Here is a 72,089-nt window from a genome sequence, read left to right as displayed (position 1 = left end):
GTGCAACTTGTGCCATGTGCAGCTTGCTGTGTGCTGTTGGTAATGTGTCTTGCACCTTGGTCCTGGAACAGTGCTGTTACCAGGAAGTTCGCAGGTATCCATAATCATCTGTCCCCTCCACACTGTTGCAGTGATCAAGAAAGCACATCAGCTTACACACTATTTTTAGGCATCAGAGAAGAATTGGCTTGCCCACAGAGATTCTCGCGAACCTCCACAGATGTGCTATAGGCAATATCCTCGTGGGTTGCATTTCAGCCTGGCACAGCAACTGCTCTGCTCTAGACTGATAGAGCCTGAGAGGTGAGCACTGTCCAGCGCATTGGAGGCTTGTCGCTTCCTTCAATCCAGTCCATCTGCAGGACAGAATCGTCAAGGATGCCTGCCATCATGGCCACTCCTTTCTTGCCTCTATCTTCAGGAAGAAGATACAGGAGATTAAAATCCTGGATGGTCAGATGCAAAACAGCTTCTTCCTCACAGCTGTCAGCTTGAGGAGATTAAGTATGTCACCAAGCACTTGCAAGTTTCTACAGATGTACCATGGAGAGCTTTCTAACTGGTTCCATCACCATCTGGTATGGAGGGGCCTCCGCCCAGGATTGGAAAAGTGCTGCAGAGACTTGTAAATTCAGTCAGCTCCATCATGGGCACTAGTCTCCCCGGCATCTGGGATATCTTCAAGGAGCGATGCCTCTAAAATGCGGTACCCATCATTAAGGACCCCCAACACCAGGGCATGTCCTTTTCTCACTGCTACCATCAGGAGGGAAGGTACAGAAGCCTGAAGGCACACACTCAATGATTCAGGAACGGGTGCTTCCCCTCCACATCAGGTTTCTAAATGGACAGCAAATCCATTAACACTACCTCACTATATAGTTTTTTCTGTTTTGCATTGCTTAAGTTAATTACATCTGTCATCATCATCATGTGCCGTGTCGTATGACGTAGATGATTGCGGTGAGCAGGATTATTCTGGGAAAAGTTTTCTATAGAAGTGGTTTGTCGTTACCCTCTTCTGGGCAGTGTCTTTACAAGACGGGTGACCCCAGGCATTATCTATACTCTTCAGAGATTGTCTGCCTGCTAAACATGTGCTACACCTTGCCCAAGGGTGACCTGCAGGCTAGTGGAAGGGAGAGTTGGGCTTATGCCTCCTTTGGTAAATACGTCTCTCTCTCTCTCTCTCTCTCTCTCTCTCTCTCTCTATATATATATATATGTGTGTGTGTGTGTGTGTGTGTGTGTGTGTGTAATTATATTATATAATTATATCTATATCTATATCTATATATATATATATATATATATTCCTTACTGTAATTTACGGCTTTTATTATTATATATTGTAGCTACTGCTACAAAACAACAAATTCCACAGCATATGCTGGTGATCTTAAAGCTGAATGTCAGTCTGAGACTCCTGAACCCGTCATCTCTTTCACTTTGCCTTCCTGGTGGCGCCTGCATGGTCTCTAACACTAATTCTAGTGTGGAGGAGCAGAGGGATCTGGGGGTACATGTCCACAGATCCCTGAAAGTTGCCTCACAGGTAGATAGGGTAGTTAAGAAAGCTTATGGGGTATTGGCTTTCATAAATCGAGGGATAGAGTTTAAGAGACGCGATGTAATGATGCAGCTCTATAAAACTCTGGTTAGGCCACACTTGGAGTACTGTGTCCAGTTCTGGTCGCCTCACTATAGGAAGGATGCGGAAGCATTGGAAAGGGTACAGAGGAGATTTACCAGGATGCTGCCTGGTTTAGAGAGTATGCATTATGATCAGAGATTAAGGGAGTTAAGGCTTTACTCTTTGGAGAGAAGGAGGATGAGAGGAGACATGATAGAGGTGTACAAGATAATAAGAGGAATAGATAGAGCGGATAGCCAGCGCCTCTTCCCCAGGGCACCACTGCTCAATACAAGAGGGCATGGCTTTAAGGTAAGGGGTGGGAAGTTCAAGGGGGATATTAGAGGAAGGTTTTTTACTCAGAGAGTGGTTGGTGTGTGGAATGCACTGCCTGAGTCAGTGGTGGAGACAGATACACTCGTGAAGTTTAAGAGACTACTAGACACAGGTATATGGAGGATTTTAAGGTGGGAGCTTATATGGGAGGCAGGGTTTGAGGGTCAGCACAACATTGTGGGCCGAAGGGCCTGTACCGTGCTGTACTATTCCATGTTCTCGAACACTAATTCAACCTCTGCTATTATTGCCCGTTCAGCATTTCTTTGTGCACTACTTTGCACCTTTCTGTTGTCTTTGTGCTTGCCACTGAATTATTTTTGCTGTATTTTTCATTACTTTTACTCCCTGAGCAAGTGATTGGATTTGACATCTGAACGCATGCTGTCATTCCCCTGAAAGCAGTGACCATGTGCGGGATAAAGGAGAGAAGAAAATGCATGGAAAATAATAAAGAACACATAAAATGGAGAAGGAACTCAGCAGGTCAGGCAGCGTCTATGGAGAGGAATATACAGTCAGCTTTTCAGGCTGAGATCCTTCATTAGGACCCAAATGAAAAAATAAATTTTGCAGACTATCCAGATCTGAATCATAGTATCATTTCCAGGTATTAATTGGACTTTCTTTTGTCAATTTTGATTCAATAATCTAGGTGAGCCAATGAAACAAATTGACAGCACCAGTCTCTATAGAATTTTAAAGGAATTTTAGACACAAGAGATTCTGCAGATGCTGGGAATTCAGAGCAACACACACAAAATACTGAAGGAACTCAGCAGGTCAGGCAGAAACATAGAAACATAGAAAATAGGAGCAGGAGTAGGCCATTCGGCCCTTTGAGCCTGCACCGCCATTCAGTAAGATCATGGCTGATCATCCAACTCAGAACCCTGTACCAGCCTTCCCTCCATACCCCCTGATCCCTTTAGCCACAGGGGCCATATCTAACTCCCTCTTAAATATAGCCAATTAACTGGCCTCAACTGTTTCCTGTGGCAGAGAATTCCACAGATTCACCACTCTCTGTGTGAAGAAGTTTTTCCTAATCTCGGTCCTAAAAGGCTTCCCCTTTATCCTCAAACTGTGACCCCTCGTTCTGGACTTCCCCAACATCGGGAACAATCTTCCTGCATCTAGCCTGTCCAATCCCTTTAGGATTTTATACGTTTCAATCAGATCCCCCCTCAATCTTCTAAATTCCAACAAGTATAAGCCTAGTTAATCCAGTCTTTCATCATATGAAAGTCCTGCCATCCCAGGAATCAATCTGGTGAACCTTCTTTGTACTCCCTCTATAGCAAGGATGTCTTTCCTCAGATTAGGGGACCAAAACTGCACACAATACTCCAGGTGTGGTCTCACCAAGGCCTTGTACAACTGCAGTAGTACCTCCCTGCTCCTGTACTTGAATCCTCTCGCTATAAATGCCAGCATACCATTTGCCTTTTTCACTGACTGCTGTACCTGCATGCCCACTTTCAATGACTGGTGTATAATGACACCCAGGTCTCGTTGCACCTCCCCTTTTCCTAATCGGCCACCATTCAGATAATAATCTGTTTTCCTGTTTTTGCCACCAAAGTGGATAACTTCACATTTATCCACATTAAATTGCATCTGCCATGAATTTGCCCACTCACCTAACTTATCCAAGTCACCCTGCATCCTCTTAGCATCCTCCTCACAGCTAACACTGCCGCCCAGCTTTGTGTCATCCGCAAACTTGGAGATGCTGCATTTAATTCCCTCATCTAAGTCATTAATATATATTGTAAACAACTGGGGTCCCAGCACTGAGCCCTGCGGTACCCCACTAGTCACTGCCTGCCATTCTGAAAAGGTCCCGTTTGTTCCAGGAATTCTATGAAAATGAATAAACAGTTGATGTTTCGGGCTGAGACCCTTCTTCACGATTGAAAAGGAAGGGAGAAGACATCAGAATAAAAATATAGGAGGAGGGGAAGAAAAACTAACTAGGAGGAGATAGATGAAGCCAGGTGGGTTGGAATGTGGGAACATTCCTGTTCTGACATGTCAGCCCGTGGCCTCCTGTTTTGAATTGAATTGAATGACCTTTATTGTCATTATACATAGGTACAATGAAACTCTGTTTGGCTTCCTCTCAGGCAATTAAATAAAGTGGTAGATAAAAACAAGACAGTAATAGAAAAACAGTATTAAATAGATAAATAACAGAAAATAAGTTGCAACAGCACCAGAATATCACAGTAATGCACAAAGTGCTGATAGTGCAAGTATTTGAGTCCTTGTGTATGCATGTGTGTGCTCACAGTTTCAGTCATTGTTCTGTGGGGGTGGTGTGATGGAGGCCACAGCTCTGGCATAGAAGCTGTTCCTCAGTCTATTTGTTCTGGCTTTTAGTGTCCTGAACCTTTTGCTGGACAGCAGTGGGTCAAACAGGGAGTGGCCGGGGTGTGTGGTGACTCTGGTTATGCTGATTGCTTTCCTCCTGAGTCTGCTGGAGTAGATGGTGTCCAGTCCTGGGAGCTCCATCCTGACAATTCGCTGGGCTGCCTTCACCACGCGATACAGGTCTTGTCGCTCAGCGGCTGTGCAGCTGACATACCACACTGTGGCGCTGCTGGTCAGGACGGTTTCAATTGTGCTTCTGGAGAAGTTCAGCAACAGCTTCTGTGGGAGTTTGTCCTGTTTCAGCTTTCTGAGGAAGAAGAGTCTTTGTTGTGCCTTTTTTACAAGCAACAAGGGAATGGGGATAGAAAGTAAAATGGCTGGCCATCGGTTCTGACTTGGGCCTCATCTTTTACTACGATGAGGCCACTCTCAGAGTTGAGGAAAACCCCTCATATTCTGTCTAGGTCGCCTTCAACCTGATGACATGAATAAACTTCTCCTTCCTGTAGTTTTTTCCTCTCCGGCCTCTTAACCTACCTATCACCTCCCCCCGGCTCCCCTGCTCCTTCTTTTCTCCTCTGGTCCACTCTTCTCTCCTATCAGGTTCTTCCCTCTCTAGCCCTTTACCTTTCCCACCCACCTGGCTTCACCTGTCACCTTCTAGCTAGCTTCCTTCCCCTCCCCCATCTTTTTATTCTGACATCTTTCCCTTTCCTTTCCAGTCCTGAAGAAGGGTCTCGACCCGAAACGTTGACTGTTTATTCATTTTCACAGCTCTTGCCTGATCTGCTGAGTTTCTCCACCATCTTGTGTGTGTTGCAAAGGAGTTGTAATTTAAATTTGTATACAGAGTTATCTATGACTCTCTGACACTAGATCTACTGCTTATATTATTTTCTCTTATTTTGAATAAGAGCTATAGGAACTGTATCTGCTGACGTATGTGTACTTTGATAATAAATTTACTCAAGTTTGACATCAATTTATTTGCATTATTTATGATTCACTACCAACTTCTCAGAATCATGCTAATTATCATTAACTGTATGTTGTTATATTTGTTGTTTTAAGGTAGCAATATGGTGCAACATATAAAATATACAATTATATATATATATATATATATATATACTTTAGTGTATGGGGTGTCAGGGAGGGATAGCACCTCTGGTGGGGGAACATGTCACATCCTTTTCAGGGCGGTCAGTCCACCTTTGGTCCCCACCTGGCACTCAGCTCTCACCCGTGGCTCCCCGTAGCTGTTTGCATGCGACAGCGGCCACACCCCGGGCAACGGCTTCGACAAGCCGGCTAAACCAGGTGAGGGTAGCCGACGGGTCTCAAACCCTCGGTGAGATAGGGAGTTGTCTATCCCAGCATGTGAAGACAGATTCCGGCGGATTGAGCGAACGAGACCAATGGAAGGTCCAACGGTCAAGAAGGCGGTCTCTGCAAGCGTCGTAGAACGTGTAGAGCAGGACAAGACACAGAAGACGTCCTGGACATCCACTGCGCCTAGTCCCATCTCCAGCCGTCTCAACTCTGTCTTGCCACTGGATCCAGATGGGAATTGGGAAGAGAGAGTGAGGCTGACGCTGCGCAACTCTCCCTCACTTAAATCCAAATCACGTGCTAGTCTCAACACCATCATAATGGTGTCGAGGTCCTCATCAACGTCGACGATGGACAAACACACATATAAGTAGAGAAAGAGAGGGAGAGAGAGGGTGGGAGAGGGAAAGAGAGAGGAAGAGAGAGGGATGGATAGATAGATAGTTGGAGGGAGAGGGAGGGTGAGAGTTCATGGACCATTCAGAAACCTGATTGCAGAGGGAAAGAAACTGTTCCTAAAATTCGGAATGACAGGATATATAAAAAATACTGAAAGGAAAAATGTTTGAAATAAAATCCACCAGACAGAGAGAAAGCATTTCTGGTCATGCATATCACAAATAAATTTCACCGTATTTTTAACTGTGCTAAAATCTTGGATTTGAGGGGAGTCTTGAGGGTTCACAATATCCAGCCTTGAGCAGAAGGGCATCTGTATAGAGAAAGATCTTTTGTCTCATTGAAAGTCCATGAAGCATGTTAATAAATGTTTAAAAATGAATTAGGGATGAATTGGTGAATAGTGAGGAGTATCAAATTTTCACAATTATATTCTACTTATGTGCTTGCTTCCTAGCATGTCACAGAAACCACAACAAGAATCAAAGACCTGAAATTGGATAAACATTCCATTGATGCCCTAATGCAGAAGGTTCTGAAGACAGTCAATTAAGAAACAAAAGCAAGGAATTACCGTCAATATGCTTTTGTGACGAGCTCCCATTTAGCCATGTGAGAATTCTCCTGATGGTAAGGCAAGAGACAGCTCTAGCATTCTTAATTTTGTTTTCAATTTCTCCAGTCAGCAGAAGAAGCTATTTCATTTCTATCCAGTGGACCACCTATTCAAAATTCCAAAGGTGATGAAAATGTCGAAAACAATCCTGAAATATGGCACCATGACAGGAAGGTATTGCATTAGAAGAGGTAAGAACAGGGGAAGAATTGTCACTCCAGGTGACAGAAACTCAACAAAGTCGGTTTCACTCTGAGCTGCCGAGCTCTCTCCTTTGCTCCTGACTCCAGTCACTGTAGTCTCCTTTGTCCACAGACTTTTGGACCCTGGGCTTCAATATCATCATCTCCCTGAACATCTTTTCATTACTAATATTGATTTCTTTCTCTTTCTCCCACTCACTGATATCTAACGTTGCCTAATTCCTCTGGATGATTATCAGTGCCTTTTCTTTGAAGAGACACTCAATGTAGTATTCATACCTTTGTTGCCCCATATACATTCGCCTTCTGACTCTAAAATGTCTTCACCAATCTTCACATATTTCTGATTATAAGATGCCTTCGCCAATCTTTTTCACTTCATGTATTTATGAAAGCTTTTAGTCAACTTTTACCTTCCCTGTGAGCCTGTCTCATACTTTATTTTATCCCTCTTTTATAATTCCATCATTAAGGATCTTCGTCACTCTCTTCTCATTGCTAGCATCAGGAAGGAGGTACAGAAGCCCGAAGGCACACACTCAGCAATTCAGGAACAGCTTCTCCACTGTCATCAGATTTCTGAACAGACAATGAACCAAACCATGACCACCACCTCACTAAGGTTATTCAGGCAAACTATATGGTTGTACACACTGTATAAAGCTGAGGCTTCACATAATCGACTGATAGAAACCTGCACTGTAAGGTGACTGTGCCAACTGTTTCGTTACCATGTTGCCTACTGTGTCACTGTCGTACCCCACTAGTCAACACTTGCCATCCTGAAAAAGATCCATTGATTCTTACCACCTCTTTCGGTACTCTGGAATAGTCATAGTCATAGTCATAGTCATACATTATTGATCCTGGGGGAAATTGGTTTTCATTACAGTTGCACCGTAAATAATAAATAGTAATAAACCATAAATAGTTAAATAGTAATATGTAAATTATGCCAGGAAATAAGTCCAGGACCAGCCTATTGGCTCAGGGTGTCTGACCCTCCAGGGGAGGAATTGTAAAGTTTGATGGCCACAGGCAGGAATGACTTCCTATGACGCTCTGTGTTGCATCTCGGTAGAATGAGTCTCTGGCTGAATGTACTCCTGTGCCCACCCAGTACATTATGTAGTGGATGGGAGACATTGTCCAAGATGGCATGCAACTTAGACAGCATCCTCTTTTCAGACACCACCGTCAGAGAGTCCAGTTCCATCCCCACAACATCACTGGCCTTACAAATGAGTTTGTTGATTCTGTTGGTGTCTGCTACTCTCAGCCTGCTGCCCTAGCACACAACAGCAAACATGATAGCACTGGCCACCACAGACTCGTAGATCATCCTCAGCATCGTCCAGCAGATGTTAAAAGACCTCACTCTCCTCAGGAAATAGAGACGGCTCTGACCCTTCTTGTAGACTGCTTCGGTGTTCTTTGACCGGTCCAGTTTATTGTCAATTCGTATCCAGATATTTGAAATCCTCCACCATGTCCACACTGACCCCCTGGATGGAAACAGGGGTCACTGGTACCTTAGCTCTCCTCAGGTCCACCACCAGCTCCTTAGTCTTTTTCACATTAATCTGCAGATAATTCTGATCACACCACGTGACAAAGTTTCCAACCGTAGCCCTGTACTCAGCCTCATCTCCCTTGCTGATGCATCCAACTATGGTAGAGTCATCAGAAAACTTGTGAAGATGACAAGACTCTGTGCAGTAGTTGAAGTCCGAGATGTAAATGGTGAAGAGAAAGGGAGACAAGACAGTTCCCTGTGGAGCCCCAGTGCTGCTGATCACTCTGTCGGACACACAGTGTTGCAAGCACGCGTACTGTGGTCTGCCAGTCAGGTAATCAAGAATCCATGATACCAGGGAAGCATCCACCTGCATCACTGTCAGCTTCTCCCCCAGCAGAGCAGGGCGGATGGTGTTGAACGCACTGGAGAAGTCAAAAAACATGACCCTCACAATGCTCGCTGGCTTGTTCAGGTGGGTGTAGACATGGTTCAGCATTTAGATGATGGCATCCTCAACTCCTAGTCAGGGCTGGTAGGCGAACTGGAGGGGATCTAAGTGTGGCCTGACCATAGGCTGGAGCAGCTCCAGAACAAGTCTCTCCAGGGTCTTCATGATGTGGGAGGTCAATGCAACTGGTCTGTAGTCATTGAGGCCGCTGGGGCGCGGCGTCTTCGGCACAGGGACGGGGCAGGACATCTTCCACAGCACAGGAACCCTCCGGAAATCATCATGACCTTGGCTTTTCTTGGTTTCAGAGCCACCATTGAGCACACCTACAAGGAGCATTGTTGCAGGAAAGCATCATCAAGGACCTCCACCATCCAGGTCATGCTCTTTTCTCACAGCTGACATTAGGAAGAAGGTACAGGAGCTTCAGACCCCACACTACCAAGTTCAGGAACAGTAAATACCTTACAACCATCAGGCTCTTGAACCAGAGGAGGTAACTTCACTCAACTTCACTTGCCCCATTACTGAACTGTTTCCACAACTTATCGTCTCACTTTCAAGAACTCTTCATCTCATGTTCATGATACTTATTGCTTTTTTGGTTTTTTTCCTTATTATATTTGCAGTCTGCTGCCTTTTGCACATTTGTTTGTTCACCTTGGGAGCAGTTTCTCATTGATACTATTATGTAGTTTTGTATTTACTGTGAATGCCCTTAAGAAAATGAATCTCAGCATTGGATATGGTGACATGTATGTACTTTGATATTAAATTTACTTTGAACTTTGAACTCCCTGTGGTATTAGGCGAAAAACAAAACAACGCTGGAGGAGAAGGAAGAGTAAGCAAGATATTTATCATCATGGCATCTCAGCCAAGAAGCTCTGACAATCTTTTGTTGAGCTTTGAAACCAAAGGTTTGTGTCAGTCAGTTGTGTGAAGTCTCAGCTTTACATGATATATACAACTGTATGGTTTGCCTGAATGATCCTGGGCATAATTCTTCTGAATTCAAAATGGTTCTGCTTGAGGGAGTAATTTACAAGTTTACAGCATCAAACCCCAGCTAATGCAATTGTTAAGTGCAAATCTTAACCTTTGACAATTTCTGTTTATTTTAGTCAAAAATAAATTTTATAAATCAGGATTACATTAGTAACACCTTGTGATAAAGAAGCAATCCATTCTTCATTCTAATTACATAGTGTATATCTGTTCATTCTGGTGGATGAATCAAATTTAATTAAATGCCAAGTAAGCAAAATAATCCACTTAATATCAACAAATAAATCATAGACCCAAGTGAAGAATTAAGCAATGGGAGAGCTGAATAGCATTGGAGTTAGTGTAATGCTGCTACAGGGGTGTTTGGTGGGGTAGCACCTCTGGTAAAGGGGCTTGTGGAGTCCATTCTGGGGCAACTCACTCACCTTTGACCCCCCCCCCCCCCACTGGACACTCTGCTCTCATCTGTGGCTCCGAGTAGCTGTTTGTATGTGACAGCAGCCACACCGTTTCGACAGGCGGGCTAAACCAGGTGGGGTGGCCAGTGGCCTCATGCTCTGGTGAGATAGGGACATGCTTGTCCAAGCATAGGAAGTCAGCTCCGGCAGACTGGACAGATGAGGTCTACAGTGAGATCCAGCGGCCAGGAAGCTGGCTCTGCAATGCTTCATCGAGAACAAAGGGCATAGTAAGGCTCAGAAGTCACGGTCATCCACTGCAACTGAGGAAGGTCCCAGCTGTGATGAGTACTTGTATCACTGGACCTGGACTTCTGAGATAAAGAGTATGGAACTGTCCCAGTGCAGTGGCTTTTCCATTTTAAAAACTCTCCTGCGCAGGCCTCCTGCCATCATCGGGTACAACAGACAGCCACCACCCACATTACAGTGCCAGTGACTTGGGTTCAATTCCCGCTGCTGTCTGTAAGTGTCTCCATGACTATGTGGATTTCCTCCGGGTGTCCTGCATTCATCCCACATTCCAGAGACATATGGGTTGGTGGATTAATTGGTCACAGGGGTGTAATTAGGAGGTACAGCTCTTTGGGCCAGAAGGATCTGTTACCATGTTAATCTCTAAATAAACAAAATTAAAATTACAATCATCTAATGTCCTGAGCTGCGTATATTTCAATATCATAGGAAAGGCAGATGAGCTCAGGGCCTGGATCAACACCTGGAATTGTGATATTGTAGCCATTAGTGAGACTTGGTTGCACGAGGGGCAGGACTGGCAGCTCAGTGTTCCGGGGTTCTGTTGTTTTGGATGTGATGGAATGGGGGATTAAATTGGGAGGGGTTATGTCATGACAATACTCATTCAGAACAGATTGGAGAACACGTCTATTGAAGTGTTATGGATGCAACTGAGAAATAAGAAAGGTATGACCATGTTAATGGGGCTACATTACAGATCACCCAATGGTCCTTGGGATTTAGTGGAACAAATTTGTAAAGAGATTGCAGACTGTTGCAAGAAATATAAGGTTGTTATAGTAGGTGATTTTAACTTTCCACATATTGACTGAACTGCCATACTGTAAGAGGGCTTGATGGGATAGAGTTTGTCAAATGTGTTCAGGGAAGTTTCCTCAATCAGTATATAGAAGTCCCAAAGAGGGAGTGTGCAATACTTGATCCCCTGTTAGATGAGGCAGGTGATTGAAGTTTGTGTAGCAGAACACTTTGCACCCAGTGCTCATAATACCATTAGTTTCAAAGTAAATATGGAAAAAGACAGGTCTACTCCTTGGGTTGAGATTATAAACTGAAGAACGGCTCAGTTTGATGGTGTCAGGAAGGATCTGGCAAGTGCGGATTGGAAGAGGCTGTTTCTGGCCAAGCTGTTCTTGGAAATTGGGAGGCCTTCAAAAGTGAAAATTAGAGAGTGAAAAACTTGTTTGTGTCTGTCAGAATAAAAAGGCCAAGCTAACAGGCTTAGGGAACCTTGGTCTTCAAAAGATATTGAGGCCCTGATTCAGGGGGAGAAAAAGGTGTATTGGCAGGTAAGAACAAATGAGGTGCTTATGGAGTATGAGAAATGCAAGAGGATACTTATGAAAGAAACTGGGAGGGTAAGAGAAGGCACGAGGTTGCCCTAGCAAGCAAGGTGAAGGAGAATCCTAAGGATTGCAAAGGACAAAATTGGTCCTCTGGAAGATCAAAATGGTAAGCTATCCGTGGAGCCAAAAGAGATGGGGAGATCTTAAATGGATTTTTTTGCATCTCTATTTACTTAGGAGATGGATACAGGGTCTATAGAAGTGAGGCAAAACAGCAGCGAGGTCCTGGGTCCTATACAAATTACAGAGGAGGAGGTGTTTAGTGTCTTGAGACAAATTATGGTGGATAACTCCCAGGGCTTGGCATGGCATTCCTTCAGACCCCATGGCAGGCAAATGGGGAAATTGCTGGGGACCATAGCAGAGATGTTTAGATCATCTTTAGCGACAGCTGAGTTACTAGAGGACTGAAGCATAGCTAATGTTTTTCCGCTGTTTAGGAAAGGCTCTAAAATAAACCAGGAAGTGACAGGCCAGTGAGCCTGGCATCAGTAGTTATTGGAATGTATTCTAAAGGATCAGATATATAGATACATATATTTGGATAGACATGGATTGATTAGGGATAGTCAGTATGGTTTTGTGTGTGGAAAGCAGCGTCTAACCAATTTTATGGAGTTTTTCAAGGAAGTTACCAGGAAAATTGATGAAAACAAGGCAGACAAATTGTCCACGTAGACTTTAGCAAAGTATTTGACAAGGTCCCTCATGTGAGGCTGGCCAAGAAGGTTCGGTCACTCAGCATTCAAGATGAGGTATTAAATTGGATTAGACACTGGCTTTGTGGGAGAAGCCAGAGAGTGGTAATAGATGGTTGTCTCTCTGACTGGAGACCTGTGACTATTGGTGTGCTGCAGGGATCGGTGCTGGGTTCCATGTTGTTTATCAACTATATCACTGATCTGGATGAGAATGTGCTTAATTGGATCAGCAAATTTGCAGATGACACCAGGAGTTAGGGTGTATTGAACAGTGAGGAAGACTATTAGAGGTTGCAGCAGGATCTGCAGTAGTTGGAAAAATGGGCGGAAAAATGGCAGATAGAATTTAATGCAGACAAGTGCGAGGTGTTGCATTTCGGTAGGACCAACCAGGGTAGGACTTACACAGTGAATGGCAGGGCAATGAGGACTGTGGTAGAACAAATAGATCTGAGAACACAAATCCATAATTTATTAAAAGTTGCAGCAAAGATAGATGGGGTCTTAAAGCAACACACATAAAAGTTGCTGATGAACGCAGCAGGCCAGGCAGCATCTCTAGGAAGAGGTGCAGTCGACGTTTCAGGCCGAGGCCCTTCGTCAGGACTAACTGAAGGAAGAGCTAGTAAGAGATTTGAAAGTGAGAGGGGGAGGGGGAGATCCAAAATGATAGGAGAAGACAGGAGGAGGAGGGATGGAGCCAAGAGCTGGACAGGTGATTGGCAAAGGGGATATGAGAGGATCATGAGACAGGAGGCCCAGGGAGAAAGAAAAGGGGGAGGGGGGTGAAACCCAGAGGATGGGCAAGGGGTATAGTGAGAGGGACAGAGGGAGAAAAAGGAGAGAGAGAAAAAGAATGTGTGTATATAAATAAATAACGGATGGGGTATAAGGGGGAGGTGGGGCATTAGTGGAAGTTTGTAAAGTCAATGTTCATGCCATCAGGTTGGAGGCTACCCAGACGGAATATAAGGTGTTGTTCCTCCAACCTGAGTGCGGCTTCATCTTTACAGTAGAGGAGGCCGTGGATAGACATATCAGAATGGGAATGGGATGTGGAATTAAAATATGTGGCCACTGGGAGATCCTGCTTTCTCTGGCAGACAGAGCTTAAAGCTTTTGGCATTGGCCTTCTGAAATCAATATGTTGTGAACAGGAGATGGGATGTTATGTTGAAGTTGTATAAGACATTGGTGAGGCCTAATTCAGAGTATTGTGTGCAGTTTTGGTCACCGACCTACAGCAAAGATGTAAACACAGATGAGAGAGTACAGATAAAATTTACAAGGATATTGCCAGGTCTGGAGGATCTGAGTTATAAGGAAATACTGACCAGGTTGGGACTGTATTCTTTAAAACATAGGAGATTGAGAAGAGATTTGATAGTCATACAAAATTATGTGGGGTATAGATAAGGTAAACACAAGCAGGCTTTTTTCACTGAAGTAGAGTGGGACAAGAACCAGAGGTTATGGATTAAAGATGAAAGGTAAAATGTTTAAGGAGGACATAAGGTGAAACTTCTTCACTCAGAGGATCACGAGTGTGGAACAAGTTGTTGGTATAAGTGGTGCTTGCCAATGTTTAGGAGAAGTTTTGGATGGGTAGGGATATGGAGGGTTATGGTCCAGGTTCAGGTGGATGGGAGGAGGCAGTTTAAATGAATGGCCAAAGAGCCTCTTTCTGTGCTGTACGTTCCTAAGACTCTGACATCAAAGTCATGATTGGAGCATTTGAGAAAGAAAGAAAGATTAGTTTTGACACATATACATTGCAGCATACAGCGAAATAACCAATACAGCTCAAAGATGTGCTGGGGGCAGCCTTCAAGTGTCCAAGCCAATTCAGCATGCTCACAACTTATGGGTGATTCATAGGGGGGAGACTATTTAGTACAACTTAGCATCAGGATCAGCATAAGATCACGGGCCGATTGGCCTGCCCAGTGTTGTGTTGTTCAGTGTTTTGTGTCATAAGGAAACATGAAGCCATGTTGATTTCCAAGGACAGCTCTGACTAAGCAGCCGCCCATTATATCTCAAAATGACAGGAATTATCAGCTCCCAAAATATTGTGTATATTGCTAACTTGCAGGAGTACCGATCAGTAGATGTAAATAAAGATTTATCTCAGATGGTAAGAAAGTCATAAGATGAAAAGTTGAATTAGTTTGGAGCATGCTTTTACAAGCTACCTTCAATGGCAATGAAAAATAAAAATAATAAAACCACATTGATTTTCTCTGGGCCCTTCGATACATATTGAGCAACACTTCAGAGATTTTGCTGGATGCACTAGTAGCCTGGACCACATGCATTAGAGCTGATCTCATGTTCCTTCCCGTGATATACTTAGTTCATCAAGTCTAGTCAAAGTTCAAAGCAAATTTATTATCAAAGTGCATATATAACACCCTGAGATTAATTCTTTTGCAGGCATTGCCAGTAAATACAAAGAAACACAATAGAATTGGTGAAAGACCACACACATCAAAGACAGACAAAAAACCAATGGGCAAAAGACAACAAATTGTGCAGATACAAAAGAAATAAATCAGCAATTTTGGGTAGAAGGAGCTCGTCAGCCTGGGAAGGCACTCCATCTAAGAGAGGGAAAACTCTGATTTCAAACCTCCGCTGCCTTGCGGCCATACCCACTCATGGGAAAGGCTTCGGGAGTAAACCCTGAGGACAAATCCGGAGCTGGAGTCCCTAAGGCAGTCCGACGTTGCCTTCAGCTTCGTTCTGGCAACTCCTGCGATGACACTGGTGCCAAGCTGTATCAGCCTTTGACCTTCCCTTGGACAACATCGGTGGCGTGGAGAGGGGAGACTTGCAGCATGGGCAACTGCCGGTCTTCCAAACAACCTTGTCCAGGCCTGCGCCCTGGAGAGGACAAGCAAGACTTTCCAGGCGCAGATCCATGGTCTTGTGAGACTAACGGATACCACTGAAATGAGCAATATTAAATGAGTTCATTAGTTGTGGGATCAGTGTAGGGGGGAGTAAAGTTGAGTGAAGTTATTCCCCTGGTTCAAGAGTCTGATGGTTGAGGGGTAATAACTGCCTCCTGAACCTGGTGGTGAGAGTCCTGAGACTCCTGTGCCTCCTGCATGATGGTAATAACAAGAAGAGAGAATGTTCTGGATGACGGGGATCCTTGATTATGAATGCTGCTTTCCTGCCACCACACTCTTTCTGGAAGTTAATCGTGGGGAGGGCTTTACCCATGATGGACTCAGTCTATGCCAGGTCTTAGCAGTAACTCCAATGTTTTCCATTGTCTTTCCACTTGACCTGGGAGAGTTGGCTCCAGGACTCTCTTGATCCTCACACCTTAAAAGATGATTGCACCCCCATCCTCCCCAATAGGATTCTTAACATTATGGAGGAACAGATGGACCTTGGGCTCCATGTTCACAGATCCCTCAGCAACCGTGTAAGCTGATATGATGGTTAAGAAGGCATATAGTGTGTTGGCCTCCATTAATCAGGGGGTTGAGTTGCATCTCTATAAAACCCTGGTTAGACCACACTTTGGAGTATTGTATTCAGTCTGGCTGACTCATTATAGGGGAGAATGTGGAAGCTTTAGAGAGGGTGCAGAGATTTATCAGGATACTGCCTAGTTTAGAGAACATGTCTTATGAGGAAAGGTTGAGAGAGCTCTTTGGAATGGAGGGGGATGAGATGTGACTTGATAAGAGGCATAGATGGAGTGGACATCCAGTGCCTTTTCCCTGGGGGAAATGGCTCATATGAGGGGGCATAAACTTAAGGTGATTGGAAGGAAGTATTAAGGGGATGTTAGAGGTAGCCCATTTACACAGAGAGTGGTGGGTGAGGGAAGCATGCGGTCGGGGTGGTGGTAAGAGACAGATACATTAGGGACATTTAGCAGACCTGTAGATAAGTACACGTGAAAGACAGTGGAGGATTCTGTGTGAGGAAGAAGTTAAATCAACCTTAAAGTGGGTTGAAAGTGTTGACACATTGTGCGCCAAAGGGCCTATACTGTGATCTACTGTTTTTATGTTCTAAAACCCTTCTAATCAGAGATCTGCCAGCCCTTTGAACACACCCACCACCTTGCCAGACTGAACAGCCCAATCAACCTTAACCCTAATACACCTCCTAACCTCCCTTACCAACAATAGATTCTGATCCCTTTGCCTAGTAATTGACTTCAATTTTCCCACTGATCCAGAACTCACCTCTTCCTAATCTCTGTCTCCTTCCCACACAACTTCATTCATCCCACCTCACTGCTGCTTACCCAACACCCTTTAAAGAGCAGGCTGATGGGAGGCCTTCAGTTGTGTAAGGACTGTTCATTCATGCACAATCCCATAAGGCTTGCCTGGACCATCTGCTTGCTGGCATGCCGTGAATTGGTAGCTTAACACACCTTTTAATTTCTGGACAATATTAGGTTCTGTAGACGGTTTACACCGACGGCATAAGATTGGCACTATCACAGAGAATGCGATGGGCTCAGTAGTAACCAGGACTTGAGTTCAAACTATACTCTGAGTAATGTTAATACACACAATCTCCAGTGGATGAAAATCTAACCACCTCCCTTTAAATTTCAAAATGCTAAATCAGATGCAGGAAATCTGAAATAATAGTACAAGAAGTCCAGACATAAAGGATTAAGATTTAGCAAAAAAGATCTTGACCGTGTACCCTATCTATGCTAGATACAGAATCCCTGTCAATGATTTGGTCACCGCCTTCTTTATGCCTACCCCATCTACTCTTCTGGCTGCCTTGATGAAGCATCCAGCATGATCAAAGATCCACCCACCTGGGTTATTCTCTCTTCTCCCCTCTTCCGTCATGCAGAAAATACAAACCTGTGAAGCCGCATCCCACCAGGCTCAAGGGCAGCATTTATCCTGTCATTGGAAGACTACTGAATGATTTCTTTATATCATAAAATGGATTCTTGACCTCACTTCTCTTGGCCCCAGGCATTGACTATACTCTTCTTCAGATGCTGTCTGGGCTGCTGCGTTCCTCCAGCATTTTGCGTGTGTTCTATGCACCTCGCTTGACTTTACACTCACTGTCTGCCTGCACTGCACTCACTGCAGCTGTACTTTACTCTGCATTCTTCCATCATGCAGAAAATACAAACGTGTGAAGCCGTGTCAATTCTGTTATTGTTTCACCTTGTACCATGTCAATGCACTGTGTAATAAATTGATCTGTATGGGTGACACTGTTAAAGACATCCACTCACCAGGACATGCCCTCTTCTTAATACTACCATCAGAGAGGAGGTACAGGAGCTTGAAGACACATACTCAACATTTTAAGATCAGCTTCTTCCCCATTACCATCAGATTTCTGAACAGAAAAAGAACCCATGAACACCAGCTCACTATTTTTGCACTACAGGAATAATTGATACAAAGGCTTTGTTATCAAAAAAAACCTCATGACAATAAATCCCACACAACATTTTTCAAAAGCATTAATACATTGAACACTTAGTTCTTCATGTGCAGGTAAATAATAACAAAGATCAAATTGTAGTGGTATTAAACTTTATTTTTTGAATTTTAAAGGTTCATGCACCATAAACATAGCACAAAATTTTACAATCTTTTGATTGGTTTTATATTATAGAAGTAGGAGTTCAGTCTATAAATGTATTTACATGATAGGGGTGACAAGTATGACTGAAGTGTTAAATCTGAGATTTAGATGCACTCTGAAAATCTTTGATTGATTTATCGAGCTAGAGCCCAAGGCATTTACCCCTTTGACACATACCGTGACAATAAACATTTTTTCTTTACATAACATACATCTGACATCTTTAGCAATATTTCATCCAACAAAAACTTGGATTGTAAGTAATGGTATAGAAATGAAATAATTTATGATAAAGTGTGCTTGCTTGTGTTAAAATATTTGAAGCTCCACTACATTTACTACCCATACACGAGCCTTTCTTCATAATTAAAACCCGCAAGAACATCTATAAAGACTGGAATACCAGACGATACAGTCATGTAAAGTTAAGCATAAGCTGGAATTTCACAAGCTTTCAATGTTAACCATCAATACAAAATATGATCAGTACGTTTCCAGAGCAACACACTCAAAATGCTGGAGGAACTCAGCAGGTCAGGCAGCACCTAACAGTCGATGTTTCAGGCCGAGACCCTTCATCAGGACTGGAAAGGAAGGGAAAAGATGCCAGAATAAAATGAAGGGAGAGAAAGGAATACAAGCTAGAAGGTGATAGGTGGGGCAAGTAAGAAACTGGGAGGTAACAGATGGAAGGTAAAGGGCAGGAGGAGCAGGGATCTGATAAAAGAGGACAGTGGACCATGGGAGAAAGGAGAGAGACCAACAGGGGAAGGTGATAGGCAAGTGCGAAGAGAAGAGGTAAGGGAGTCAGAGTGGGGAACTGAAGAGGGAAGGGGGAAGGGTGTGTAATGCTCTGTGAGGTTTCACTGCTAATGATATGGTTTCTCCGTAGCAGCACTGTTTGGGTTATGACTTGAGATAATGAGGGCTTTGGAATGTGTGCCACCCAATGAGAGGCGTGTTTTGTTTCTTTTGTGTGTCTGAGAGGAGGTATTCGCAGTCCTTTGTCGGGGACAGATGAAGAAAGAAGACATGACAGGAGCGAGCTGGTGGACTGCAGGATGGAGTGAGGGTTTGGGAGTTGATGACACTCGGAGGAAATCGATGGGACGGAAAATCGTGAGCTCCAAAGTGCACAACAGACTGTTTCATTAAAATGGGCCTTTTTTCTCTTTGTTTCTGTACTAACTTAAGAGTTATAAAGCTCAACTGTTTGATTGCATTTGGTGTACCGTCTGATCTTTCGTGGTACTGAGTTGTAATGGGAACACATCACGCAGCATCCGTACAAATGAGATTTCATCAGTTTGGCAGGGGTGACGACTGTCTTCTCCTAGATTAACACAGCCCATCGAATCTGGCGGTTACAGGTGAAAATTACCAGAAATTTCCACTCTGGTCAATACGTTTTCAAAATTAAACTTGGGGGAGAAAAATAAAACAAAATTATACTGAACTAGTCCACCCAAGTGCAATTGAAGGCTGTCCTTTGGCATGCATTAGTAGAGGTATAATTCCAAATGTTCAGGATGGTTTATTCAGTATGTGGGCATTGAGGTTAATACAAAAGATTATCTACTAACAGAAAAAATCCATTTTTTCTTTAGTGTTACTAAATGAATTTATATTGTAAAATATAACCACTACATACTGCAGCTTTTACTGTCAAAGCAGAGAACTGGGCCTTGTGAAAAGTAGAGTAAACCCTCAGACAATTATGTATGCTAGTGTGCTAGAACACAGTTACCTCAATTCACAGACAAAATGAAAATATCCTTATTCATCGTTAAACAAACAAAACCTTGAACCTTCAGTTTACAATCTGACAGTAATCAATCCTTTACCAACAAATAAATGAAGAAAATCCACAGGTACGGTAAAAAGTAACAACAAAAATTATTTCAAGTGTTAATTTCACATGTAGTAGCCCTCCCAATCATAAGTCTATATTTTAGCCACTCAGTAGAGTACAGTAAGTTTAAATAATGCCAATATACAGTAGTTTTACAAGTTTGAGAAACATCTTAAGAAATGCAAGGAAGCGGGATGCGGTTTCCATTGCCCAGCTGAAACCACATAAACATTTTCTCAAATTCTTGTCCACAAGAAACACAAGTAAACTGTGACATTATCTGCATTGTAACAAAACAAAATTAAATGATTCTTTCCCCAACCCATTACATCCCTGAAAACATAGTGAAATTCTCCAATATTAACTGTGACTGATAGCCTAATCATCCCCAAAGGCATTCAGTGTCACAACAATTAAGTGTTCATAATTCAAGTAATTTGATAGTTAGCGCCTACAAATAGCTCAAAGTCATGATCCTCATGTTGTATGAACCGATTATCAAATGGTACAGGGAGGTCTAGAGTGGACACTTGGATTGTGTTGGGGTACTGAGCAACTGGGCGCTGAGTAGGAGAGATTACTCATCATTATGACACCATTAACAGGCAAAGGTGCCTGCAGCCTGCTCTCAATGGCCCTCAATTTGCAAACACTCAATTAAGATTGTATATTAATGGTAACTCAAAGCTGTTGACATCCATTAGATTGTACCTAGTTTTACATTACCACTTCACAATTGGAGAAACTTATAAGTTTACAGTGCTTTGTAAAAGTACCCTAATTTCCATCCACTGTCATAGAATCTTTGTAAAACATCCCATGGAACTATTAAATAGCAGGAACACAGGAAAATCTGCAGATGTTGGAACTCCAGAGTAACAGACACAAAATGCTGGAGGAACTCAGTAGACCAAGCAGCATCTATGGAAAGGAGTAAACAGTTGACATTTCGGGCCAAGACCCTGCATCAGGACTGAAAATGAAGGGGGGGGGGTGGAGTCACACTTAAGGTGGGGAGAGGGGAGGAAGAAGTACAAGTTGGCAGATGATAGGTGAAACCGCAAGAGGGGGAGGGAGGGAGAAGAGCTGGGAGGTTGGTTGTGAAAGAGATAAAGGGCTGAAGAAGGGAGAATCTGATAGGAGAGGACAGAAGATCATGGAAGGAAGGGAAGGGAAAAGAGCACCAGATGGAGCTGATGGGCAGGTAAGGAGATAATGTGAAAGAAGGTAACAGGAATGGGGAATGGTGAAGGGCAGGAGGGAGGGAGAAGGCAATTACAGGAAGTTCAAGAAATCAAAGTTATTGCCATCAGGTTGGAGCTACCCAGATGGAATATAAGGTGTTGCTCCTCCAACCTGAATGTTGCCTCATTGTAGCAGTAGAGGTGGCCATGAACTAACATGTTGGAATGGGATTAAAAAGCAGAGTTATCTGCAATATCCTGGTTATTAGTTTTCTCTTGCTAGATTTACTAAAATAGACTACTTGGTCACTACCACATTGCTGTTTGGATCAGCTTGCTATAATCCAAGTAATTCCTACATTTTCTACAGCACTATTTTGGGATACTTGGACGTCATGCACTCTGGAATATCCTGAAATATACTATAAAGAATACAAGCATTTCCTCAACTCAGTACGAGTATGATTTTATCTAGTCACTGAACATTGAATTTTGACCCTTGGCTGACACCATTAAAGTACAAGATTGAGCGATGACTTCCATTCCCCCACCACTATAAACCCTCCCCTCACCTGAAAAAAAACTTAGTTCTTGATTGCACAGATCAATATTACTTTATTCCTTTATGAAAGCAAGATTGAAAACATTCACATCAGCCACTGTTCTTTCTCTTCGTGAAACTTTTCTGCCCATTTCCGAGTTATCTCCAGGTAGATGTCTGGCTTATGAGGCAGGTAGTCCAGATAAACCACTTGACTTGTCTTCTTGGGAACAGCTTTCTCAATCTGAGTTCCTTCATGCCACTCATTAAATGAAGTTATAGTGATTATTTCTGGACGAATTAGAAGGGCTGTACTTAAAGCAGTCTCATAATATTTGCCATTGACACGGTTTCTTGTATTATGGTTGTTCCAAGCCCTAATGCTGGTGTCTATATACCCAGGTCCTACACTTGGGATAAACATAAGGTTATTGCTGTCACAGAAATCTTTTATCGCTTGCCAGTTTTGATGAGAGGAACCATGAGAGAATCCATTTGTTGCAAAGTATGTATACATGCCATCAAATCCACCCTGTAAAATTTCATTTTTGTGTTGTTCTTCGACAATAAGGGCAATGAACAGTGCGTCGTATTGAGTGTTTCGAACTGAACTCGATCCTGAAGCAGAGAAAAGGCTGGCCCAAGATCCTGGGTTAGTGATATACGAATCATAAATGTAGAACATTGGAAGGGATTTTCCTGAGTTAGTTTTGTGTCTATAAAATGCAGGGTGGGATCCATACCTGTAAAAAGGAAAAGAAAGAAAACTAAGTTCACTTTCAAGTTTGATTGTCTTTCAACAGTACATAAATACCGATGAATGCAACCAAATGAAATAGCGTTAATCTAGGGCCACGGTGCTGACACAGTACCAACAGTCAGTCACACACAGCACAAAACATAGTCCAAGTCCCCGAGTCTATGGATGTTGCAACAGTCTACAGTTAAACACAATACAGGCTTTCTTCTGCTGAGCAAACACCGGAGGGCAGCACTGACTCTAGCATGGCCGCAGTGCCACACCACTTACAACATTTTGTCCTGGGCAGCTGCAAGCAGGCGATAGCGTGGTCTGAGGCCTATCCTCGCTAGGACCAAGGTTATGCAGCTTCCCCGCTGTGTACTAACAAAACAGTGAATCAAACTTGTAGTTTTCAATATTAGCAATGTCCAACAGGGTTTTGCAATCACCAGCAAATGAATAAGACGATCACCCGCTGTTCAACTGTACACCGCCTTGGCTGACTGACTCCTCTGTTGCAGGCAGCAGCACAATCCGCGCCAAGTCCACGCCTGCAGTTTCTCCGCCAATGAGCAACTTGCCAACGTTGTGGCTCAGACTGTTGTTTATTTTTAGGTTCGTAGGGAAGGTTTTGGGGACTGTGTGGGGAGTTAGGGGTCAGGTTGGCTTTAGGGAGGGTTAACAGCAGTAAACGAAGAGTCTGGGCAGGAGTTCAAGTTCAGGTGATATTGATCCATGGTTGAACATCTGCGATCTCAGAGACAGGGTCAGCAGGCACTGACAAGATCAGCAGTCCCCAGGTTTGGTGAGTTCTGGATCTGGGTAAGAGGCCTGTATGGGCAGCAAGTCCCTAGTACGCGAAGGAGATACTAGGGATCATGCCCCAACAGCCCCAACTGTTGGAGTCGGCCCATGTGAGTCTGGGCATCAAGATCCAAAGGTCAAACCCATGTCCTTGAGTGAAGTCTGAAGTTGCAGGCCTGAAGTCTGCGAGTCTCAGAGTACAGGGTCAGGGCCTGGAGGTCTGTGTGTATGAGTAAGTGGATAGCGAAGGTGGGAAAAGGACTGCTCCCAGCACATGCTTGCGTGCGTTGGTTGATAACATAAACGACACATTTGTATGTTTGAATGGACTGTACATGTGACAAATCAATCCGAATCTGAATCTAAACACTGTTGGGAGGTTGGCACATGTCTGGATTCCTGCCCTGCTGCCACCAAGCCCTGGATGACAGGAGACAGGAGTGGAATAAGGTCATTCGGTCCATCGAATACTCCTCCATTTGATCATGGTAAAAGGTAGGAAGAACAGCGTACCCATGGTCAGATTTTCTTCCCCCCAGAATGGAGGTAAAGTGTGGTGGGTCAATGAAATACATTAGGGCCTCTGCTGTTTACATTAGATTTTAATGACATGAAATTTGAGGATGTACAACTCAGTGAGGCAAAAGGAACAAGTCTCAGAATGAGACAAACAGTGAAGTTATACATTTTTGGAGGAATACCCCAGTAGCGTAGCAGTTATCATGAGGCTATTGCAGCTTAGAACATCAGAGTTTGGAATTCAATTCCATCTCTGCCTGTACGGGATTTGTACATTCTCTCTGTGTCCACGCAGGTTTCCTTCGGATGCTCTAGTTTCGTCACACAGTCCAAAGATGTACATGGAGCTTAGAAAAATAGAGGGCTATGGGTAAGCCTAGTAATTTCTAAGGTAGGGACATGTTCGGCACAACTTTGAGGTCTGAAGGGCCTGTATTGTGCTGTAGGTTTTCTATGTTTCTATGGTTAGTAGGTTAACTGGTCATTATAAATTGCCCTGTGATCGGGGTCGACCATGGATGTGTTGTCCCAGCTGTGTACAGAACAGGCAAATCATTACACAAACCAGAGGAGGCGGCCCCCATCAGTCAGAGCTGACCATGGACACTGCAGCCCAGCTGCCTAGGTATGTGAACCAGGGCAGTACATTATGGAAACTGTTGCCCCCCCACCCCCCACGCAGCTGATGGATCCAAAGGGATGGCAGAGACCGATAGAGTTTGGTACCAGTGGCGACACAGGAATCGCTGGTCAGTGTTGAACTCAGCTTAGGACTGCCTTAGAACCCCCAGCTCTGGAATTTTCCATTGGGGGTTTATACCTGAAGCCTTCTTCATGAGTGGGCATAGCTGCAAGGCAGCAGGGGTTTGAGGTCAGAGTTTTCCTTCTCCTAGATGAGCTGCCAACCACGGCTGACGAGCCTGATCTGTCTGAAATGATTGGTTTTATGGTGCCAGTAATCCACCTTTGCCCCTTCTCTTGCTAGTAGCTTCCTGCGATTAAGCTAGGATTAAACAGATAGGTTGCTGGACAACACAGCTCGTTGGGCCTGTTTTGTACTGTATCTCTAAATAAAAATAAATACATAAAATGCAGCATACCCATCTCTCCATTCACCACTGGCTCTGTTGCTAACTAGCTTGAGGGTTACAGGAGGAAGCCTGGGGTATTGGGTTGGAAAAAAAAACAGCTGTGATTGAATGATGCACCATACTTGAAGCCTAATTCTGTTCCTATATCTTATGTCTTAACTTTACGTAGTGTTGTTTCAGGATGGCTAACAATATTGCCTGTGAGGACTGCCACTCTGGCCATTCCCTTTTCTCTCATCTGCCTTCTAGGAGAAGATACAGGAGCTTGAAAGCTTGGATGGCAAGACTGAAGAACAGCTTTATCCCCGCTGCTAACAGACTCCTGAACCAATCACCCCTTTCACATCCTCTTCCCAGTGGTGTCACCACAAGAAAAATGGAGTACTATGTGCAGGGAAGATTCATGTATAGGTCAGCACAACACCGTGGGCCGAAGGGCCTGTACTATGCTTTGTGGCGTTCTACGCACAGTGGCACAAAACTGCATATAAAATGCTTTGAAGCCCTTTGTGCAAGTCCGCTCAGCGCATATGCAGAACAGGAAACCTGCACACATTTTAACTGGACTGCTAAGGTTTGTGGGGCCTCAGCGGTCTGACGTCTGTCGCAGGTGAGAGGCCCAGGTGTCCCCTGTCTCTCACATCAGTTTTCTCTTTAGCGTTTTTCATCACTTATCCCAGCTCTACTCCATGTCATCAACCATACCCTCAACTATGACTGATTATCCCTAAACCCAGAGAAGCAACTAAGAAAACATGGATCACCATAACAAAATGTTTAATTTTATTATAGCAAGAGAATAAACCACTGATTGTTGAATTCAGGAAGAGGAAGGAGAGTGAAAAGGCCAATCTACTGTGGGATCAGAGGTTGAGAGAGTCAGCAGCTTTAAGTTCCTGGCTGTTAACTTTCCGATGACCTAGCAGCACAGAAGCAATCATGAGGAAAACGTGGCAGTGTCTCAGGTGGTTCATCAAACATGCTAACAAGATGTAAGTGATGTGAGGAACAGGGGACACCTGGGACTCTCACCTGCAGCAGAAAGGTGAGGTCCAATTAAAATGTGTGTAATTTTCTTGAACTGCAAATGTTCTGAACAGTCTTGCATGAAGGACTTCAAAGTTGTAAGTATCCTGACTAGTTGCACCATGGCCTGATACAGCAATTTGCAAGAACACAAGAGGCTGCAGAGAGGATTGAAGTCTGCTTAATAAAACAGAGACACATCCATCCCCACCACTGGTTTAAATCTACAGGAGATGCTGTCTCAAGATTGCAACAACATACACCACTGTGCCATGGCATCTTTTCAAAGCCACCATCAGGTAGCAGGTACAGAAGTCTGAAGTACCACACTAACAGATTCAAGAAGAACTATTTTCCTTCAACCATTCGATATTGATCCAATTGGCAAAACCCTAATCACTACAGTTTGCAAACACTATGAACATTTTGTATTTAAACAGTTTGGTTTTATTTCGTCTAAAAGTGTTTACTTGTAAAAATTGTGTATAGCTTATAATTTAATTTAATTTAGAGATAAAGCATGGTAACAGGTCCAACGGTCCCAATTACACGCATACATCTTTGGACTGTGGTAGGGAACCAGAGCACCTGGGGAAACCCATGCTGTCACGGGACGGATGTTACACACTCCTTACAGACAGCTGCAGGAAATGGACCCAGATTACTGGCGCTACAATACTGCTGTGCTAACCGCTACACTACTGTGCTGCCATACAAGCCACTTGCTCACGCAAACAAGGTCTTCCATCGCACCATTTATTGTCACGTATGCAAATGCAAATATGTACATATGACAATAAACTCAACTTTGATTTTGATTTACAAAAATGGCAACAAAAAAGTCATTGTTTTTTCCAGATGTAAATACTGAATTAAAATTGAGTAAAAGTCTTACTTCTGAATGATGTATTTCAGATTACGGTGGAAAGTATGCTCTCTTCCTTCATACGGCTCAATGTGAAAGGTGACCTTTGAAAAGAAAAATGAAATACTGGATACATTGGCAGTCATCATTTCAGGATAATTACTGTTACCTCATCAATTTTCAAATGCTGGAAATCCAAAATAAAAGCAAAAAACACTGGAATAACACGCACAGCAGCATCCGAAGAGAAAACAGAATTGAAAAAGGAAACAAGCATGTTTCATGTTGTGAAGAATTAACACAGGGAGGGTCCATAATATTATCTCAAATGATTTCATTTATCCACCTTGCTCGTGTTACCCCAAGGTATCCACAATGGCTGTGACCATTTATTTCCATTTCTGATATCAATTTGGCCAGCTCAATCTGAATTGAATTAGCATTGTATGGAGCATTTAATTTTGCCTTTCTGTCACCTTTTCCATGTACCAATTGCAACGACACTTTGATAATTTGGCATTGAGGGTCCAGAGGTGGTTCACAAGGATGATTCCTGAGAGACCTCCAGCCTCCCTGATGGCCACATCTGCGACAGGTGCACCGAGATGCAGCTCCTCAGAGACCGTGTTAGGGATCTGGAGCTGCAGCTTGATGACCTACTGCTTATCAGGGAAAGTGAAGAGGTGACAGACAGGAACTACCGGCAGGTAGTCATCCTTAGGCTACAGGGGTCAGAAAACTGGGTGACTGTCAAGAGAGGGAAGGGAAATGCCCGGATAGTGGAGAGCACACCTGTGGCTGTCCCCCTCAGCAACAAATATCTTGTTCTGGATGCTGTTGAGGGAGATGACCTGACAGGGGATGGCCACGGTGACCGGGTCTCTGGCACTGAGCCTGGCGCTGTTGTGCAGGAGGGAAGGAGGGAGAAGAGGAATGCGGTAGTCATAGGGAATTCCACAGTCAGGGGAACAGACAGGAGATTCTGTGAGCCTGATAGAGATACCCGCATGGTGTGTTGCCTCCCAGGTGCCAGGGTACGGGGTGTCTCAGATCGGGTCCAGAATATTCTGAAGGGACAGGGCGAGCAGCCAGTTGTCTTGGTACATGTTGGTACCAATGACATAGATAGGACAAAGGAGGAGGGCCTGAAGAAAGATTTCCAGGAGTTAGGATGAAAGCTGAGAAGCAGGACCTCCAGGGATTGGGATTGCTACCTGTGCCACGTGCCAGCGAGGGTAAGAATAGTCGGATCAGGCAGATGAATGTGTGGCTGAGAGACTAGTGCAGGGGGCAGGGCTTCAGGTTCTTGGATCATTGGGATCTCTTCTGGGGGAAGTATGACCTGTTCAAAAAGGACGGGCTACACCTGAACCCAAAGGGGACCAATATCCTGGCGGGAAGGTTTAATAGAGCTTTTAGGGAGGGTTTAAACTAATTTGGCAGGGGGATGGGAACTGGAATGATAGAGCGGAGGAAGGGGAAATAAATCTAAGATAGTGAGCAGTAAAGATGTCAGGAAAGACAGGGAGGTGATGAGGCAAATTAGTAGCCATTAGAATGAGTTGCAGTGCAATAAAGTTGCAGTGAAATCAAAGCAAAAAGTACCAAATACTGGTCTTAAGGTGTTATACTTAAATGCACGCAGCATAAGGAATAAGGCGGATGATCCTGTCGTACAGCTACAGATTAGCAGGTATAATATTGTGGCCATCACTGAGACGTGGCTAAAGGATGCATGTCTCTGGGAGCTGAATGTCCAAGGATACACGGTGTATCGGAAGGATAGGAAGGTAGGCAGAGGGGGTGGCGTGGCTTTATTGGTAAGAAATGATATTAAATCATTAGAAAGAGGTGATATAGGATCGGAAGGTGCAGAATCTTTATGGGTTGAGCTAAGAAATCGCAGGGGTAAAAGGACCCGGATGGCAGTTATATACAGACCTCCTATCAGCTGCCGTGATGTGGACTACAAATTACAACAGGAAATAGAAAAGGCTTGTCAGAAGGGCAGTGTTATGATAACTGTGGGAGATTTTAACATGCGAGTGGATTGGGAAAATCAGGTCAGCACTGCATCTCAAAAGAGAAAATTTGTAGAATGTCTATGAGATGGCTTTTTAGAACAGCCTGTTGTTGAGCCCACTAGGGGATCGGCTGTACTGGACTGGGTATTGTGTAATGAACCAAAGATGATTAGAGAGATTGAAGTGAAGGAACCCTTAGGAGGCAGTGATCATAACATGATTGAGTTCACTGTGAAATTTGAAAAAGAGAAGCCGAAATCTGATGTGTCAGTATTTCAGTGGAGTAAAGGAAATTACAGCGGCATGAGAGAGGAACTGGCCAAAGTTGACTGGAAAGGAACACTGGTGGGAAGGATGGCAGAGCAGCAGTGGCTGGTGTTTATGCGAGAAGTGAGGAATGTGCAAGACAGGTATATTCCAAAAAAGAAGAAATTTTTGAATGGAGAAAGGATGCAACCATGGCTGACAAGAGAAGTCAAAGCCAAAGTTAAAGCAAAGGAGAGGGCATACAAGGAAGCAAAAATTAGTGGGAAGACAGAGGATTGGGAAGTCTTCAAAAGCTTGCAAAAGGAAACTAAGAAGGTCATTAAGAGGGAAAAGATGAACTATAATAGGAAGCTTGCAAAAAATATCAGAGGATACTAAAAGCTTTTTCAAGTATACAAAGAGTAAAAGACAGGTGAGAGTAGATATAGGACTGATAGAAAATGATGCTGGAGAAATTGTAATGGGAGATAAGGAGATGGCGGAGGAACTAAACGAGTATTTTGCATCAGTCAGTACACCGGACACTCAAGGGTGGCAGGGAAGAGAAGTGTGCGCAGTCACAATTACGACAGAGAAAGTACTCAGGAAGCTGAATAGTCTAAAGGTGGATAAATCTCCCGGGCCAGATGGAATGCAACCTTGTGTTCTGGAGGAAGTAGCTGTGGAAATTGCGGAGGCATTAGCAATGATCTTTCAAAAGTCAATAGATTCTGGCATGGTTCCGGAGGACTGGAAGATTGCAAATGTCACTCCGCTATTTAAGAAGGGGACAAGGAAGCAAAAAGGAAATTATAGACCTGTTAGCTTGACATCGGTGGTTGGGGAAGTTGTTGGAGTCAATTGTCAAGGATGAGATTACACAGTACCTGGAGGCATATGACAAGATAGGCAGAACTCAGCATGATTTCCTTAAAGGAAAATCCTGTCTGACAAACCTATTGCAATCTTTTGAGGAAATTACAAGTAGGCTAGACAAGGAGGATGCAGTGGATGTTGTGTATTTGGATTTTCAGAAGGCCTTTGACAAGGTGCCACACATGAGGCTGCTAAACAAGATAAGAGCCCATGGAATTACGGTTAAGTTACATACGTGGATAGAGCGTTGGCTGATTGGCAGGAGACAGAGCGGGAATAAAGGGATCCCATTCTGGTTGGCTGCCGGTTACCAGTGGTGTTCCACAGGGGTCCGTGTTGGGGCCGCTTCTTTTTACATTGTACATCAACGATTTGGATCATGGAATAGATGGCTTTGTGGCTAAGTTTGCTGATGATACAAAGATAGGAGGAGGAGCCGGTAGTGCTGAAGAAACAGAGAGTCTGCAGACAGACTTGAATAGATTGGGAGAATGGGCAAAGAAGTGGCAAATGAAATACAATGTTGGAAAGTGTATGGTTATTCACTTTGGTATAAGAAATAAACGGGCAGAGAATGGGGAGAGAATTCAAAGTTCTGAGATGCAACGGGACTTGGGAGTCCTCGTGCAGGATACCCTTAAGGTTAACCTGCAGGTTGAGTCAGTAGTGAAGAAGGCGAATGCAATGTTGACATTCATTTCTAGAGGAATAGAGTATAGGAGCAGGGATGTGATTTTGAGGCTCTATAAGGTGCTGGTAAGACCTCACTTGGAGTACTGTGGGCAGTTTTGGTCTCCTTATTTAAGAAGGGATGTGCTGACGTTGGAGAGGGTTCAGAGAAGATTCACGAGAATGATTCCCGGAATGAGAGGGTTAACATATGAGGAACGTTTGACCGCTCTTGGACTGTACTCCCTGGAGTTTAGGAGAATGAGGGGGTACCTCATAGAAACATTTCGAATGTTGAAAGGCATGAACTGAGTGGATGTGGCAAAGTTGTTTCCCATGGTGGGGGAGTCTAGTATGAGAGGGCATGACTGAAGGATTGAAGGGCGCCCATTCAGAACAAAGATGTGAAGAAATTTTTTCAGCCGGAGGGTGGTGAATCTATGGAATTTGTTGTCACGGGCAGCAGTGGAGGCCAAGTCATTGGGTGTATTTAAGGTAGAGATTGATAGGTATCTGAGTAGCCAGGGCATCAAAGGTTATGGTGAGAAGGCTGGGGAGTGGGACTAAATGGGAGATTGGATCAGCTCATAATGGTGGAGCAGACTCGATGGGCTGACTCCTTTGTCTTATGATTCCGGGAATTAAAGGGTTAGTGCACTAGGAGTGTTTGTCGTCTCTCGGCCTGTACTCACTGCAGTTTAGAAGAATGGGGGTGGGGGGGTGGTGGCTGGGATCTCATTGTTCTATAAAATGTTGAAATGCCTAGATAGAGTGGATGTGGAGAGTATGTTTCTTATAGTGGGTGAGTCTAGGATAAGAGGACACAATCTCAAAACAAGGTGTCCCTTTGGAACAGAGGAGTAGAATCTGTGGAATTCATTGTCATAGATGGCTGTGGAGGCAAAGTCATTGGGTATATTCAAAGCAGAGGAGATAGGTTTTGATTAGCCAGGGAATCAAAGGTTACAGGGAGAAGGCAGGAGATGGGGTTGAGAGGGATAATAAATCAGCCATAAGACCATAAGACAAAGGAGCAGAAGTCGGCCATTTGGCCCATCGAGTCTGCTCCACCATTTTATCATGAGCTGATCCATTCTCCCATTTAGTCCCACTCTCCCGCCTTCTCACCATAACCTTTGATCCATCCTATCCTGAGTCCCTTCACTCTGGTTTCCAACCCCCTGCCAAAGTAGATCAAATCCTCCAACAGCTCTAACAAAGCTGCCAACGAGAATGTTGGTCCCTCCTCGGGTTCAGGTGCAACCCGTCACTTTTGAACAGGCCATACCTCCCCCAGAAGAGATCCCAATGATGCAAGAACCTGAAGCCCTGACCCCTACACCAGCTTCTCAGTGACACATTTATCTGTCAAATCATCCTGTTTCTGTCCTCACTGATGCATGGCACAGACAGCAATCCAGAAATTACTACCCTGGAGGTCCTGTTTCTCCGCTTTCTACCTAGCTATCTAAATTCTCTTTTCAGGACCTCTTTGCTTTTCCTTCCTATGTCATTGGTACCAGTATGTACCAAGATATCTGGCTGCTCTCCCTCCCCCTCCAAAATGTTGTGGATGCAATCTGAGATGACCCTGACCCTGGAACCTTGGAGGCAACATACCATCCGGGTGTGCATTCATGTCCACAGAATCTCCTGTCTGTTTCTCTCACTATTGAGTCCCCTATCACTACCACTCCCTTCTTCTCCCCTTTCCCTTCTGCACCACAGACCTATGCTCATTGCCAATAACCCAGTCTCAGTGGCATTCTCCTGAGAGGTCATCCCCCACAATAGTATCCAAAATGCTATACTTATTCTTGAGGAGAATGGCTACAGTGGTGCTCTGCACTACCTGCCTATTCACACTTCCATTTCTCCTGACAGTCACCCAGCTACTTGCCTCCTGCAACTTCGGGGTGACTACTTCCCTGTACAGAGGCTGTGATCAATTATCTCCTTACTCTCCCGTACAAGCCGAATGTCACTCAGCTGCTGCTCCAGATCCCTAACACGGTCTTCAAGGAGCTGCAGCTGGATGCACTTCACTCTGGGTCTCCCAGGACATCTGGCATGAAGAACACACAACAGCCATTTACTACACTAGATACAGTAACAGGGAAAAAAGGGAACCTTAACAGAAGCTTACCCAGAACCAAGTCTCCTTTGAGTCAAAGCCTGACGTTGCTACCTTCAGCACTGGTCTACTCCTGACAACGGCCACCCCGCTTGTCCCTTCCTTCCTTTAAACACGCGTTGCCAACCTGCGAGAAACCTCACTGCTGTAGCCTGGTGCTGTTGAATGGGCTTCCGAGACCATACCAGAATCAAGTGATTTTTGAAAGATCATGACCAATGCATTCACTATTTCTTCAGCAAAGTCCCTCAGGATTCTGGTATATCATCCATTTGGTCCAGGTGATTTATCCACCTTAAGACCTTCGAGTTTGTCTCTTCAATTTTACATACATCTGCTCTAACCCAATCCCCCAACCACCCTACCAGGGATAAGGTTCCTCTTGTCCTCTCCTACCAGCTTCCGCATCCAGCACGTAATTCTCCAAAACTTCCGCCATATCCAACAGGACCCACCACCAAGCATATCTCCCCCCTCTCCCCTTCCCACTTTCTGCTTTCCCCAGGGATTTCTCCCTACGCGACTCCTTTGTCCATTCGTTCCTCCCCACTGATCTCCCTCCTGGCATCTATCCTTGCAAGCAGAACAAGTGCTACACCTGCCCCTACATCTCCTCCCTTACTAGCACTCAGGGCCTCAAACAGTCCTTCCAGGTGAGGTGACACTTCACCTGTGGGTCTGTTGGGGTTGTATACTGTGTCTGGGTGTGACCCTGTGTTTATCAGTGAGACCTGACGTAGATTGGGAGACCGCTTCGCTGTGTACCTACGCTTTGTCCACGAGAAAAAACGGGATCTCCCAGTGGCCACCCATTTTAATTCCATTTCCCATTCCTACTCCAATACTCTATCCATGGTCTCCTCCACTGTAGTGATGAGACCACACACAGGTTGGAGGAACAACACCTTATAATCTGTCTGGGTAGCCTCCAACCTGATGGCATGAACATTACTTTGTCGAACTTCCAGAAATGTCCCCCCCTTCACTCTCCTTCAGCATTCCGCATCCCCTTTCCCTTCCCTCACCTTATCTCTTTGCCTGCCCATCACCTCCCTTTGGTGCTCCTCCCTCCTCTTCTTTCTTCCAAGGCCTTCTGTCTCTTTCACCAATCAACTTCACAGCTCTTTACTTCATCCCTCCGCCTTCTGGTTTCATTTATCACCTTGTGCTTCTCTCCCCCCTTCCCCCACCTTTTAAATCTACTCCTTAGCTTTTTGTCACCTATCCTGTCGATGGCTATCGGCCTGAAACATCAACAATATTCTTTTCCATCAATGCTGCTTGGCCTGCTGAGATCCTCCAGCAGTATGTGTGCGTAGTTTGGATTTCCAGCACCTGCAGATTTTCTCATTTGAGTCGGCTAGTCCCTTTTCGTTTGTAATAACAATGGCACTCACTCTTGCTCCCTGACACTTATGGACCTCTGGCACACTGCTGCAGTGAAGACTGATGCAAAGTACCCTTAAGTTCACCCATTACTATCTCACCAGCATCATTTTCCAGTGGTCTAATATCAACTCTTACCTCCCTTTTATTCTTTATTTAACTGAAAAAGAACTTCTGGTATCCTGCAAGCACCAGGAAATTTGCAGATGCTGGAAATTCAAGCAACACACACAAAATGCTGGTGAACGTAGCAGGCCAGGCAGCATCCATAGGAAGAGGTACAGTCGATGTTTCAGGCCAAGACCCAGATGCTGTCTCACCTGCTGCGTTCCATCAGCATTTTGTGTCTGTTGCTTTTGGTATCCTGCTTTATATTATTGGCTAGTTTACCCTCATATTTCATCTTTTCCCTTCGTATAGCTTATTTAGTTAACTTTTGTCTGATTTTAAAAACTTCCCTATCATCCAACTTCCCACTCACTTTTGCTACCTTATATGCCCTTTCCTTGGCTTTATGTAATCTCCCTCGTCAGTCACGGTTGCCTACCCCTGCCATTTGAGAACTACTTCTGTGGGTCATATCTATCCTGTCACTGGAAAGTAGCATCCATCATCAGGGACCCCCACCACCCAGGTCATGCTCTCTTCTCACTGTTGCCATTAGGTAAAAGGTACAAGAGCCTCAGGACTCGTACCACCAGATTCAAGAACAGTTACTACCCCTTAACCATCAGGCTCTTGAATAAAAGGGGATAATTACACTCATTTTCCCCAACATTGAAATGTTCACACAACCAATGATTTCACTTTAAGAATCTTATTATCTCATGTTCTCATTATTTATTGCCATTTGTTTATTTTTGCATTCACACAGTTTGTTACACTCTGGCTGATCTTGCATTGATCCTGTTATAGTTAGTATTCTGCAGATTTGCAGTGAATGCCCAAAAGAAAATGAATCTCAGGGTTGTATATGGTTACGTATATATGTACTTTGATAATAACATTTATTTGAACTTTATACATTTGATAAATAAATCTGAACCTCTGATTCCTCGCTGTCCAGCATTAGTCATATTTCTTCCACTCTAAATACCTATCAAAGCCCTTCCCCTATACACCAGGTACTTCGGCATCATGCGCTCAATAGGACAGTGCACTCTTGTGCCCTTCAGAATTGCTACTTGGTCCAAGGCCAACACTGTAATACTCATTTCTATATTTATTTGAATTTCAAAAGGGTCCTCCCTCAAGTTATTAGGTACTATTCAAGAATTAAAATTAACCTTAGCAAATTCTACCTACACAGTTAATTTTTCAAATGGCATACTTGGGCTTAGGTTACATAAATCCCTTTCAGGGCTGACATTTAACTTCAAAGTTATTTTAGTGTCTATCAATAGATTGAAACAGTCATCAATTTTTGTTAAGATTTCCACTTCAGCGCATCTGGTTTTACAATATAGGATCAAACTAACGGCTGGCATAAACCTTGTGCTTCGCCTATTTAAATGTTTTGTTCATATGTCAATAAAGTATGTTTAGTGGATCAATTTCAATAAAACTTCAAATTGGAGATTCTACACTCCATCCTCTCCTATCTAAACGAGTGAGAACTCCGACCAAGAATTCAGGAACATCAAAAATGCCTGATTTGATGTAGAATTCCATGGGATCTCAGCACAGAAGTGATGTTCTGGACACCACTTGGGGCATTGGAGTTCAGAGCTCAATCCCAGGGTCCTTTGTAAGGAGCCTGCACATCCTCCCCCTGAAATGTGTCAGTTTCCTTCCCAAGTCCAAAGACATACTGATTAATAGGTTAATTGATCATTGGAGACCTTTCTGTGATGAGGTCAGGGTTAAATCAGGGGTTGCTGGACTGAAACGCAACGGCTTCTATGGGGCCAACGAAAGATTTATTTTTAAAAGTTAGTTTTAATGATCGCAAGACCATGCTGGACATTAAAAACTTAAAGTACTGCAGGTCTACCGCATCAGCGAGTTGCTTGTTGGTGGGGAAACTGAAGGAGCTGGATGGTGCAGATCACACCACTGCCTGCCTACGTTGGAGAGTTGGAGTCAGTGCACAAAAGTGGTGTGCAGTCTAACAGCAAGCGATGTTCAGTTTTTATGTGATCACAAGATCCTGCTGTACACAGTCAATGTGGAATGCTGTAAGTCCAACTCGCTGACTTGTTGGCGAACGGCTGGGCTGGATGATAGGGGGAGTTGTGTGGCCTGAGTCGTGGCGAGGACTAGTCCTCAAGCCGCAGTATTGCTTGTTTGCAGGCGCCTACGGGGGAGGTGTTGGAGTCGGTGCGCTCCACCGGAGAGTGACTGCGGTGTACATATTGGAGTTGGTGCTGCCCTCTGGTGTTTGCTTGGCAGAAGACAAGCTATATTGTGTTCGAATGGAGACTGCTGCAATATTTTAAAGAGAGAGGGTGAGCAGCCAGACGTCTTGGTACATAACAGTACTAATGATATAGGAAGTAAAAGCAATGAGGTCCTGAAGACAGAATTTAGACAGCTAGGCAGAAAGCTGAGAAGCAGGATCTCACAGATAGTAATTTCTGGATTTCTGCTATTAATAGAAACTTAGAAAACCTACAGCACAATACAGGCCCTTCAGCCCACAGAGTTGGGCCGAACATGTCCTTACCTGAGAAATTACCTCGGGTTATCCATAGCCCTCTATTTTTCTGAGCTCCATATACCTGGCCAGAAGTCTCTTAAAAGACCCTATTGTTTCCACCTCCACCACCGTTGCTGGCAGCCCATTCCATGCACTCACCACTCTCTGCATAAAAAACTTACCCCTGATATCTCCTCTGTACTTACTTCCAAGCACCTTAAAACTGTGCCCTCTCGTGCTAGCCATTTCAGCCCTGGGAGAAAGCCTCTGACTATCCACACAATCAATGCCTCTCATCATCTTATACACCTCTATCAGGTCACCTCACATCCTCCGTCGCTCCAAGGAGAAAAGGCCGAGTTCACTCAACCTATTCTCATAAGGCATGCTCCCCAATCCAGGCAACATCCTTGTAAATCTCCTCTGCACCCTTTCTATGATTTCCACATCCTTCCTGTAGGAGGCGACCAGAACTGAACACAGTACTCCAAGTGGGGTCTGACCAGGGTCCTATATAGCTGCAACATTACCTCTCGGCTCCTAAATTCAATTCCACGATTGATGAGGGCCAATGCACCATATGCTTTCTTAACCACAGAGTCAACCTGCGCAGCTGCTTTGAGCGTCCTATGGACTCAAACCCCAAGATCCCTCTGATCCTCCACACTGCCAAGAGTCTTACCATTAATACTATATTCTGCCATCATATTTGACCTATCAAAATGTACAACTTCACACTTATCTGGATTGAATTCCATCTGCCACTTCTCAGCCCAGTTTTGCATCCTATCAATGTCCCGCTGTAACCTCTGACAGCCCTCCACACTATCCACAACACCTCCAACCTTTGTGTCATCAGCAAACTTACTAACCCATCCCTCCACTTCCTCATCCAGGTCATTTATAAAACTCACGAAGAGTGAAGACCCCAGAACAGATCCCTGGATCATGGAGGTCACTAACCTCCATGCAGAATATGACCCGTCTACAACCACTCTTTGCCTTCTGCAGGATCCACAAAGCAAGATCCCCTTGGATCCCATGCCTCCTTACTTTCTCAATAAGCCTAGCATGGGTTACCTTATCAAATGCCTTGCTGAAATCCATATACATTACACCTACTGCTCTTCCTGCTTCAATGTGTCTTAGCGTTAATACTATATTCTGCCATCGTATTTAATGTGTGGTTGAAAAGCTCATGCAGGGGTTCTAAGTTCTTGGGATCTCTTCTGCGGAAGGTATGACCTAGTCAAAAGTGACAGGTTGCAACTGAACCAGAAGGGAATGAATATTCTTGTGGGCAAGTTTGGTAGAGCTGTTGGGGAGGGTTTAAGTGAATTTGGCAGGGAGGTGGGAACCAGAGTGAAGGTACTCAGGATAGGACGGATGGTTAAAAAAAAAGCAAGTGTAGTGTGCAGTCAGACTGTTAGGAAGGGCAGGCGGATGAAAGGATATAATTGTAGCCAGTAGGGTGAGTATCAGAGCATCAGAGATGCAGAATCAGAAAGGATAGCAAATACAGTACTCAAAGTATTATATCTCAATACACGAGGTATAAGAAATAAGGTGGATGATCTTGTTGCACTGTTACAGATAGTCAGATATGATAGTCATAGTCATACTTTATTAATCCCGGGGGAAATTGGTTTTCGTTACAGTTGCTCCATAAATAATAAACAGTAATAGAACCATAAATAGTAATATGTAAATTATGCCAGTAAATTATGAAATAAGTCCAGGACCAGCCTATTGGCTCAGGGTGTCTGACCCTCCAAGGGAGGAGTTGTAAAGTTTGATGGCCGCAGGTAGGAATGACTTCCTATGACACTGTGTTGCATCTCGGTGGAATGAGTCTCTGGCTGAATGTACTCCTGTGCCCACCCAGTACATTATGTAGTGGATGGGAGACATTGACCAAGATGGCATGCAACTTAGACAGCATCCTCTTTTCAGACACCACCGTCAGAGAGTTGTGTTGTGATGTTGTGGTCATCACTGAATTGTAGCTGAAGGATGGTTATAGTTGGGAGCTAAATGTCCAAGGTTGTATTGGGGGGATAGAAAGGTAGGCAGAAAGGGTGGCTTGACTCTGCTGGTAAAGAATGGCTTCAAATGGTAGAAAGATGTGACACTGGATCTTCAGATGTTAAATCCTTTTTGGTTGAGTTGAGAAACTGCAAGGTAAGAGGACCCTGATGGCAGTTATATACAGGCCTCCAACAGTAGCTGGGATGTGGACCACAGATTACAACAGGAAATAGAAAAGGCGTGTCAAAAGGGCAATATTATGACAGTTATGGGAGATTTCAACATGCAGGTTGATTGGGAAATTCAGGTTGGTAAATTAAACTACAAAGTTTAAATTTTTTAAGATTAAAAATATTGCAGAATGGAACCAAATTTGTAAAGAATACTTAATCACAGGATATAGGTTTAAATTAACAACATTAACTAATTGCATAGGTAAAGCAGCTCCCAATAATGAGGTTAAATAAAACTGTTTTACAACTTTCAGTTCCAGGTCTACCCAAATTGGCCGATCACTCTTATCAACACAGGATAACCAAAAAGACATGTATCGCACATTAACAGCGCAATAATACATTCTTAGATTAGGCAAAGCAAGACCTCCATTCTGTTTCAATTTTTGTAAGTGACATTTACTATGCCTTTTTAAAGCCTACTTTGAGTGATCCAATGTTTCTACTTTGGAAAAATAAAGGTATTAATTCTTTTTTGGATTTACTTAAAGAAGATAGATTGATGTCTTTTGAACAATTAATTGATAAATATTCTCTTTCATACTCACACATTCTGCAATACCTTCAAGTTAGACATTTTTTACAAAAATATTTAAGTAATTTTCCTTACATATTGGAGGCTGACCTGTTAGACACTATTGTGAGTATGAATCCTTCGATCAAGGGTTCTATTGAAAGAATTTATAATTTATTATTACAATGGGATAAGCATCCTTTATCTAAGATTAAACAGGATTGGGAAAAGGAACTTAATTTGACTTTTATGACGGAGGACTGGATGCGGATTTTGAAGTTGGTTAACTCTTCTTCAATTTGTGCTAGCCATTAATTGATTCAATTTAAAATTGTACATTGTTATCATTTGACGAAGGAGAGACTTTCTAAAATCTTTCCTAATGTTGATAGTCATTGTGATAGATGTAAAACTGAGATAGCTACACTGACACAGATGTTTTGGTCTTGTTCTATATTGGAACAGTCCGAGAAGTCGGTTTTTTCAACAGTTTCTAAAGCACCTAAAATTAATCTACAACCTGATAAATTAATTGTGCTTTTTGGAATAATTCCTCAAAATATTCATGGTATTTCTGTGTCTGACCAACATGTTATTGCATTTGTTACATTGATAGCTAGAAGGGCCATTTTGTTGAAGTGGAAGGACACATCAGCTCCCACTTTGTCACGATGGTTCTCTCAAGTGATGCTATGTCTTAGTTTGGAGAAAATTAGAAGTCCGACCTTTGAATCTTTATTTGATTTTGAGAAAAGATGGGGCTCATTTGCTCGTTATTATCATTTGAGCTAATTGATAGTATTTTTCCATGATCTAATTGTAAATTTTTTAGTATATTTTCTTTTCTTGCTGGCGGTTTGATGTTTATTTTTAAAAGCTTTTTGTATGACGCATGACTCAGGGGTTGTACACCTAACGGGTTCTTTTTTTTTCTCACTTTTCTGCTTAGTAGGTTTTTTTCGTTATCACAAAATTTTTTTTCAATCTTTAGATGTCTTTTTTGAGACACTGTAAGTGTTGTTACTTCAATGTACTCACGTTATTTTTTTGGTATAACAATAAAAAGATTTGAAAAGAAAGAAAAGAAATTCAGGTTGGTAATGGACCTCAAGAGAGTGAGTTTGTTGAATGGCTACAAGATGGTTTTTTTAAAGCAATCTGTTGTTGAGCCTACTCGGGGATCAGTTATACTGGATTGGATGTTATGTAATGAACTGGAAGTGATTAGGGAGCTTAAGGTAAAAGGACCCTTAGGAGGCAGTGATTACAATATGATGGAGTTCAAATTGAAATTTCATAGGGAGAAAGTAAAGTCTGATGTAACAATTTTCAGTGGAGTAAAGGAAATTATAGTGGTATGGGAGAAGAACTGGCCAAAGTAAATTGGAAGGAGATGCTGGCAGGGATGCCATCAGAGTAGCAATGGTTTGAGTTTCTGGGAAAAATGAGGAAGGTGCAGGACAGATGTATTCCAAGAACAAAGAAATACTCAAATGGAAAACTGTGTTTGACAAGGGAAGTCAAAGCTAATGTAAAAGCAAAAGAGAGGGCATACAACACAACAAAAAGTAGGTGGAAGACAGAGGATTAGGAAGCTTTTACAAATTTACAGAGAACAACAAAAAGAGTCATTAGGAGGGAAAAGATGAAACATGAAAGCAAGCTTGCAAACAATACCATAATGGATAGTATAATTTTCTTCCAAGGATGTAAAAAATAGAGATGAGAGCAGATACAGGACTGCTAGAAAACAAGGCTGGAGAAATAATAATGGGGGACAAGGAGATGGCAGATGAACTAAATGAGTATTTTGCATCAGTCTTCACTGTGGAAAACACTAGCAGTGTGCCAGATGTTGAAGGGTGTGAGGGAAGAGAAATGAGTGCAGTTATTATTACAAGAGAGAAGGTGCTCAAAGAACTGAAAGACCTAAGGGTACATAAGTCACCCGGACCAGATGATCTGCGCCCTAGTGTTCTGAACGAGGTAGTGGTAGAGCTTGTGGAGGCATTAGTAATAATCTTTCAAAAATTCATTGGATTCTGGCATAGTGCCAGAGGACCAGGAAACTGCAAATGTCACTCCACTTTTTAAGAAAGGAGGAAGGCAGCAGAAAGGAAATTATAGGCCAGTTAGCCTGACCTCAGTGGTTGGGAAGATGTTGGAGAAAATCATTAAGGGTGAGCTTATGGCGTTCTTAGGACAAGATAGGACAAAGTCAACATGGTATCCTGAAGGGTAGGATAGATAAAGGGGATGCAGTGGATGTTGTATATTTGGACTTTCAGAAAGCTTTTGACAAGGTGCCACATGAAGCTGTTTACCAAGTTAAGAGTGCATGGTATTACAGGAAGATTACTGGCATGATTAGAGCACTGACTGATTGGTAGGAGGTGTGTGGGAATAAAAGGATCCTTTTCTGGTTGGCTGCCAGTGACTACTGATCTTCCACAGAGGTCGGTGCTGGGAAAGCTCCTTTTAATGCTGTGTATCAATGATTTAGATGATGGAATAAAGGGCTTTTTTGCTAAGTTTACAGATGATACGAAGATTGGTAATGTTGAGGAAACAGGTAGGCTGCAGAAGGACTTTGACAGACTAGGAGAATGGGCAAGAGAGCGACAAATGACATACAATGTTGAAAAATGCATGGTCATGCACTTCGGCAGTATAAATAAATGTGCAGACTATTTTCTAAATGGGGAGAAAATTCAAAAAAATGAGATGCAAAGGGACTTGGGAAGTTCTTGTGCAGAACACCCTAAAGGTTATCTTGCAGGTAGAGTCAGTGGTGAGGAAGGCAAAGTTATCATTCATTTCAGGTTTACTAGGATATGATGCTGAGGCTGTATAAGGCAATGGTGAGGCCTCACCTTGAGTATCAGGAACATTTTTGTGCTCCTAATCTAAGATGTGCTAGCATTGGAGAGGGTTCAGAGGAAGTTCACAAGGACGATCCAGGAATGAAAGGGTCAGCATACAAGGAACGTTTGATAGCTCTGGCTCTGTACTTGCTGGAATTCAGAAGGATAAAGGGGGAACCTTTCCAATGCTGAAAGGCCTGGACAGATTAGACGGGGAAAGGATGTTTCCCATGGTGGGGGAATCTAGGGACAAGAGGGCCTAGCCTCAGGAGAGAGGGGTTGTCCATTTAAAACAGAGGTGCAGAGAAATTTCTTTTGCCAGAGGGTAGTGAATTTATGGAAACTGTGGCAGCTGTGCAGGCCAGGTTGCTGGGTGTATTTAAGGCAGAGGTTGATAGGTTCTTGTTTGGACATGGCATCAAAGGTTACAGGGAGAACGGCAGGGAGTGGGGATAAGGAGGGGATAAAAGAATCAGCCATGATTGAATAGCGGAGCAGACCTGACAGGCCAAATGGACTAATTCTGCTCCTATGTCTTATGGTCTTAATATTCATGATCTCAGGGATCTGGATTTTTTTTTGTATCTTAATGCTGTCTTACATGTGCTCTCGGTGCCTTGTGCTGTGTGTGACTGTTGGCACTATGCTTTGCACCTTGGGCATGAAGTAACGCTGTTTCGCTTAGCTGTATTCATGGGTATTCATGAGTGGTTGAATGACAATTAAATTTGAAGTTGGCCCAAAGGTCATTTGCCATGCTCTCTCTCTCTCTCCAAATAAACAAACATAAATATCCAGGGAAGTCACAAGGTTGGTGACTCACACCTTCTAAATAAAAATATTGTTCTATTCCGACAGATACAGCTATAATTGACGGTTGGTAGATTAGATGATCTGGCTCATTATTCAGTGAGTGATGTTCTTGGCAAAGCATTTGGCTCTTTGCTTCCTCTTCAATAAACAAATTAGAACATAGAAACATAGAAAACCTACAGCACAATACAGGCTCTTCGACTCATAAAACTGCCCCGAACTAGGCTTACCCATAGCCCTCTATTTTTCTAAGCACCATGTATCCATCCAGGAGTCTCTTAAAAGACCCTATTGTTTCTGCCTCCACCACCGCCGCCGGCAGCCCATTCCACACACTCACCACTCTCTGCATAAAAAACTTACCCCTGACATCTCCTCTGTACCTACTTCCAATCACCTTAAAACTATGCCCTCTCGTGCTAGCATTTCAAGCAGTTTTAGCTATATCTGAAGCAGTGCTATACATACAAGTTCAAGTTTAGTGTCATATTGTTTATAAAACTAAACAAAACACTGTTTCCCCGGATCACAGTGCACCCATAAAACACCTATTGCACACAGAACATAAAATAAATTATTATTAAAGTTAATAAAATGAAGAAAAATGACACAACTGTGGCTAACAACAGAAGTCAAAGCCAAAATAAAAGTCAGAGAATGCACATAATAGAGCAAAAATTATTGGGAAGTTAGAGGATTGGGAAGCTTATAAATTCTAACAGAAAGCAACTAAAGAAATCGGTAAGGTGGAGTACAGAAGTAAGCTAGCCAATAATATTAAAGGAGATACCAAAAGTTTCTTCAGATATGTAAAGTGTAAAAGAGAGGTGAGAGCTGGAAAATGATGCTGGAAAGGTACTTATACTTTATTGTCGCCAAACAATTGATACTAGAATGTACAACCATCACAGTGATATTTGATTCTGCGCTTCCCGCTCCCTGGATTACAAATTGATAGTAAATATTAAAAATTGAAATTATAAATCATAAATAGAAAATAGAAAAATGGAAAGTAAGGTAGTTCAAAAAAAACCGAGAGGCAGGTCCGGATATTTGGAGGGTACGGCCCAGATCCGGGTCAGGATCCATTCAGCAGTCTTATCACAGTTGGAAAGAAGCTGTTCCCAAATCTGGCTGTACGAGTCTTCAAGTTCCTGAGCCTTCTCCCGGAGGGAAGAGGAACGAAAAGTGTGTTGGCTGGGTGGGTCGTGTCCTTGATTATCCTGGCAGCACTGCTCTGACAGCATGCAGTGTAAAGTGAGTCCAAGGACGGAAGATTGGTTTGTGCGATGTGCTGCACCATGTTCACGATGTTACCCAGTCTGGCAGCTCTAGTCCTGATGGGAGTGGGTGAAAAAGATTGTGGGACGGGTGGTAGGAATCTTCAACAATGCTTTGAGCCTTTTGGCTGCAACGCCCTTGGTAAACGTCACAATGGGGGAGGGAGACCCCGGTGATCCTTTCGGTGCTTTTTACTATTACATATTTAATAGCAAATATTTATAATGATTTCCAGAGGATCTTGCCCGTACGGATTCAAAATGGACTTGCTCATAGAAGAGAGGGTAGTTGTAGATGTAATGCATACTGCCTGGAGGTGGGTGACCAATGGAGCTCCAAAGGAGTCTGTTCTGGGACCCCTGCTCTTTGTGATTTTCATAAATGACAAGTCAAATGGTTCGCAGATGACACCAAAGTTAGTGGTGCTGTGATAGTGTAGAAGGTTGACGAGGGATATAGCCAGAGTGCATTGCCACAGACTTTTTCCCTAATATGAGGAGGCATTATTTTAAGGTGACTGAAGGAAAGTGTAGGGGGATGTCAGAGGTATTTTCTGTTCTTTTAAACACAGTGGTGTGGAACACAATGCCAGAGGTGGTGGAACAGGCAGACACATTAGGAAAATTTAAGAAACACATGGATAAAAGAAAAACAGAGGAAGTGCTAGATCAGGGGTTCCAACCTTTTTTATGCCATGGAACTTTACCATTAACCAAGGGGTTTGTGGACCCCAAGCTGGGAACCCCTGCATTAGATTGATCTTATTGTTGTATGTTGTATACTAACAGATGTATAGTATTAGTTCCAGTCATTCTACCACTATCACGTGTTTACCTATTGACCCTTTCAAGATTCTACAATCAGTTTCTGCACTAAGTGATTATTCTGGACCACAATCCTGCACACTGTATTCAGACCTGTTGATACGCAATCGCTGCCTACTTCGCAGCACTGTCTTTTGTACTTCCAATCACCAAATTTGCCTGCAAGGGCTCTGTCAACGTGTCTTATATCAGGGGAACTCTGTGGATCGGGAAGTAAACAGCAGTTCATCAGAAACTGCAAAACAAATCTTGGAAGCCATACCAGCACAATTGGCCCTGCAGAAATACCATGTTTCAGATTCATTTATTTATCTCATGTACATGGAAACAGTGAAATGCGTCATTTGTGCTAACAACCAACACACTAAAGTGTGTGCTGAGGGTAGCCTGCAACTACCGTCACATATCATGCCCACAATACTCAGAACAAGCAACAAAACAACTTCCAGACTTCTGATTGACAAAGGAGAGGCAGTGGATGCCATTTACTTAGATTCTCAGAGGCATTTGAGTCATACTTGGGGATGTTTAAAATCCTATGGCGTTACAGGAAAGATACTGGCACAGATAGAGGAATGGCTGACTGGGAGGCAGCCAGTGGAAATAAAAGGGGCCTATTCCGATTGGCTACCAATGACTAGTGGTGTCCCTTGGGGTCAGTATTGGGACTGCTAGTTTTCACATTGTTTGTCAATGAACTGGATAATGGAATTAATGGCTTTTGGCACAGTTTGTGGATGAGACTAAGTTAGGTGGAGGGGTAGGTAGTGCTGAGGAAGCAATGTGATTGCAGCAGGGCTTGGACAAATTGGAAGAATGGGCAGAAAAGTGGCAGATTGAATAGTGTTGGGAAATGTATGATAATGGTAAAAGAACAACAGTGTGGACGGTTACCTACGTGGGGGGAAGGTTCAAACATCAGCAAGACTCCAGGAAGGTTAATTTACAGGTCGAGTCTGAGGTAAAGAAGGCAAATGCAATGTTGGCATTTATTTCAAGGAGAATAGAATATAAAACCAAAGGGATAATGCTGAGGCTTTCTAAGACTCTAGTCAGGCCGCTCTTGGAGTGTTGTTAACAGTTTTGGGCCCTGTATCTCAGAAAGGAAGGGTTGTCATTGGAGAGAGTCCAGAGGAGGTTCACGAGAATGATTCCGGGAATGAAGAGGTTAACATGTGAGGGGTGTTTTGGTAGCTTTGGGACTGTACTCACTGGAATTTAGAAGAATGCATGGGAATCTCATTGAAACCTACTGAATGTTGAAAGGACTAGACAGGGTGGTTGTGGAGAGGATGTTTCCTGTGGTAGGGGTATCCAGAACTAGAGGGCACAAACTCAAAATTGAGAGGTGACCTTTTAGAACAGAGGTATGGAGGAATTTTTTTTTAGACAATGTAGTGAACTTTTTTTAGACAGTGTAGTGGAATGCTCTGCCACAGTCTGCGGTGGAGGCAAGTCTGTGCTATATTTAATGTGTAAGTTGATTGCTTCCTGATCGGTCAGGGCTTCAAAGGATATGGCGAGAAGGCAGATGTATGGGATTGAGTGGGATCTGGGATCAGCCATGATGGAATGACAGAGCAGACCCGATGGGCTGAATGGCCTAATTGTGGTCTTATGGACCCTTGTCTTAGCTGATGATAAGATGCCAAACTCTCATCTTGCTGACTGCTCAACCAGATATTCAATCCCAGAACCAACAGACCCGACATCCATAGATGCCCTTCATTCCCAGGAGTGGAGGCCTGACCTCTAACTCCTTTACATCCCTTTTCCTGGATTCAGAATTGGCTTGTCTGCAGAAAGCAGAGGGTCGTGGTGGAGGGAGTACATTTGGATTGGAGAGTTATGACTAGTGGTGTCCCACAAGGATTGGTTCTGGGGCCTCTACTTTTCGTGATTTTTATTAACGACCTGGATGTGGGGGTAGAAGGGTAGGCTGGCAAGTTTGCAGACGACACAAAGGTTGGTGGTGTTGTGGATAGTGTAGGGGATTGTCGAAGATTGCAGAGAGATATTGATAGGATGCAGAAGTGGGTGGAGAAGTGGCAGATGGAGTTCAACCCGGAGAAGTGTGAGGTGGTACACTTTGGAAGGACAAACTCCAAGGCAGAGTACAAAGTAAATGGTAGGATACTTGGTAGTGTGGAGGAGCAGAGGGATCTGGGGGTACATGTCCACAGATCCCTGAAAGTTGCCTCACAGGTAGATAGGGTAGTTAAGAAAGCTTATGGAGTGTTAGCTTTCATAAGTCGAGGGATAGAGTTTAAGAGTTGCGGGGTAATGATGCAGCTCTATAAAACTCTGGTTAGGCCACACTTGGAGTACTGTGTCCAGTTCTGGTCGCCTCACTATAGGAAGGATGTGGAAGCATTGGAAAGGGTACAGAGGAGATTTATCAGGATGCTGCCTGGTTTAGAGAGTATGCAATATGATCAGAGATTAAGGGAACTCGGGCTTTACTCTTTGGAGAGAAGGAGGATGACAGGAGACATGATAGAGGTGTACAAGATATTAAGAGGAATAGATAGAGTGGATAGCCAGCGCCTCTTCCCCAGGACACTACTACTCAATACAAAAGGACATGGCTTTAAGGTAAGGGGTGGGAAGTTCAAGGGGGATATTAGAGGAAGGTTCTTTACTCAGAGAGTGGTTGGTGCGTGAAATGCACTGCCTGAGTCAGTGGTAGAGGCAGATACACTAGTGAAATTTAAGAGACGACTAGACAGGTATATGGAGGAATTTAAGGTGGGGGGCTTATATGGGAGGCAGGGTTTAAGGGTCGGCACAACATTGTGGGCTGAAGGGCCTGTACTGTGCTGTACTGTTCTATGTTTTACAACTCTACCTTCCCTCTATATCCCCACATCAGTGTTCCTTAAACCTTAACCTAACCCCTAACTCCCCTCTGTCCCTAAAACCATCCCGATGAACTTCAAAACCATCTAGGTTTGAGTATGATCTCAGCAGAGACCACAGCTTGACACCTTCTTGACTGAAATGAGATTACCCAAGGTAGCCACATGGATTAGTCCTCAAAACTACTGCAGCTACATTGTCGAACTGCTTTGCAAGACAAGTTCTGCTTCTTTGAGTTTTTACACCAGGTGCGTCCCACATGGGTAATAAAGCCTTTTATTTTCAGCTTAAGGTGTAAAAATACATTTTAAAAATACCTTTAATTGATATTTATGTGCAGCTTCCAGTATGGCTGGCACTAGATCATCGGTGGGCTCGCCATTATCATCGGACAATCCAGGTGGATACCAGGACAGGGCCAACACACCTACATGGTTGCAGGGAACAGAATGGATACCCTTACCAGTACCGTTTTAATAGACACGGTGGGAGCTCTGTTAAATATACTGAAGAATATTAATGTAAACCAAGTAATTCTGTATTAGGTCAGTTCAGTTTATGAAACACTAATATTCCCATCAAGCACTTGCAGTTTAGAGAGCTGGAGGGGTAGAGGAGAGAGTAGTGTTGAGGGAAAGTGGGGTGGAAGGAAGATGGGGGGTTCAGAGGAGAGGAGGAGGAATGAAGGAGTAAAGGAGAGACTGAGAGACCATGGGTGAGATCAACTGCAAGCTTTTGTTAATGATACAATTGAATCACAAAACATATTGGCAAAGGTATTCATGAAAGACTCCATATCATGTACACAGCAAACAAGAACTCAATATATCTTTAATAAAGCTAAAACAAACCTTTGTCATTGTTATGAAACTTCCAACTCTAAACTCTTCCCCACGACTTGCACAATATAACTTTGATGTGAAGGATGTGTCAGGAAGCATGTATAACACCCATAGTATATGCATTCTGAGTGATAAGTGAACCTAACATTTAGCTAGTTTTGTAAACCCCCCTTTTCTGTAGTGCATTACATGGACACAGTTTGGACTGATTTCTCTGATGTGCACCTCCACCCTCATTCCCTGTAAAGACTAAAGATTAAATCTATTTGTCACATGTCAGAAGCCACAGGGTTAATCAACCATCTGTTGGCCCAGGATAGAGAACACTTATGAGCTGCAGTTGGCGGCCTATGCCAAGTAGGAGTGATGAGTTTAAGAAAAATCTGTCACATGTACTTGGAAGCACATAGTGGAATATGTCTTTACGGTCAACAACTAACACAGTACGAGGATGTGACAAATCACAAACACAAGGAAGTCTGCAGACACTGGAAATCAAAAGTAACACACACAAAATGCTGGAGGAACTCAGCAGGTTAGGCAGAATCTATGGAAATTAATACACAGTCAACGTTTTGGGCCGACACTCTTCAGCAGGACTGGAAACTACGGGGGAAGACGCCAGAATGAAAAGATGGGGTGAGGGGAAGGAGGGTAGCTAGGTGACAGGTGAAGCCAGGTGGGTATGAAATATAAAGGGCTGGGGAGGAAGGAATCCGAAGATCTGCTGCGGGTAGCCTGCAGGTGTCACCATGTTTCTAATGCAGCATGCCCACAAGTTACTAACCCAAATCCATACGCCTTCAGAATGTAGGAAGAAACTGGAACATACAGAGGAAACCCACACAGTCATGGGGAGAACAGACAAACTCCTTACAGACAGTGGTAGGAATTGAATTCCCATCAGCAGTGCTGTAAAGTATTGTACTAACCGTTATGCTAGAATGTGGCTTCACTATCACAATATCGCACAGCTACAAGTTGTAGAGATAGTTGCCAATCTTTTCCCTCAAAATGATTCCAGGATCGCACTGCATGTCATTTGAAGAGCATTTGGTGGCTCTGGTCCTGTATTCACTAGATTTCAGAAGATTGAGGGGTGACCTCATTGAAATCTATCAAATAGTGAAAGGTCTTGATAGAATGGATGTAGAGACGATGTTTCCTATGATGGGAGGTAGTGAAAGGGGGATTGAACATCGATTTCTTAAAATTCCAGCAATGCCTCCATCCCCCTTCACCATTTCCTACTGTATAACCATATAACAATTACAGCACGGAAACAGGCCATCTCAGCCCTTCTAGTCTGTGCCGAACTCTTACTCTCACCTAGTCCCACCGACCTGCACTCAGCCGATAACCCTCCATTCCTTTCCTGTCCGTATAGCTGTCCAGTTTAACTTTAAATGACAACATCGAACCTGCCTCAACCACTTCTGCTGGAAGCTCGTTCCACACAGCTATCACTCTCTGAGTAAAGAAGTCCCCCCTCATGTTACCCCTAAACTTTTGTCCTCTAACTCTCATCTCAAATACTGTAATTGGTTTACTTATTTATTTTTTTTCTTCTTCTAGATTATGTATTCCATTGAACTGCTGCTGCTAAGTTGACAAGTTTCACGTCACATGCCAGTGATAATAAACCTGATTCTGATGGGGAAATTGAGTTGCCTGTGACAATACTCTCTGGAATTCAGAAAAATGAGAGGGGATCTCATAAAAAAAACATTTAAAATTATGAAAGAGATTGATAAGAGAGTCTGGGACCTTATTTCCACTGGTAAGCAAGAATATAACTAGTGGACATAGCCTCAAGATTTAGGGGAATAGATTTAGATCAGAGATGAGGAGAAACTGCTTTTCCCTGTGAGGAATTCTGTGCCTGGGGAAGCAATGGAGGCCAGCTCATTAAATATAATTAAAACACAGTTAAGTAGATTTCTTGCATAGCAGGTGAATTAAGGGTTATGGTGAAAAGGTAGGTAGGTGGAGCTGGCCACAGCCAAATCAGACAATCTTATTGAATGGAAGAGCAGGTCTGATGGGTCAAGATGGCCGACTCCTGTTCCTATTTCTTTTGTTCTTACAGTATGTCCACAGAAAACATTCTGTCTGAATACATAACAGCTCTCTGACCACAAGAAACTGCTGCGAGTTGTGGCCACAGCTTACAGGAACCTGCCTTGCCCTCTATGCACTCTGTCTATACTTCTTTCTACCTCAGGAAGCAGTCAGCATAATCAAAATCTCCACTCACCCATCTCCCATTGGGCAGAAATACAAAACCCTGAAAGCACATACCACCAAACTCGAGTACAGCTTCTATCCCACTGTTACCAGATTCATGTACGATAAGGTGAACCCTTGGCCTTACAATCAACCTCGTTATGATCTTTCACTTTACCATTTACCTGCACGCCACTCTTTTGGTAGCTTTTACACTTTACTCTTTTACAGCTATATAGGACCCTGGTGAGACCCCACTTGGAGCACTGTGCTCAGTTCTGGTCACCTCACTACAGGAAGAATGTGGAAACTATAGAAAGGGTGCAGAGGAGATTTACAAGGATGTTGCTTGGATTGGAGGGCATACCTTATGAGAATAGGTTGGGTGTACTTGACCTTTTCTCCTCAGAGGATGAGAGGTGACCTGATAGAGGTGTATAAGATGTTGAGGAGGATTGATCGTGTGGGTAGTCAGAAGCTTTCTCCCAGGGCTGAAATGGTTAACACGAGGGGGCATAGTTTTAAGGTGCTTGGAAATAGCTACCGAAGGGATGTCAGGGGTAAGTTTTTCACACAGAGAGTGGTGGGTGCATGGAATGCACTGCTGGCGGCAGTGATGGAAGAGGATACAATAGGGTGTTTTAAGACTCTCTTAGATAGATACATGGAGTTTAGAAAAATAGAGGGCAATGTACTAGGGAAATTCTGGGCAGTTTCAAGAGTAGGTTGTGGGCCGAAGGGCCTGCAATGTGCTGTAAATTTCTATGTTCTATGTACTCTGCACTGGGTAAAGATTTGACACTGTACATGTGACAATAATAAATCAATCCCAACACCACTGCACCTTCACTGTAACCATAACAACATGCTCTGCATTCTGTTATTGCTTTTCCCTTGTACACCATGGTTAAAAGACTATTAAGTAGTTCCCTAGTACAGTAAGTTGGATTCTTGACTTCACAATCTACCTCATTATGAACTTGCACCTTATTGTTTACCTGTGCCTGCACCTGTAGCTTTTACACTTTACTCTGCATTCTGTTATTGTTTTACTTTGTTCTACCTCAATGCACTGTGTAATGATTTGATCTGGATGAACAGTATGCAAGACACGCTTTTCACTTTATCTTGGTACATTTAACAATAGTAAACCAATTCCAATGTTCTAAAGTACAGAAATATTTGTTTTGTAATTACCTAGTTTTCTTGTGCTTAAGTACCAATTTCAATAGTTGGGCCATGCACAAAAATAATGTCAGAGCAACTTCTGCCATTTTTCAATTACTTTTCACTTAATAGGGTTTTGCCTGCAGGCTGGTCAACAGTGTTCAAAGCACAACAAATATGAATCTTTCTAGCAAGCTGTCTTTTCTCACAATATGAGCAACATTTTACCTGCCAGCTATTCAAAAAGGCAAGTGTGGGGAAAGAGAACTGATAGTTACTTTAAGTTAAAGATATATACATCAACAAATTGCTCAACTTTAACGATAAGAGTTACATTACCTATTGCTGCCGCTCGAAATTGTCTCATGTGCTCATCGAGGACTGCTGGATCCCTGGAACTGTAAGGTCCTAATTCAGGATAGAAATTGGAGCTAATGTCGTCAGGAGGATTATGCCTTCCTTTGGGATAGCTGCTTGCTATTTTAGGATCCCAGTGGGGAACTAATGGATGATTCCAGTGTATGTATTTACCATCAATCTGTTGATTTCCATACCACGAGTAATAAAATGCATGTAGATCATAATTCACTGCAGGAAGCTGGTCACGTTTTTCATCAGACATGGGACTGCGTGTCGCACGCTGCCGTCCGTCCATATTTGAATTACCAGGAAGAGGGCCACTTTCCGCTGACCTTTCAGTACTGGGGGTATTTGCTTTCCGGTTATTGACTGCAGCTCGATGTCGAATTTGTGGCAATAGTTCAAGTCCTACACCATCTATAAATCCAGCGCCCTCAGGTCTCAGGGCCTTCAAGCCCATCATAACACCAAAAACAAACAAAAGGAAGAGCAGTAAGGTGATCCACATTTTCCTCCGAAATCTAGCCATGATGACATGCTCCAAATGTTGACGATATCCACGAGTATATATTGAGTTCAAGGAAAAGTGATAGGGAAAAAGAAAATACCTCTCTTGGAGTCTCACAAGCACTTTAAGGGAGTGGTTTAGTAGGTGGACAAAAATTAGTTCTCAAACCAAGCAATTGATCAGGGAATGGAAGAGGAATTTTCTGATGATTACATTAAAAATCTGGATTTTTCTGAAAATCTAAAAAATTTATAATTTTTCTCCAAAGCCAGTTAGCAAAGAAACTAAGCAATTGTTTTGCTGTACTGAGCCACTTGACATGAAGTTCTGGTTTTTGAATAGATTATTTCCTGATCATTAGTTCCAGTACACTTAAAAACATAGTGATTATCAGTTACCTCTTACAAACCTTCTTGAAGGTTCTATGCTGGAGATTTTTAATGCTGCATTTGTTTGAATGGATGCTTAAGCTTGTGGAGGTTGAAACTGGAGAAATCGTATCTAAGTTAAAATGGCCTTTCTGCAAATGTATTTCATGGGTTTACAACCTGCAATAAAACAAAAATAGATTTCAGTTCATTTCCTCTCTTGCCCAAAAATTGAACACCTTTTCAGAATACACAGGGAATATGAATGAAATGGGCAACTGTGAATGTGAAGGGATTATGAAGGATCTGATATTGGAAGCAAAGTGGAAACTAACCACAGTAAAGGGAAGAGGAGTTAAAACAAGTACAGTGGACTCCGGTTAATTGAGCCATTGGTTAATCAGAGCAGCCGCTGATTTGGGACAATTCTTAAAGAACAAAAACTAAAGAAAACAGCGTTTAGGGCGGCAATGAAGGTCTTCCACCTCTGGAGGTATTCCGGGCTTCCTCTCAGTTTTCACTACTGTCAATCATGCAAGTCCCTTGTGGAGACTCAGGAACACCATCGCACTCAGATGTATTGCTTCCCCGTAACAATTTTGTTTTTCCAGTTGTTAGCCCTGAGCTGAACCCCAAACCTGGAGAACCGGTGGACTATTCATAGTCATGCCTCTACCCTTTGACCTGTCTGGCATGGGTGACCCTACCAAGAACCACAACATAAAGCCCTGACTCCAGCCAACGGAGCTCTCCAGGTTCTTGAAGCATGCAAGCCTCCAAACCCAGTGGCAAGGTTGTGGTCTTGTAGGATTTGGAACACTATGTCACTTAATTGAAGGAGAATGTTGCTGAACAGTTTCTAACTAGCATCAGTCACATGCACTTGTGTGATCATTACACACTAAGTGCTTAGAGTGAACAGATTTTAAGTAGCATCAGTTGAGTGTGCTTGTGTTCAAACAGGATTTTTTGTCACTGATAGGTGAGAAATAAGCAAGACAATTTAGAATTATATTGTTCACTGCACTTTTAAGCATTCAGGCTTGGAGATGCCATAAACAGCCAGGAGTGAAAATAAAATGATTTCACTACTTCAAGTTAGGAACAACAAAGAATTTGAAGATATCAAAAATCAACTTGAATGTTGCAATGAAAATGAAGATATGTAGGATGCAACTATTGATAGCATTATTTGAAGGCAGTCTATTATCTACACTAGGTGTCTGCACTGATATTCATTTACGGTCAATCAAAAGAACACAGTAGTGTACTCTGGATAAATTCATCTCTCTATAACTATTAGGAACTAATATACACTTCTATACAACTATAATAATATTGATAGTGTTCTAGTTTTTCTGAATTTCATTTAAGTACATAATTTTATATCAGTTAAACAATAGTTTATCATTTCTATATATTTTTAACTATTTTCTCTCTATCAAAGGAGGAGTAAGGCACTCCTTCCCTCCACTAGCCTGCAGATCACCCTTGGGCAAGGTGTAAACACACTGCCCAGAAGAAGGCAATGACAAACAAATTCTGTGGAAAGATTTGCCAAGAACAATCATGGTCATGGAAAGATCACCCACGTCATCAGCATGCTACGAACGAATGAACAAACTATTTCCATGAAACCTCGGATAATTGGGGCAGACACTTAATTGGGCCAAAATATCTCCCAATTAATGAGAATCCACTGTATTCTGATTAGGAGATAGGACTTTAAGTGACACAGGGAGGCCAACTGGTAGTAGATTTACATTGCATAATTTTACACAAACACTAACCTATTAACTATACAAAAGAAAAGAAATCCATTATTGCTTCTGGAAGAAACGCTAAAATGAGCAAAAATATACTTTTGATCAATAGGTGTTACAAAGATCAACAAAACTACACTTTCACTAGAAGCAACCGTACTACTTAATAATTTTGCAATAGAATAAACAGATCCACAAACTTCTGGTTAAATGTTGTGATCATTCAGTCATAGAACACTACAGCAAAAAATACTGCCCTTCAGTTCATCTAGTCTATGCTGAACTAGTTCCAGTAACCTACATCCAAACCATAGCCCTCCATACCCTACCATCCCTGTAGCTATCCAAATTTTTCTTGAACGCTGAAATCAAACTCACATCCACCACTTCCGCTACCAGCTCGTTCCACACTCTCACCATTAGCTGAGTGACAAAGTTCCCCTTAAACATTTCACCTTTCACCCTTAACTCAAGATCAACTTTGCTCAGCATATCCTTCCCAGGGTAGTACAAGTAACTTTTCATCTGGGAGCCTGGTATAAGTGAATGACAGCATAAACTCCAGCGAAAACGAGCCACTGTGGCCTGAGTGCAACTGCACCAAAGATGCATCAGAAACTGGTGGACACAACTCTGAACATCACAGAAAAAAGTCCTCACACCATTGAGCACATCTACAAAGAGATTGGACAGCAGCGCAGTTGAAGTAGAAGCGTTCACGTGCAGGTCTAGAGCAGAACTTGAAAAGCCCAGTCTCCATAAAAGAGGTACTGTCTAGTGGAGTAGGAGTGGTCTGAATCAGGCTTTGACTCAACAGGCAGAGGTGAGTTTATTTCTTTTTTTCTCATTTAATTCTTGGGAGAATAGTGGGCATGTCTGCAGGGCCAGTCTTATGTTCTGGGTGTCAGATGTGGGATTTCCAGGAGACTTCCAGAATCCCCTGTAGCCAAATCGCACCATGTTCATCGAGATACAGCTCCTTAGAGACAGTGTCAGGGAACTAGAGCTGCAGCTTGATGACCTTCAGCTTAAGGAAAGTGAGGAGGTGATAGACAGGAGCTACAGGGAGGTAATCATACAAAGCTGCAGGAGACTGTTAAGAGAGGGAACGGAAAATGTCAGAGTGGAGAGCACCCTGTGGCCATCCCCTCAACAGTAAGTACTCCATTTTGAGTACTGTTGGGGGACGGAGGGGGCGACCTACTTGGGGGAAGCAACAGTGGCCGTGCCTCTGGCAGAGTCTGGCCCTGTGACTCAGAAGGGTAGGGAAATGAGGAGTATGGCAGCAGTAACAGGGGACTCTATAATTAGGGGAACAGACAGGTGATTCTGTGTCCCCCCAAGTCCGTGGTGTTTCTGACCGTGTTCTCAATATCCTGAAAAAGGAGGGTGAGCAGCCATAAGTCTTGGTACATATTGGTACCAACGACATATGCAGAAAAAGGAAGAAGGACCTGAAAAAAAAAATACAAGGAGTTAGAAAGGAAGCTGAGAAGCAAGATCTCAAGGGTAGTAATCTCAGGACTGCTGCCTGTGCCACACGACAGTAAGGAAAGGAATAGAATGAGCTGACATGTTAACCGTTATTAATGTAATCCCAATCTCTTTGTATCATTACTATTATCGTTATGTTTATCAATTTTGAAACTTAATAAAAAGATTGAAAAAGAACGAGGTGACAGATAAATGTGCGGCTGAAGGATTGGAGCAGGGGGCAGGGATTCAGATTTTTGAATCATTGGGACCTCTTGTGGGGCAGGTGAGACCTGTACAAAAGGGGCAGGTTGCACTTGAATCCAAGGGGGACCAATATTCTTGCAGGCAGGTTTACTCGAGCTGTTGGGAGTGGCTTAAACTAATATGACAGGGGGATAGAGCTGAGGATGAGCTAGCAGGTTTACAAGCAGATGATGGGTGTAACATGAACGTAAGGAAGGACAAGCCAATGATTGGGTACAAATGTAGACAGAGCTGAGTTAACTTATACCACAGAGGCAAAATTCATAAGGGCCAAAAATGCAAGTGTGAAGGTGCTGTATTTAAATGCACGTAGTATTCGGAATAAAGTGGACAAACCTGTGGCGCAATATCACGTTGTGGGCATCACTGAGTCGAGGCTGAAAGAAGGTCATAGTCGGGAGTTTAACATCAAAGGATATACTTTGTATCAAAAGGACAGGCTGGAAGGCATAGGTGGTGGTGTGGCTCTGTTGATAGGAGATAGAATTACATCTTTAGAAAGAGGTGACACAGGGTCAGAGAGTGTTGAATCTTTATGGATGGAGTTAAGAACCTGCTAGGGCAAAAAAAAGCATTATGGGAATCATACATAGGCCTCCAAATAGCAGCCAAGATGTGGGGTTAAGATTGCAAAGGAACTGGAAAAAGCATGTACTAAGACTAACACCACAACTGTAATGGAGGACTTCAATATGCAACGGAATTGGGAAAATGAGTTTGGTGTCAGATCACAAGAGAGGGAATTTGTTGAATGCCTACGAGATGGATTTTTAGAGCAGCTTGTGCTTCAGCCTACTCGGAGAAAGGCCATCTTAGATTGGGTGTTGTGTAATAACCCAGATCTTATTAGGGAGTTTAATGCAAAGGAACATTATATGATTGAATTTATACTGCAATCTGAGAGGGAGAAGCACAAGTCACATGTATCAGTATCACAATTATTGTCAAGGGAATTACAGGCACGAGAGAGGAGCTTGTCCAGGTGAATTGGAAAGGGATACTGATGGGAATGATGGCAGAGGAGAGATGGCTAAAGTTTCTGAAAATAGTTTACAAAGCGCAGGAGTAGTAGTTCTCAAATGGCAGGGCCAGGCAAACATGGCTGATAAGGGAAGTTGAGGACGGCATAAAAGCCAAGGAAAGGTAGCAAAAGTGAGTGGGAAGTTGAGTGATTGGGAAGTTTTTAGCCAATATTATAAAGCAGGATACTAAAAGTTTATTCAGTTATATAAAGAGAAAAAGGGAAGTGAGAGTTGATATCGTATCACTGGAAAATGATGCTGGTGATGTACTAATGGGGGACAAGAAATGGCACAAGTACTTGGCATCAGCTTCACTATGGAAGACACTAGCAGTGTGTCAGAGATCCTTGAGTGTCAGGAATGAGTGCTATTGCTATTACAAAGGAAAAAGTGCTACGCAAACTCAAAGGTGGATAAGTCACCTAGACCAGATTGACTACATCCCAGAGTTCTGAAAGAGGTTGCTGAAGAGACAGCAGGTGCATTGGTTATGATCTTCCATTTGATTCTGGCATCGTTCCAGAGGACTGGAAAATTGCAAATGTCACTCCACTCCTTAAGAAGGGAGGAAGGCAAAAGAAAGAAAACTACAGGCTAGTTAGCCTAATCTCAGTGGTTGGGAAAGTGCTGGAGTCCATTTTTAAGGATAAGGTTTCAGGATAATTGGAGACAAATAATAAAATAAGACACAGTCAGCATGGTTTCTGCAAAGAAAAATCTTGCCCAACAAATCTGTTAAAGATTTCTTCAAGGAAGTAACAAGCAGGGTGGACAAAGGAGAGGCAGTGGATGTCATTTACTTGGATTTTAAGGTGGTGTCTGATAAGGTGCCATACATGAGGCTGTTTAACAAGATTAAAATCCCATGGCATTACAGCAAAAATACTGGCATGGACAGATGAATTGACAGACAGGAGGCAGTGAGTGAGAATAAAGGCTGCCTTTTCTGGTTGGCTGCCAGTGACTAGTGGTGTTCCTCAGGGGGTTGGTATTAGGACTGCTACTTTTCACATTGTTTCTCAATGATTTAGATAATGGAATTGATGCAAAGTTTGCAGATGATTCGAAGATAGGTGGAAGGGTAGTTAGTGCTGAGGAAGCAATGAGATTGCAGCAGGACTTGAAATTGGAAGAGTGGGCAAAAAAGTGGCAGATAGAATACAGTGTTGGGAAATGTACAATAACACATTTAGGTAAAAGGAACAATAGAGGTGCAAAGGGACTTCGAAGACCTTGTGTAAGACTGCCAGAAGGTTAACTTACAGGTTGAGTCTATGGTAAAGGCGGCAAAAAATACAATGTTGGTATTCATTTCAAGGGGAATAGAATGCAAAAACAAGCAGACAATGCCGAGGCTTTATAAGACACTGGTCAGGCTGCACTTGCAGTACTGTCAACAGTTTTGGGCCCAGAAAGGATGTGGTGTCATTGGAGAGAATTCAGAGGAGGTTCACGAGGATGATTCCAGGAATGCTGGGGTTAACATATGAGGAGCTTTGGGCCTGTACAAACTAGAATTTAGAAGACTCTCATTGAAACCTACTAAATGATGAAAGAACTATCTAAGGTGGATGTAGAGAGGATGTTTTCTATGGTGGTGGTGTCCAAACTAGAGGACATAGCCTGAAAATTGAGGGGTGACTCTTTAGAACAGAGGCAAGGAGAATTATTTTTAGCCAGAGTAGTGAATCTGTGGAGTGCTCTGCCACAGACAGCTGAGGAGGCTAAAACTATGGATATATTTGATTTATGGATATATTTAAAATTGATAGTTTCCTGATCTGTCAGGGCATTAAAGGTTATGGCAAGAAGGCAAATGTATGGGGTTAGAAACATAGAAAACCTACAGCACAACACAGCCCCTCCGGCCCACAAAGCTGTGCCGAGCATGTCCTTACCTTAGAACTACCTAGGTTTACCCATAGCCCTCTATTTTTCAAAGCTCCATGTACCTGTCCAGGAGTCTTTCCACCTCCACCACCACCACTGGCAGCCCATTCCATGCACTCACCAATCTCTTTGTGAAAAACTTACCCCTGACATCTCGTCTGTACCTACTTCCAAGAACCTTAAAATTATGCCCTCTCGTGCTAGCCATTTCAGCCCTGGGAAAAAGCCTCTGATTATCCACACGATCAATGCCTCTCGTTATCTTGTACACCTCTATCAGGTCACCCCTCATCCTCCGTCGCTCCATGGAGAAAAGGCCGAGTTCACTCAACCTATTCTCAAAAGGCTCCCCAATCCAGGCAACGATCCGGTGTTGAGTGGGATCCAGGATCAATCACGATGGAATGATGGAGAAGACTCGGTAGACTGAATAGCCTAATTCTGCTCCTTTGTCTTATGGTCCTATGGTCTAAGGAGTGTTGCCACAAGAAGGCAGCATCCATCATCAAGAACTCCCACCATCCAGGCGAGGCTCTCTTCTTGCTACGGGGGGTAGAGAAGCATTAAGTTCCACACCACCATGTTCAGCAATATCCTACAATCATTAGCTCCTGAACCAGAGTAGATATCTTCACTCACCTCAACCCTGAACTGATTCCACAACTTATAGACTCAATTTCAAGGACTTTAAATAAGAACATAATACATCATGGCTGATCCATTTCCCTCTCAGCCCATCTCATACAGCTCATTCTCTCAGTTTGGACGTAGGTGCCACTGGGAAAAAAGCAATTACTTCCCACCCAGAGTTCTCTTTAAGAGCCTCATAGTTCTATACCTACTGGAACATTCGCTCTGGTGGAGGTCTACTATAAAAACAGGTTCCAGTTCCATAATGTTGCAATACCATAACAGCTTAGCGCTATTCCTGAAGCAGAAACCTGTGCTCAATTTGTGCTGGTTGCTCGAAAAGTGTCTGTACATTTTCCCAGTGACTGTGTGGGTCTCCTCCCACACCCAGACATACAGGTCGGTAGGTTAACTGGTCACCAAGTGTAACTGGCCAGTGTGGGCTTGTTAGGCTGGAAGGGCATATTACTGTGCTGTATGTCTGAATAAAACAAAAATAAACTTAACAAGGCAAGAATGAATAACAAAATATTGCCAAGCTAGTTCAGCATGTGATCAGAAAGGGAACATGCAAGACGAGGATGAGCGATACATCCTCAATCTTCTTGGTGGCAGATGCTGTAGCTACTGTCCAACTTGGGTGGAAGGAATGAAAGCTTTGGGTCTTCCGGTAAGATGGTGATGCATTCGATCGCAGCAGCTCCTATGGGGCCAACCAAAGGTGTTATAGTCTTTTTAATATATTTTACAATCTCAAGACTCTGTTGGATATTAAGAACTTAAAGTACCGCAGGTCTACCCCATTAACCAGTTACTCGTTAGTGGAGAAATTGAACAAGCTGAACTTGGTGCACAAAGGAGGTGTGCAATGCAATAGTGACTTTTCTTGTGATCGCAAGATCCTGTTGGACAATGTTAATGTGGAGTACTGCAGGTCCAATACACTGATTATTGGCAGACGGCAGGGGAGCTATGCGACCTCGGTCGTAGCGAGGACTATGCCTCAGGCTTCAGTGTTGCCTTTTTACGGTGACCCAGGAGAGAGGCATCACAGCCGGTGTGTTGCACCGGAGGCTGTGTGGAGTGGTGACCAAGCTGGGGATCAGAGCTTCCCCCCCCCCCCCGGTGTTTGCTCAGCAGAAGACAAGCTGTATTGTATTCAACTGCAGGCTGCTGCAATGTTTATGGACTCAGGGACTTGGACTATATTTTTTTTAGTGTGGATGTATTGTACTGATATCTTACACGTTTTTGCTATCTTATATGTGCCTTGTACTGCATGTGACTGTTGGTACTGTGTTTTGCACCTTTGCCCGGGAATAACACCATTTCGTTTGGCTGTATTCGTGGGTTCATGTATGTACGTTGAATGACAATTAAACTTCAACATGAACGAGCTGCCATTCAAGCAAACTGCTTTACCATGAATGAGGGTGGATTCCCTTCATGGGGAATGCCTGGGCATGAATTTTTTTTTAATGTAGGGAGACTGATGCCCGGGCAGCCACCACATGGTACTTGACAGATTGGGGCCAGAGTCCAGTGGTATGGAATGCAAGGTGGTCTTCCTCTGCCTTCACTTCCACCAGCTCCACCACTGAGGTCGCAGTTGGATCGCTCTTTGTCTGGAATCTTCCCCCTTGAACTTACCACCATGGGTGACCCTACCAGGAGCTAAGCTCCAGACAGCATCGCTTTCAGGAACTCAAAAGCTTCTCAAGGTGATCATCCTCGGAGAAGACCATGGATGAAATCAAGCCTCTCAATCTTTCCCAGGACTGTTGTTTGAGGATTTGAGCCTCTTGCTGCAAGACACCCAGCCACAGATCTCCATTTGTAGACACAGTAATTATCATCAATGGTTTCCATTGTTCATCTCTGCCATGGATGGTCCCAAGCTCAGCTGCCAAAGGAGGAGGGATAGGCATGGGGCCAGCAAACACATGCCGTAAAACAGTATTAAAGAAATGCCAAGATAAGCTCCAAAGACCTCATCCCTGGATGAGGAAGGATCGTTACCTAGAAAGAAAATGGTGACCTCATTGGGGACAATTTGTAAGACTGACTCAGGACAGAGGACTCTGGACAGCTTCACACAGTGGTGTATGCCCCAGTAGGGGTGATGGCCTTGAGAAGAAATAGCTTCCCTCACTCCCCACACAAACCTCTTCCCCTGCAGGATGCAGGCGGCAGGTAACTCTGCTGTTGAATATCAAAGATAAAGGTTCGATTCTTGTTGCTGGTCACATCTAGTATTTGTGACATAAATATAACTTGCTACTTGGCAGACATCATCAGCCCTAGCCTGAACATTATCATGAGTTGGTTTGGTTTCTCAGATGCACCAAATGCAATTGGGTGCTGTGTTATCATTAAATGTGCCCACTTCTAAGATCAGGAACAGAAATTTTGTGGATATGGCATACAGATTCCAAAATGTACTCTATTCATTCTCAGTTTCATCACATCCCACAGAGAGAGAGAGAGGAATTCAGTTATGTAAACAAAAACCTAATATGGTATCTGAGGTCAGCAGCATTTACCTCTGCACACTTGGCCTGCTGCCCACCCAAACCACAGCCGTATGACTGAAGAGGTGTCTCAGTGAACAGTCCGGAGATTAATAGTCTGACAGCTTCTCACGCCAGTCCCCAGAAAGAGCTACCAGCGCCAAACTTCCCTTGACACTACCCCAAACAAGATTCTGAACTTTAACCAACAATTGAAGTTCTTCTTGTCCACCAGTCTTCCAAACTTGAATGTAACAATGTCAATTTTAGTTTCTACACCTATCCCCCCCAACCATTTAGAAATTCCAACAGCCAGTCCCTCTGGTAACATCATTCCAGCCCCTTGACTACTAAATGGCACTGAAATGATCAACAACCTCCACCATCTCTGTACTCAGATCTCACCACCCCCCCCACCTCCCACTCACACAGCTCCAGGGTCCTTCTCCCCAACTGCAATGTGCCAGGAATCATCCCCCACTCGGGGGTTAACAACCAAAACCCACCCAGCTCCCAAGGTTACACCTCACCCACCCACACTGTTCTCAGGGTTACAACCCACCCACCGCTCCGGGGGTGGGGGGGGGGGAGGATGTCACACACCCCACTTCTACTTGTACTGCTCCTGGGTTTTATTTTCACCCTCCTCTCCAACACTGCCCCTCTCTTTCGCTCAGCCTCAGTCCGTACTCCCCCTCCTTTATTGCTCGCTCTCCCACTATCCCTACTCCCCGTTTCCCCATGCCCTCACGTTAGTCCCCTCCTCCCTACCTCGGGTTCACGCCCCTGCCTTTGGTTCCCTTTCCCCTCACTCTACCCTACCCCAATGCCTCCGGTTCACTCTTCCCTTCTGCCGACCCTATCCCCTCGCTCACCTCCTCAGTTGGCGAAGGGCAGCACGGGACCTGCCGCCGCAAACATCCGGTCACGTGGCATGCACAGGCGCAGCAGCGCGCGAATGGGGCGGAGCTGTCCACCCGCTGTCAATCAATCGGCCGCCGGCGCCTAACACCGCGCCCCCTGTGGCGGGGCTTGGTCCCGCACCTGTCCGATGCTGCGCGGCTCCGACTTCGCTGCGGTGGGGAAGGTGTGGGGGTGGAAACCACCGACGTTCAGCTGCGGTTCTCTTTACGAGGCTGGTCTGACTCCGTTCCACTTTTGTGGGTTCTCAGATGTTCACCAGAAAACATTTTAGACCATCGGACATTAGGCTGTTCCCCATCGTTCTCTCCTCTATTCCATTATACACACAAACTGCTGGAGGAACTCAGCAGGCTAGGCAGAATCTATGGAAAAGAGTACAGCCGACATTTCTGCCCAAAACTTCTACTGGGTCCTTTTCCATTAAATGCTGCCTGACCAGCAGAGTTCCCCCAGTATTTTGTGTCTGTACCTAATTATAATCTTCCCTTTCCTACAGTATGTAAGGGGTTTCTTCTTTTATGTTACTGCGAAGGCTCATAAAATAGCTTCTTTGTTATGTTAGAATAAAAATGGCTTTTCTGTAATAATAACTACGATGTAAGGAGTTCTCTCTCTCTGCTTGTTTAGGTTATACTATTGATAAGAGAGAGAACGAACCAATGAGTGTCCATGTTATTCTTTTTGTGCGTGATAAGATATTCTGTCTCATATGGCTGGGAACCGTGTGGTTTGGCGGGTTTTCGGGAGGAGACCCGAAGAGGAAGGACGTGCTGGCAGCGCTCTTGTCGACCACCGTGGCTGGTCCCGAGTGGCGAGTCGAGGGGGTCGGAGGAGATCGAAAGGCGGAAAGAGGACCCCGTTATTTGAGCTCCAACTGTTGTGGACGAAGTGGTTGAACTCTGATAAGTCTGGCGCCTTTTACTTTCCCTTTTATGTTGTATCTCTATTAATTACATGGTTCCAGTAAGATTTATGAAGTGTAATCTGTAAATCGCACATTGTGGGCTGTCTGATATTTGATGTGTGAGTTTGTACTGTACACAGCGACGACGCAACCGTGAGACACGGTTTGGCGGGCGGACGGGGTTTCCCCTGGATAAACCCGAGCCGATAGCCCTGAGAGTTACATTTGTAGGGGCAGCGTCCGGGTTTGGGATTCTGCCGAAGTGGTTGCGGAGATGGACTGGGATAAGATTGTCGGCTGGTGTGAGCTGGAGGGCGTGCTGGTTGATCGTGCGTGTTAAGTGGGGTGGATTTCCGCACTTCGGGAGATGTGCTGGAGCGGGGGTTGCGTCTAATCACCGCTACCGGCCGGACGGAACTGGTGGCGAGGCGGTGCGGTAAGGAGATGGAGTCCGGCTGGGTGTTGGTGCGGACGAGCGCCGACGTCATGACTTTGGGACTGCCGGCGTGGGTCAGCGTCCCGGGGGCGGCGGGGCCGCCACACTCTTCTGGACCTGGGGGCCGAATGTGAGGGGGCACCGTTCGCATGGACGGGAGACTCCTGGGCGCTCTTAGCGGACTTCCAAAACATGTGGCAGGGAAGAGGGGAAAAGCTCTCAGAGTACATTTTCCGGCTGGAGATAATGCTTGCTAGGTTGCGGCGCCGAGGGGTAGTGAAGGGGGACGAGGTGGCGAGGTTGAGGATGAGTCAGATATTTAGAGGTTCCCTGGAGGAGGACAAGGTGGCCTGGGGTCTCCGTCTGTCCTATAAAAGGAGCCCCCCTCCATCGTTCATCCAGCTGATTAGAGAGGTGCGGGAGGATGAGAGCGTGTTGGCCCGGAAAAGGGGCTCGGGCCACTGGGGATGGTCCTCATCGGTACGGGAGGTGGTGGCAGGGTTGAGAACCGAGCGACCCAAGGGGGCCCAGGTGGGTAGGGACCCCTCACGTGAGTGGGTTGAAAAGGAGAGCGCCCCCTTCAGGGGGCGGGCCACGCAGTGGGCTGGGAGTGGGGGGCGTCCCGGGAGGAGAGGGGCGGCGGGTAGCGTGTGCTATAACTGTGGGAAAGAGGGGCATCTCCGGCGGGAATGTGAGCGGCAGGGTGTGTGCTACGGCTGTGGGGAAGAGGGACACTTCAAGAGGGATTGTGAGAGACAAGGCACCCCGCGGAGGGCAAGCCGCCGGGCGACTAAGAAGGGAGAGGTGTTGGGAAACTTAGGAGAGACTCAGTGAGGGAACGGACTGGAGTCTCTGGAGGAACACGTTCCCCGAAATCTGCTATGGGAGTCCGGCAAGCCCAAATCCTTATTCCGGACGGATTAGAGGGACCCCGCTCCAGCATGTCCCTACGGATAGAGGAAATCTTTGCAAGGGCCATCCTCCACACCTTGTCGCAGGTCACCTTATTGTGCTGGTCGCTCTACAAGAAGTAACTAAAGGATTTTTAGATTATGAGGATACGCAGTCGTCTTTTATTGTCATTTAGTAATGCATGCATTAAGAAATATAAAATGTTTTTCCAGAATCATATCACAAAAACACATGACAAACCAACTAAAAAACTAACAAAAACCACATAATTATAACATATACTTGCAACAGTGCAAAACAATACTGTAATTTGGTAAGGACAGACCATGGCATAGTAAAAGTCTCAAAGCCTCTCGAAAGTCCCATCATCTCACGCAGACGGTGAACCTCCGCCAACTTGCCGATGCAGCATCCTGGAAGCATCCGACCACAGTCCGACTCTGAGTCCGTCCGAAAACTCCGAGCCTCCGACCACCTCTTCGACACCGAGCACTGAGCACCATCTCCGCTGAGCGCTTCAACCCCGGCCCGGCAACAGGCAATAGACAAAGCCGAGGATTTGGGGCCTTCATCTCCGGAGATTCTCGATCGCACAGTAGCAACGGCAGCAAAACAGGCATTTCAGAAGTTACTCCAGATGTTCCTCTGCGCTTCTCACGGCTGTCTCCATCAAATCCGGATTGTGCATGGCATCCTACTTCACAAATATGATATTCATTCAGAACGGCTGCGTGCGTTTGCCAGTAACCCTGTTTAATGCCCTGGAGATTTGGGGTATAAGTGATGGTGATTACCTGTGCGATGGGTACCTGTCGGTGAGATTGGAATTCTCGGAGGGCGATGTGGGAGTGTCTAAAACCCTTGAGATGGTGTTGGTTTGTCCATATCCGGTGGAAACAGGTGGCACTGCCCTTCTGGACTAACTCCCCTCTGGTGCGACGGCTCTTGGGAGCCTGTAAGGAGAAGGTGGGGGAGAACTTTCTGGAGACCCTCTCGGTACACCCAGTGGTTGGAGCTGTGTTTGAGGAAGCGGGTGGCCACAGGAGGCTGGATCCTGAGTGCAAACGAGGGACGGTGTGGTGTACTCAGGCGAGGCCTAAAGTGATACGGCCAGGGGAGGTGGCACTGGTGTGGGGGACCCCCAGATTCCCCGGAGTACCAGTGGGCAAGACCCTGTTAGTAGAGCCCTGGAAGCCTTGAAGGGGAGTCCCGGTTCCTGGCTGGGGCGCTGGTGAGACCTGAATTGCAGAGGCCCTCAGTTGTACAGGCCCAGTGGATGGGGGTGATGGTAAGGAACATACCGGAGTGGGAGATCACCTTTAAGCGCGGGATGCCCCACCGGTTATGGTGATGTCTAGTGCCCCCGTGAGGCCCACTGGAGGAAAACTATTGGAGAATAAGGGGCGGCTGATGGAGGAGGCCTTTAATTTTAAAGACTCCCCTGTACCGCCGGAGTATAAGAGCAGGCTGGTGGAGAAGATGCTGAAGCTAAGGGATGTCTTTTCTCAGGGTGAGTTTGATGTGGGCTGTTCCAAGAGCACTCAGCCCACTATCCGGGTGACAAATGACAGCCCGTTTAGAGAAAGGTTGCGATGGCTGGCCCTGGCTGACGTGGAAGATGTGCGGCAGTTGAAGGATGCAGGGATTATCACGGAGTCCCGGAGCCCCTATGTGGTGGCTAGGAAGAAAAATGGGAAGGTACGCATGTGCGTGGACTATAGGACCCTGAACCGGCACACTGTCCCTGACCAGTATACGGTCCCGAGGGTTGAAGACGCGTTGGCCTGTTTGAGTGGTGCACAATGGTTTAGTGTATTGGATTTGCAGAGTGGGTATTACCAGATTCCGATGAAAGACTGATAAAGAGAAGACGGCGTTTATCTGTCCCCTGGGATTCTTTCAGTTCGAACGAATGCCCCAAGGCATATCGGGGGCCCCAGCCACCTTCCAGAGGGTCATGGAGAGGACAGTGGGGGATATGAACTTGCTGGAGGTGTTGGTGTATCTGGATTGTGAGGGGATCCAGGAGTGCCCCTATTAACTGATTGAAGAGAGACAGAGAGAGACGTTCATCATTGATGCTTTGTTTGGAAAGGAGAGCGAGACAGAGTTATTTACCACCGATATGTTGCTTTTGTAAAGAGAGAGAGGGAGACGAAGATTAATGGTTGGACTGTCACTTTAAGGCATTGGAAGTAACTTTGGATTTTTACTGAGTTTGGAGTTGGAGACAGCACTGAGCAGCTCGAAAGTTGCTATGGTGACCGACAGGACATTATTGATGTTACTTTCAAGGACTTGTTGCCTGCTTGTGCATTTCTTCACAGACAAAGGAGGGAGGGACTCTTTGAGTGACAGGTGATGCTCAGCCTGGTGGGATAAATGGGAGATCAGATGATACAAACCTCAGGACACATGATCTGGACACTAAATGAGCATTGTTGTGCCTGCAGAGAAAGTGGGTTTTGGAGGATCGATCAGGCGGATCGATCCAAATTGCTATTCCATCGGTAAAGAAGGGGTTGAGTGGTGGGGAGTTGTCTATGTGTCCACCCTCGCCTGGGTGATAGCTCCACCACAGGAAAACCGGTCCCCCTGGTTAAAGTCACAGTCGGTGACTTGTAAAGGATTTCGGAAGACGACGAGAAGATCAACGGCATCAGCTCACCTGAAGACTCAACTCTCTCTCTCTCTCTCTTTCCATCACTACTCAACTAAATACCACGAACTGAACTGAACTGAACTTTACTTATTATCGTAAGACTGTATCTTTTTACCCCTAGACTTAAAGAAGATTGGTTTTCATACATATATATTCCACACTTACCTTTATACATAATCACCGCTAACCTGTTTGATTTATCTACATTTATATTACTGTATTGCGTTGTTACTAATAAATATTAGTAGTTTATAGCAATACTGGACTCCAAAGTGGTTTCTATTTCTGCTGGTTTCTTTATCCCCGTCACGGGGTACGTGACAGGATGACTTGATAGTGTTTGGATCTACTTTGGAAGAACGTGAGGAGCAGCTGCTGAAGGTGTTAAGCCGGCTGAAGGAGGAAGGGTTGAAACTTTCCCTGGATAAATGCCAGTTCTGCAAGATGTCGGTCGGCTGTGTTGGACACATAATCTCGCGAAATGCAGTGGCTACTGATCCGGCTAAGATAGATGCAGTGACCACCTGGCTGAGACCCCAGACTGTGAGCACCCTGCGCTCATTCTTTGGGTTCTGTGGGTATTACCGGCGATTCGTGAAAGGATACGCTAGAGTGAGTCACCCCTTGAACCAGCTTTTGTGTGCCTATCCCTCCGTGGGAAAGAAAAGGAAGGGGGACTGAGGGCAGGAGGCAGGAGGATATCTGAACCCATTGGAGCCCTTTGGACCGAGGTGAGATGCTCAATGTGAGGAGGCGTTCCAATCGCTGAAAAGGGCGCTGACACAGGCCCCGGTGTTGGCTTTTGCCGATCCCCTGGAAGCCGTATGTGCTACACACTGATGGCAGACGAGAGGGGCTGGGGGCTGTCCTGTACCAGGAGCAGGGCAACGGATTGAGGCCGGTGGTGTTTGTCAGCCGAAGTTTGTCGCCTTCTGAGAGAAACTATCCCACTCACAAGTTGGAGTTCCTGGCACTGAAATAGGCAGTGGTGATCAAGTTGAGCGACTATCTATACAGGGCCAAGTTTGAGGTGAGGACGGACAACAATCCTCTCACTTATATTCTGCCCTCGGCAAAACTAGATGCTACTGGGCATCGGTGGTTGGCAGCCTTGTCTGCCTATGTGTTCAGCCTGAAGTACCGGCCAGGGAGCCGGAACGTCGACGCAGATGCTTTATTTCGTCTGGCGCATGAGGGGTTGGGCACGGACGAGGAGTGGGAGAGCGTCCCTGCCCCGAGAGTGAAGGCCATGTGTCAATTTGCGAGCGACGCTGAAGCAGGAGCCCCGATGGGGCCGGATCGGGCAGTGGATCAATTGAGGGTTGACGATGACGTGCTACCCACTGTTTACTGTAATTTGACTGCTCTGAGGAACAGGCAGTTGCCGGAGTTGAGCCCCCAGGAAGTGGAGGCGGCTCAGCAGGATGACCTGGGCATTGGCACTATCTGGTACGCGGTTAGCCAGGGGGATATGGCTCAGGCAGAGAAGGCAAAACACGTCTCCGTTCCCCTACTACTGAAGGAGTGGCCTCGGTTGAAGCTGAAGAACCAAATCTTGTGCCGGGTCACGTCGCCCCTGGACCAGCCCCGGCATTGGCAGCTGGTCCTGCCTGAGAAGTATCAGAAGACTGTGCTCAAGTCACTACATGATGATTCCAGGCATTTGGGGATGGAACAGACCGGTTTTACTGGCCCCGGGTGAGGGGGGAGGTTGAAGACTACTGTAAGACCTGCAGTCATTGCATCAGGAGGAAGACCTTGCTTGTGCAAGCGGCTCCTTTGTCCCACTTGCAGAGTGCGGGACCCGTGGACCTAGTGTGTATGGATTTCCTGTCTGTTGAGCCAGACACCAGCAGCACCACGAATGCCTTAGTCATCACGGATCACTACACTAGGTAGGTTCAGGCGTTTCCCACTAAGGATCAGAAAGCGACTACAGTGGCGAAGGTGTTATGGGAGAGGTATTTTGTTCATTATGGCCTTCCCCGGCGGATCCACAGTGATCAGGGACAGGACTTCGAGAGCAGGCTTATCCATGAATTACTGGATATGCTTGGGGTCAAGAAATCCAGGACCACGCCCTATCACCCGCAGGGTGATCCTCAGCCCGAGAGGTATAACCGGACCCTGTTGGACATGCTCGGGACTCTGGAGATCGGTCAGAAGAGTAAGTGGAGTCAGCGCATTGGGCATTTGGTTCACTGTTACAATTGCACCTGCAATGACGCTACGGGGTACTCGCCTTATTATCTGATGTTCAGGCGGGAAGCGACGTTGCCTATTGACCTTTGTTTTGGGACTGAAGCGGGTGAAATACCTTCAAAGCCATGTCTGAAGTATGTGTCGATATGAGGAGAGAGTTGAAAAGGGCGTATGAGTTGGCTGAGGCGGCAGCCATCAAGCAGAATCAAAGGAACAAGAGGAGGTATGATCAGAAAGTGAAGTTCGCCCAACTTATGCCAGGAGACCGGGTCCTCATACAGAATTTAGGACCACCTGGTAAGCACAAGTTGGTGGATCTATGGGTGGCCACCCCCTATGTGGTAGAGAGTCAGATGCCGAACCTACCTGTTGACTGGGTGAGACCAGAAGATGGGAAGGGGCCTGTCAAGGTACTCCATCGGAACCACCTATTGCCCCTGGGTCAAGAGGTGCAGGTTGACTAAGAGTCCAAATTGGAGTTTACGCTTAGTATGAGGACCCTGCAGAGGCGCGGGGCGAGGGAAGAGCCCACCGCGAAAGAGACGGGCCTGGGCCCCGCCCCGGAAGGGGATACTGAATTGGAAGACGATGATTCGGATGTGCGGTACCTACTTCCATTTGTTAATTCCCCGGTACCGGAAGAAAAGGCTCCTGACCCTTCCCCCACTGAGTTAGGTGAGAAGAGGGAGAGTGTTGGGGGGCAGCCTGGGATACAGCTGGCCTTGGAGGGAGAGAGGGTGGAACCAGAACCTGAGACAGAGGGCTCCGAG

The 72,089-nt window shown here is 44.5% G+C and overlaps 1 protein-coding gene across 4 annotated transcripts; it reads right to left on the bottom strand.

The window, feature by feature from the left end:
* Nucleotides 1-18,171: 18,171 nt before the first annotated feature.
* Nucleotides 18,172-65,351, bottom strand: LOC140194165 (glycoprotein endo-alpha-1,2-mannosidase-like). 4 transcript variants are annotated; one of them, XM_072251666.1, is made up of 6 exons: nt 64,155-64,169; nt 57,564-57,694; nt 52,828-53,904; nt 48,571-48,680; nt 26,895-26,968; nt 18,172-22,560 (listed from the first exon to the last, which is right to left on the bottom strand). In XM_072251666.1, exons 3-6 carry the CDS (start codon nt 53,375-53,377, stop codon nt 21,924-21,926), a joined length of 1,371 nt encoding a protein of 456 aa, XP_072107767.1. In that variant the 5' UTR covers nt 53,378-53,904; nt 57,564-57,694; nt 64,155-64,169; the 3' UTR covers nt 18,172-21,923. The 4 variants fall into 4 exon arrangements, with proteins under 4 accessions (XP_072107767.1, XP_072107769.1, XP_072107766.1 ...); XM_072251668.1 differs by lacking the exons at nt 57,564-57,694; nt 64,155-64,169 and adding an exon at nt 65,331-65,351; XM_072251665.1 differs by lacking the exon at nt 57,564-57,694 and having other exon boundaries at nt 64,155-64,212.
* Nucleotides 65,352-72,089: the final 6,738 nt, after the last annotated feature.

Source organism: Mobula birostris, chromosome 2 (genome assembly GCF_030028105.1).
Source record: "Mobula birostris isolate sMobBir1 chromosome 2, sMobBir1.hap1, whole genome shotgun sequence".
NCBI classification, from domain to species: domain Eukaryota; kingdom Metazoa; phylum Chordata; class Chondrichthyes; order Myliobatiformes; family Myliobatidae; genus Mobula; species Mobula birostris.
This window is presented reverse-complemented; position numbering and strand designations above follow the sequence as displayed.

Bases quoted from the DNA above. Each gene is read 5' to 3' on its own strand.
- LOC140194165 (XM_072251668.1), bottom strand. From the start codon at position 53,377: ATGGCTAGATTTCGGAGGAAAATGTGGATCACCTTACTGCTCTTCCTT. The intron at 26,969-48,570 runs GTATTTTTAAAA...TTCTTTTCAAAG, and splicing joins CACATAAATATCAATTAAAG to GTCACCTTTCACATTGAGCC. The intron at 22,561-26,894 runs GTAAGACTTTTA...TCCTTTTTACAG, and splicing joins CTGAAATACATCATTCAGAA to GTATGGATCCCACCCTGCAT.